This window comes from Lepisosteus platostomus, chromosome 14 (genome assembly GCF_059453375.1).
Source record: "Lepisosteus platostomus isolate fLepPlt1 chromosome 14, fLepPlt1.hap1, whole genome shotgun sequence".
Lineage (NCBI taxonomy): Eukaryota > Metazoa > Chordata > Actinopteri > Semionotiformes > Lepisosteidae > Lepisosteus > Lepisosteus platostomus.
In genome coordinates, this window is record NC_142624.1 from 4,249,644 (window position 1) to 4,321,732 (window position 72,089).

The window sequence follows — 72,089 nt, forward strand, 5'->3', positions numbered from 1 at the left end:
TTCCCCCTACATGTACAGAGCTCCAAGCACTACCACACTCAAGAAGTCCATCAGCACTGATAAATGGAAGTTATTAACTGAAGTGAGGTAGGGATAACAATGACAAATCTGTACGCTGTACGTAATCGGCATCATTTCGAAATTAGCTACATATACTGAACTCAAACGCTTTCCTTTTTACTCATCTCAAGCTTCCTTCCTGCACCCCATCTCCACCTTCAAGCTACCCCTTGGTTCACTCAATCCGAAAGGGGTTCGTGCCTTCTCATCTTATGGCCAGGAGGCTACCCATTAACCAAGTAGGTTAAGACAGACTTTTCTCACCAAGTACTCCAAGCATTGACATAGCACTCAAACTCTTCGTTGTTGTGTCCAAATTTAGGCAGGGCAGAGAATTTCTGCACAAAAACTGGTGAAATGAGAATAAAAGATGGTCAGTCAGGATTGGGGAGAAAATATGTGCCCGACAAAGAAAAACTGTTAACTGGTCCAAAACTAAAAGTATGAACTGGGTTGTATTATTTCGCACTTTTTCTTTCATTTCCACCAGAATGTAGTCAATTGTGATGGACTACAAAACAGAACAGATTTAAATCTTTCCCCACTTTGCCGGTTAGCCAAGTAAAAACAAATTAAAACACTCTTCACAAAAAAGTGCAAAGAAAGTCTCCAAAGTGACTGTTTACATGAAACAGCCCTTGTTTACATCAGGGGTTTGTGACTAGTGCGAATGAGCTCAGTGTCAGCTCACAGAATAAGGCAGGCTGTTACTTTCTCACAAAGATTACACCAAGCCCGGCTTTAGAAATGCGTTCATTGGTTGGCCTCTGTTCACAGGGATAAAGAAATTTGAGCCTAAGGAGCATAGATACAGATCTCCACAGATCTGACCAGCTAAGCACGGACTTAGAAATCATCTGTAAAGGAAAAGCATAGTCCAAAGTTCACCAAACGTTTCTCCCAGAGAAATTGTTCCTCCTTTATTCTTTTTATTATTATTGTTATTTCATTAGTAAGACCAAACCTTACTAAGAATAAGGAGTAGGGGAGTAATTCAAATTAGTATTGGGTTATATATATATATAATATTGGGTTACCTCACATGACTAAGGAGCAACTACAATCTGTCTATGAGGATTACTGTTGGAAAACCCCTTCCCCTTTCATGAGGAATGAACCAGGGAGCTGCTTCAAGGGTGAAGATGGGATGGAGGGAGGGATGCAAAAGGAAATGAGCAAATGAGTCAGCAGGAAACTTGATGTTTATATGTAGGCAGAGGCTGACCTTCTCCTGAACTTTATTTTAAAACTTTATTAAATGGTTACTCACTCTAGGCTGTGGAAGCTCAGGCATTTGTGAAGTATCAGCAGCGAGTTCTAGTTTATTGCATTCTCTGTCAACAGACCAAACACCCACAACTCCCATCTTCACTGCCATCAGTGTGGGTGTCACTCTTCCAGTCAATGAATTCCTGGAACTTGTGCAGTTCTGTGTAAAATCATATTGTCATAGTGCTCCTTATTCCTAAATTATCTGTACAAGGATATAAGGCTACATCTTCCAGCTTCTAAAAATGTAGGGAAAGTAGAAATCAAATTGAAGTCCTTTGTCTTGCTCCCCCAGTTTAAGGTAAATTACTGATTTATTTTTAAACATTAATCACAGTCACATTCATCTGGCCTGGACCAGCTCATTTATCCAGATTAAATATTGAATGCTAATGAATGTATCTCAAATTACCTAGCAAATGTTAAAAATGTATATATTCCCAAGAACTAAAATGGATTTCCAAGTATGTATTATAGTCTGTTTCATCTTTACTTTGCAGAATGGTCATCTGTTAGTGCTTTACCGCTTATTATAATGTATTCATAGACATTGCAGTTCAATAACAAAGTTCTCTCCTTATACATTTATCAGACAGATATTTCTAGCCTCGGGCTTGCAGAGATTTATTAGTCATCACTTTTTTAAAGAAAATATTTTAGATCAATTTAGCAAGAAATTAGTTCAATCCCATTCAAATTCTTAAATACGCCTGGTGTAACATTTGGTGAACTTTAAAAATAAGCGATTTATTTTCATTCTAGATGATCTTTGAATCACTTAATACAATATGTTCTTAAGTTGTTAAAACACAACTGATCAACATCTTTAGACATACATATACAGTATATAATGTATGCATGACCTATAGTGCCTATTGGATTCTGCAGAGCCAGAAATGGCCATCACTGAAATAGACATTAATATACAGTAAGTTGAAACCAAAAAACAACAAACAATCCTGATACGATAATATGTGACAGAAAGGAGAGGTTAATTGCTTTTAATAGGGATTATTAGCACCTACCTTGCAACATTAGCAGTGAGTAATGTCAGAAAAAGTGCAGTTTAGAAATCTCAGACCTATTCCAATACAAAATACTGTGAAAGAATATGTGACAGCCTGCTATCCATGTCCTATTGTACAGAACACAGATCGCTTGTCAGCATATTAACTGTCAGTTACTCTATGAATTTCAGTTGCATTCCAAATAGGAAGACTAAATAAAAGCACATTACGGTATATTGCTTCTGGGAGTGTATCGATATATCTGTGAATTTGGTCTAGTATTAAAATTTGATTTAAAGCCTAGATGCAGATAATTTACTCCTGGCAGATGATCCCTTCAGGATGGGCTTCTGAATTACCAGTGAGCAATGTCAGCCTTTCTAAACAGGTTCAAGTGTTTCCATTTCAACTCCTTGTGTAAGGTTGCAAGATTCCCCAAGGAGAAACAGAGGGGGGACACAAAGTAAATTAGGTGAAGCTGTTTCTAAAGAAGATCTGCCAACTTTTAGGAACACGGATTTAGAGGCTGTACGTTACAGTGGGATTACCATTCTCTCAGCTGACTTTGTTCAACTATCACCTGAGTAACACATCAATGACGCGTTTAATAATAATTGCCATTTTCGTAATAAGCAATTGCACTTGTATAGCATTTTAATCTCAAATGATCCTAAAGCACTGTAAAAATCCCAATCCAAAAGCATTGCACCCACTGAAGAACTGAGGTACAGTGCCCTTATATTTGATGTGTGGGAGCCATCATGAATCCTGGACTTCCACTATACAGGGGGACCAAGATGCTATCAACACCTGTACACTTACAAATAGTACTGTATGTCATCTTTGATGAGGACGTCCAAAGCATAACACCTCTTACAGCAACCTGGTTTTTTAATGGTGGTCTGGCATTTCAGCACTGACCAGGCCCAGCCTTGTTCAACTTCTGAGACCTGACAAGAATGTAGTAGTTTTGCGCTCAGTGCTGTTGTTGGCATTTGTGCCAAGCAGGAAATACCCTGCAAAATCCCTTTTTCTTCTGCTTTCGAAAATGCCGATTTCATACAGTAGATCTCATGACTCTTTGATTGCATAGACCTTGTGAGCAATTAGTGGCAAACCTTCATATTAAAAACAAAAAGATTGCTGTGAGAATGTAACATTCGATCTTTCATTTTATTGGTCCATGAAAGGTGGGAAGCATGGCGGTGCAGGGCTTAGCATTGCTGCCTCACAGCGCTGGGGCCCTGGGTTCAATTCTTTTGGTGCTATATGGGTGTATGTTCACCACATGTTCACATGGATTTCCTCCAGGTGCTCCAATTTCCTCCGACAGTTCAAAGACATGCTGGTAGCTGAAATGGCTTCTGGGAAAACTGGCACCAGTGTGAGTGTGTACAGTACATGTGTGCCCTTTGATGCACTGGTGTCCAATCCAGTGTGTATCCTGCCTTGTGCCTGTTGCATGCAGGAATAAGCTCCAGCTCCCCTGCGACCCTGTATTGGATCAAGCGCTTGGAAAAAGGATGCATGCCCATGAAAGGCAAAACAAGAATGAGATAAGGCGATGACACCTTATTTGATGGGAGAGATACAGCATTTGTGAGAAGGGGCTGGTGTGAGGGAATACAACACTTTGCTTATCCTCTTCAGGTACAATGAACAACAGACGTGCTAAGACCTGCCTGGGAAAGGGAATTTGAAAACTGCATTCTATTCTTAAAACAGTCAAACCATACAACTTGGTATCTTTACACCATTTAGAATCAGCAATATGGCACCTTAGCACAACGTGAGACCTGTCCTGTGGTATTACAAGGGATGGTTAATGAATGATCGCACTATTGGCACAAGAGATCTGTTTATTTCTTGGTTTTATAAATGACTTACAGTATTTGCTCTTTTAATCATCTCACAAAGCAGGTAGTCGCCAGAAATGAGGGTGAATTTTCAGATATTAAGTTATGATATCAGCTCATCTGAACATTCAAGGATTTTCTATTTGTCTTATCTCCTGTTTTGCACATTTAGCAGATAGTACCAATAACACCTTGCCTTTATAAAATGTTTTTGTTCCAAAAGTCGGTACCCTGGGGAGTCAGCTTCTCTGATGATAGAGATTACTGTACATAGCAAAATATACTAGAAAATTTAGGAAGCCTAGATTTCTAATTGCAGGTAGTAAAAACTTCTGATTAATGTTTTATCAAGCAGATAGTGGCCTCTATAGCACAGCCTCTCAATATCTCAGGCAGGGTCTTAGTCTGGAGCTTAAAGTCTGGAAGAAAGAGTGGGTTCAACTCCATGCCCTGAGAAAAAATAATGTCTCTAATCATATTATTGAATGCTTATTTATTTTAAAAAATAATAGTTTATAGATGCACATATGAATGTAAATCCTGACATGAATGGAGGATGTTTGCTGCAATTTAATACATGAACTTATTAAGCATTTGGTGCTCAAAGCACCTTCCCTGATGATTCATCTCGCAAAAAAAAGTAGCTCACCCTTCAAGTGCAACTTTTGTGTTTGACCTGAAATTCATTGACTCATCACAAAAAAACAGGAATTAGACATCTTTACTTCCGTTGTCGACTATGTTTGCATTTTCCACCTTTATCTTCAATAACAATGCACATGCACAATAATTAAAGTTTCCTGACTGTGTGTGGCATAATTCACTTACCAGCATTCAGAAGGAATTAAATGAACAGAACACGCCTCAGAATGAAGAAAAACAGAAGGTACAGAGGGTTGTCTAGATGTTGCGAATTCCTCTCTCGTGGCACTCATGATGGTTCATGGATGACATCTTCCTCCTAGATGAAGAGATTGACCCAAAAGAAAACATACCCCCACACCTGCTTACCTGCTTACCTGCAACATTAGACTACAGATGCATTACAGACGTCCAACAGACGTGAGAAAATCAACAGTAAGCTCACAAACAGTATTCATAGCAAGGCAAAAAAAAAATCTACATCCGCGTGCTTACTGTGGCTGTACTACTGCATTGTCAGCAGGAATTCAAATCTGAATAGTTAATGCTAAATGAACTTAAGGTAAATTTTCTGGATTTATTTTAATGCTGTCAAGTCCTTTAAACCCTACTTCTTTTTGGATTTGTGGTATTTCCTTAATTAACGCTAGGATCCAACACTTCCTTCCTGATAGCTTTATCTCTAAAGTGGTATGAAAATTGATTTTCTTTCTGTCTGTGCCTCAGAAACTATTATTTGATGGGATTTCTTTTCTCTTTTCACAAACGGTGTGTGACCAAGTAAAAACACGATTCAAAAGAATCTTTTTTCATTCTCTGCAATATCATCAGTGAAGTTTGTCCATTTAAAGGGAATGATCTTTTTTTTTTTCAACGGTAGAACTGGTATCACAAAAGTATGAGACAGTGGTATTTCAGGTGAAAATCTTTTGGATCACTGATTTCTGTAATGAGCAATTGGAAATCAAGAAGCACCAACCCATATAAAAACAGCAGGTGTGCTCCTTCAGTGATAAATGTACCGTAGAAAGTTGTGAGAGATGCCATCCTCTATGCACTGTACTGTCACTGGTGAGGAAACATGTAGCAAAACACAAACAAAGACGAGAATTTTGAGGTGGGAGTAGAATTCACAAGTCCTTTGTACAACAAGGACCTATAACATCAGCTTCATTTTCCTACATTTCAGGAGTGGGGCATTTACTCATCAGGAATGGGTCCTCAACAGGAGTTCTTCAAAATCTTCAGAAGGAAGTTTAAATTCCAAATTTTATTATTCCCACTTTTTAAGGTCTTTGTTCTCATAATAAATTACTGTGTGGTGTATGTGAGGCTAAGTGTACGCGGTCATTAACATCTGAGACCAAAACTCAGGAGGCTCATTTTCAAGCACTGTAACACAATACATATCAAATTAAAATCATAGCTGACCTCCTGTCTTCAAACGACTAAAGCAAAGATTTCCAGTGAAACGTCCTGATGCATCTTTGTGAATGTGGCTAGCAAACGTCTTGACGAGCTAGAAAATGTGAGGTGTTCCATATCACTATAAAGTTGGCAGAACTTCAATTTGAAATATTAGTCTGCACGAAACCAAAGGTAATATATATTTAATTTTCTGTAGCGACTGCAGTGGTGATTGTTGATGGAACGGTGACTACACAGTGTAATAAATGTTTGCAGAAATGCTATAGAGACCAAGTTCCTCTGACAAAAACTTGCCCAACAATAATTCAAGTTCCTGAAAACAAAAAACCTTCAAAATGCTGCAGAGTATTCGGCACTTCCAAGCAATGCTGTCTACAAAGTATATGAATCATGTTTACATTCATATGAATTCATTTAATAGTTTCCAGCTTGCGTTGCACTTCTCCAAATGATACATATTACTCTCTGATGTCATGTGTTGGCAGGGCTCAATTTTCTTTTCTTAGCCTGGACAATTAAATCGTTTCGATGCTCTTCTGATCGGAACTGTTCTACTGGGCTGCAAATGAAAGACGAGACAGAAACAATTAAGAGCTAACAAGAGCTAATCATACTGTATGTATAGCTGCAAGGGGCGCTACAGAAGTGGTCACATTCTGTGTAGGACCTCTAAAGACAGGGATTCGCACACGCAGTGTGGTAGTTAGCGTAGCCACATCACAGCCCTTGTCTCCTGCATTCGATTTCCATCTGGGGTGGCTTCCGAGCATGTTCTGCTTACAACCATGCAGGGTTTCTCTGGGTGCAAGGTCCACATGCTGTCTAGGTAAATGGTCCCTGTAATCCTGAGATGGGCGCCCTCTCCAGGTTGTATCCTGTCTTGAGCCCATTGTCAGGCCAGTTTAAGACACAGCTCGCTGTGACGCTATGTTGCATAATGGGGTTGTTGAAAACGGATGAATAGGTTCACATGGTATCAAAAGCCTCACAAAACATACACATATAACTTCCTCTCTCACGTGTAGATGGCCAAATTACAGATGAACTACAGAGTATTACATGAAACCGATTACTACAATATTATTATTAGAGATGTTATCGATGTATTAAATGCACAGGCACGTGTGGTGCTCCCTAAAGATCGTCAAGGAGAGGCACCGGAGTCAAATAAAACTCCTTATTAAAAGATTGATCTCTTCATATTGCTACATTACAGTCACAAACCGCCAATAAACTGCCTACAATTAAATCTGTGCATCTGCAACGGGGGCTGTGTATTCCACCAACATATGAAAATAGTTCTTCTGTGTGTATACATGCTTGCAAATCCCTTGAACAAAGATGAGAGAGAGTCTGGACATAAACATGCAACATCCTGAAAGGTATGGACAAAGCCGACTTAACTGACTGTTTTAGACTGTTTCGGAAACACAAATATAAGCGTACAGGAAGGAAAATTTCAGCTAAGAAGAATAGACAGCAGTTTTGGAAGCTGGAGAGGACAGAACACACTAGCTGCCCTGTTGTTGAACCTGACTCTCTGGGATCCTTACAGAAATGTCTGGGAAAGATCTGTGGATCAATAAACTACTAACGAGCAAGAAAGCTTCTTTATGTTCTTATCAGCACTGCGCAAGTTCAACCTTAGACTTTTCCCAAAGGCAGGGAAGACCACACTCAACCTGAAATATTTCATTGGTTCTTAGCTGTATTACACAGTGGATGCCAAGATTAAGTCATCCTGGTGACCCAAAGGTGCAAAGGATATATGTGCCACAGCTACGTGGAGAATTAATAGTTTTAGAGGGTTGCAGAAAAGCTATCTTAGAAAAACCATAGTGGCTGATTGTCAAAGGTCGGCACTGCAGAGAAAAAAATTCACATTACATTTGCTGAAAGTAATTGTGAAACTTTACAAGCTCCGATCCACTAAGAGACAACGTTGGGAGGGAGAAAGGCTGTAATTCACACAATTATGTTGAGTCTGGGGTGCAGTGTCAGCCTGAGAGCAGCACAGGCACAGGAAGAGGTTAAAGATGACTCCACGCTGAGAAGCAGACTGAAGGAGCAAAAGACACAGCATTTCAGATGTGGAACCTTCTTGGGGTGTTAAAATTAGCCACCTTGTTGTTTCCCTAAATGATCGTTACTGTCTGTTGGCCAGTTCCGTGACCTTTTATCTCACTGTGTCTCTGAGCAATGTGTCGGGACTCTCCAACACATACTTCAGTGTGTCTTATTGCCCATTTCATGTAAAGCAAAAAAAGATGGAGCATTCAGCATGTAACTGAGCCCCAAGGATGAGAAATAGCTGTTTGATTTGTGGTGTCGCACTGCCCTCCACTGAGCTGTACACAATCGGAGAAGCACCAGACTGGTTTGCCTGAAATAAGACTGGTCATTTGTGTACTGTCTCGTAGTACTCTGTCTGTCAGCAGCTTGAAATCAGTGTCTGTAAACTCGGGGGGCACAAGACAGATGAACCTTCTTCCACCAGTTCCCCAATTATACTTGCCCACTCCTATCCAGAATTAGTGACGACAATTCAGTGGCAACTCGCCAAGTTCCTGACTTTTATGATGCTGAATTACAGATCATTCAATTTGCACGGGCTCACCCAGACGTTGAGAGGGATAAATAGTTCACTAAACGGCGGGATTGCTGTCACTATGCGATGAGCTGAAAAAACAAAAACACCCAGTGTCCTGCTGAATAAGTCTAGATTTTCGAGATGGTTTGCAGCTGCAAAATGAAATAGAGCAGACAGGAGACTTCGTTACGCCTAACTAAAAAATGAATTGGTTCGATTATCAGTGTTATCCAGCTCTTTGCTCCCGAGTGCTTGTGTGCTGCAGTTGGTAATGAAAGATAGGTGCTGTTGCAACCCGACTTCTCTGGCCATTACCCATTAGCAATGGATGATGGGATCAAGCTGTATGCACCAAGTCATCAGAAATTCTGGTGGGGTATTGCTTTAACTTGGTTAATGTTAATGTGATGTGTACACTATTCTCGGCCTCTGCCACAGTTGTTTTGCACCTTAATTTTGATCATTTTTCTTTCCATTCACAAGCCCACCAACAAATACAACAAGGTACAAAGATTTCCAATACATTAGGTATATATACTTACAGATATCTCGCATTAAAATCTTGTGTATGCACATTTTCACTAGAGATACAGATAATAGCCTTTATCATCATTCATTTCAATCATATTACAGTCATTACATATTACAGTCAAAACAAACAAGAAAAACATTGTATTCATATCAATTGTATCAATAGTTAATTCCAGAATGGCATTCAATTCTCCTCCACTGAGCCATGTTTACGCATGTGTATGTGGATGACTTTAATTTTGGGGACTCATTATCCCCCAAAGTGTAGCAATACCCCCCACTAACACTGCACATGTGGCTCAAGTCTCCTCTGCCTCAATTGCTTCAGTTCCATTAATGAGGTAACCCAGCCAGAGTGAAACCCTGCTCTTTCAGTTGAATTAATGCTTCAAAACCCATGATCAACCCAAGTCCTGTCAGCGTCCCAAGACTGCAAAGGACTTCACCTTTATCCTGCCTTGTTGGAACAAGCAGGACTGATTTAAAAATGAATTCTTTATCAAGCTTCTTCCCTGTAAAGGGGAACAGGCCACAGCCTATATGGTTTCAGCTCACTGGAAGCACAAAATAAACAGGACAATTCACACGTCATAGGACTGAAAGGCTTACATTGTTGAGTAATGGAAATTATGCCCAGGAATAAGTTGTTTTCATTTAGCTGCAAAAATGTCTTCTATAGATATGCTCCTGGGTCGCTCTTGAATTCATTTACAGAGCCCAATATGACAATGAACAGAACTGGCATAGGGATGATATGTACGGAATACAACCATAATACACAGCAGACACAAATGCAGAAGTACCTGTGTTGCTCAGTCCCATCTGGTACTTGTTTCAAACAATCTACTGATATATTAAGCCGATTGAAAATGTAATTGACCAGCTGCTTGATTTTTAACTGTTTTAACTGCACCCACGTCTCCAAATAATTACAGAAATAATCTCCTGTAGTTTTGCTGTTTTCAAGACATGTTGCAAATGAAACACATGTCGATTTTGGCTTGTTGCTTCCCACAATAGCTGAGCTCATTGATTAGCGATTAGGGATTTTTACAAAGGGGAGCATGGTGGCACAGGGGTTACTATTGCTACCTTGCAGCGCTGGAACCCTTGGTTCAATTTCTGGGGTGTTATCTACCTGGAATTTGTATGTTGTCCCTGTGTTCATGGGGGTTTTCTCCAGGTGGTCTTGTCTCCTCCCACAATCTAAAGACAGACATGGCAGGTTAATTGGCTTCTGGGAAAATTGGCTGTGGTGTGAGTATGTGTCTGTGTTGAGTGTGCCCTGCTAGTGATTGGACATACCATCCAGGGTGTATCCTGCCTTGTGCTTGTTCCTTGCACTAATAGTAGCCTACTCCCCCTTGACCCTGTGTTAGATAAAGTGGTTAAAAATGGATGGATCGATTTAGATACAGAGAGGGGAAGGTTACTACTCTATATCTCACACACCTGCGCTAAAGGGGATCTTTAGACTCCAGAGAAAGTGAACATTTTCCATCGGACGCTGCTCTGAGCTTGAAAGTAATTATCAGGTAAACTGATAGCTTGATTATTGTTGAATGATCATTATGTTGAATATGTCATCATGGCAGAGGTTTCCAAACTAAAGGAGCTTAGCTGCGCCTGTAAACAATTTGTTTTCACCAGTATTTCATTTTTTTTCTTTAGTCATATGCTGAAAATTAGTCATTGCTATTACAGTTCCTTTTGTGCTCAAGCAGCTGGTGTTATTAAGTAATAATAGCGCATACAAAAACACAAATTGTAAAATATATATATATATATTAGGTACTCAGCTGTCATTGCTCTCAATCTCAGAATAACTTCAAACTTCCATTCTGTTTTTAGGTATTCTGTTTCTCCTGATCCTAGAATTATAAGCTTTCTTAGTGCTATATAACCCATTGTTTCAATTCCACCTTGAAACTATAAACCTAAATAAGAGGACAACGTCTGAACCCCAATGCTAATTTCCAATTTATTATTATTCAAGACCTGCAATGTAAAGTTCAGAAAGTTTATTATTTAAGAGTTAAGTTGAAATTAAAACTAAAGGTTCAGAGGTTGTCTAGGACCAGGGCTCTGAGCTAGGCTGAGTGCATATCATGTGCGGGCCTGACATAGACACTCAAAGACCACACAGGACAGTGAGGTGACAAAGGCCAGATGGATACACTTTACCCAACTCAGTACTATCCATACATTTGGGATCAGACCCATTGAATAAGTGATGACATTACTTACTAAGCATCATTAGGAGTGTTAATAGTTACTGTCAAAACAGGGACTGACCACTGGCTTGTGCCAACCTGTACTAGCCAAGTGTTGTTAATGACTGCATGATCTATTACGTTAAGAGGAAACATGAAGGTGTTAACTTAGTGTTCTAGATAAAAAGGCCAGCCACTACGTGTTTCTTCCTTGACCCACGGTCCAGAGGTACTTCTCTTTTCACCTTTCCAACATGTGTTAATGCGTGTTTGTGATCTAATCACACACTAGATGTTTCTGACAGGTGAGAAACTGTATAAGGCTTGAAAACTATGGAGTCTGGGACAGCTTATTGACTCCCCCAACAAATTATTGTTCTTTTGATTAGCACCTGACTGCAAGAGATCTTATCGCGTCTTTATGGAATATTGGGTAGTGGCGGCAAACCGGAGCAATTGTCTCAGCTTTCTGGGCTGTCAAACGTCCACGTATGCACTAATCTGAGATAATGGCCCTATTCATTCTTATTATTAATATTATTGTGAGGCTTCCATCAAGGAGCTCAGAAAATATGAGATAAGGAGGAGGAAGAATTATGCTGGATATTGGAGAGAAAAAAATATACGAAAGACGTCTCCCTGAAGAGCAAATTTTAATCTAGACTGGATATAAAAAAGTTTCACGCCATAAACTGCAACACAAAAAGAAAGGATGAGACACTCCATCTTTCTTACTGTGCCTTCCTTCTGATGGCTATAAAAATAACAGAGTGGGGTCATAATTGCCCTCTAATTTCATTCTTGGAACATCTTCTGGAGAAAAGGAGGTTCTATGGTTTCTCAGTCTTTTAACACCATTTTACCTTCACTACGGACCACAAAGTACACTTAATTCAAAAGTAGGCTAAGGAAAAAAAAAGGAATAAGCGTGCATATAAATAATGTTCTCCATTTAACATCTAAGTAAACAAACACAACTTCCAGAACCACCTATTAACTTAAAATAGATAGCCTCCGTGTATTACCTCAATCTGTCATTGGTTAGTGGTTCCAAACATGATCTGCTACACATTACAAATTACATTGAAGTAACAGATCATTGATAATATGATTGCTTAAGTTTTTAGCTTACTAGGTCAGTGAGGATCTCAACAAGTACATTCATACCTTTCTTTTGGTTCAGCAACACACACATCTCTGTACAATTTCCAATAGCTTTGTTTTCTTGTTGCATGTTGGCTAAGCTGGAGCTTGAATGTTGCTTAAATGTTCCAAAAGCTGAATGGAAAATGATTTTTGGGATAAAAGGTCTAATGAGGAAGAAGATGAGAGGATGTGACAACTAAAACGTGTATTTAAAAGGTGGTGAGGTTCTGATTTTTAATATGCTGTATATAGCATTTATCTTTTTCTTGAGAAATGTTTTATTTCAATATTTGAGGTCTGTAATTCAGATCACATTCAATACTTTTTGATGCAGCCTATAATAGTAGCCCAGAAAGCCCTATAAAATGAATATTAACAATCCCAGTCAATGGCTTTCACTTTAACGCAAACGTGAACTAACTCCTAACTCTTCTGACTGCGGCCTTTCAGTCAGCAGAACTCAAAAGTTAAAAGGTATGCTTGTAAATCCCCTTGTAATCCTGCGCCTGACAATGCACAAAATAAGATACACCACCGTACACTATGAATATGTGAAATAAGCAGTCAGACCTTGTTTTCAAATCACAGTTTTGGCATACCTCCAAAGATGTGAGGTGTCAAACTCCCTTCCAAATGACAAACCCTTTGCACATTCTTGAGAATAGCAACTTTGCTCTGACATTCTGATTGCACGCAGTGAGAACGGTCACAAATACATTACCTGTATATAACAGAATATATTTATATATAATGTTTCACGTGGGGTTAATAATACATGATAATTCCACTTTTCTGTACCCGGTATAGAATCCAAATACCAATCAACCCAAACTGCACAATGCATTCTCCAATTGCCTTTTTCTAAGGGATTACATTGATTTTACCTTTTTTTAAAATAAATTGCATTTCTCAGTGCAGATGAAGTGTAAAAAAAAACTATACACAAAGAAAAAAATATGCACATAACCTCTCTGCCTGCTGGGAAACCAATAAGGTACAGGAGAGCTTAACAATGAAGGATAAATGAGCAGGATGATGGACATTGGTCTTCAATAGCCATATCCTAAGAAAGGACAAAGCCTGTGCATAAATAGCAGCTGACAAGCATAAGGTCTATTACCAGATGCACAAAAAGAGGAAGAGATAAAATAGATCAGTTACTGTCACATCCATATAAATGTTGCCATTGTAAGCTGGGATGATAAGATTTTTTTTCTGCTTTTCTTTTGTGCTACACAAGTGTGGCAGCTGAATTTTGATTCCCTTTCTTTCATTTCAAGGAATAAAGGCTGGAATTGAAAAAAGCAAACTAAAGAGATGGGCCTTATCCTTTCATTGTTCAAACACTGGTCTAGAAAGGGGGCTTACTGGATTAGTAATGAGATCCAATAGCTTCTTCTCCTTCAGGAAACCACTGCTTTTCCAGCCCATTTCATTTTGTAGGAAAATAAAATCGTTTTTTTTTGCTTTTTTTTTTCATTTTCATAGTGGTTGTTTGCTCGGCTTAGAAGATACAGTCCTTCAAAGCCAGTGACTGTGTCAAGGGTGCGAAGAAGGCTTTGTTTTAGCTCAATGGTGTGGTTATCAGTTTCAGTCTCCAGCTCAAGTCCCCATAGAAGGATTGGAAAGAGATTCACAGCAATAAAACAGTAGACGAGGGGGAAAGATAACCTCAGCCCCTTTGGGCTCACAACCACTCCTGCTATCCTAAATGAGCCACCCTGCCTAGCACAGCTGTAAAAAGGAGTTTTACCCAGCATTCATCACATTCTCCCCAGAGCCAGACAAAACCCAGCACAGCTGGAACTCCATCTATAAGAGATTAGCAACAAGATGGATTGCAGAGAAACAAATGACTCTCATTCATTCAGAAGCATCCTCCATTTTGAGGTTTTACCTCTGAAGGAGAAGAGCAATATATTTCAAATTATGTTTTCTCCCCACGTCGGCCTGTGGAAAAGCGACTTAAAGTAACCAGCTTGAGGTATCCCAGACATCCCGGTGAGTTCGGAGCTCATGAAGCCTTAAGATTAGTTCGGACTGCTAAGCAATTTTTCTCTTTAGAAATGCACTGACCACTGGGCATATTCAGCATTGCAACCGACTTGGAGGAGAGGGATGGTCAGACACCACCTACTGTGTGCTTTTGCTCTGAAGCCTGGACTGTGAATGTAGGTCCTGTGCATTTGAGTCCAATGTACAAAAAATTTAGCTACAATAAAAGAGCCAGTACACTTAGGTTTAGCGCTTCACACTCCATTTGTGTGGAGATTTAAACAGATATATAGCAATAACCACAAAATCCTCAGATATACTGTACCCAGCAGCCCCAAAAACACATCATACATATGCATGTCTGTTTTTAGATAAATAAATTATACAGAAATTGACTAAATGTTTCGGCATCATTTTGATTCATTGACTGACTAGAGAAAGAGAGTTGATGGGGCAGTGGTGATGGTGGAATGTTGAATGTCAAGCCTGGTAAAACCCAAGAAAGAAAAATACAGAAAGGAACCAATATACCCCACATATAATAAGAACAATACCATCAGCATGCTGGAGGCTGGAATAAAGCAGCACAGACGGGTGTTTTCATAACCTGCAATTTCTCACCTCGCTAAACGATCTCGGTCAATGATGAGAGACAATGTGGGCAACACAGATCGCAACATTCCATCAAGATCAACAGGGAATGTGAAGTCCAAAGGTGAAGGTCTGAGCAGTGTCTATTCACCTGAGAGCTCCTCTGAAAGTGATCGCTGGCAGCCTGTCTGCGTGCCACTACACTGGTCAGGTCCTGCCACCTCACCTGCTGCCCATCCAACAGGATTGTCCTGAAATGAAATCATTCCAGTGGGACAGCCCACGTCCTCATGCTTGTCCAGGCTCTACATGAGGAATGTGACAGAATCCCTGGTGCGATACATTTTTACTGATGTGCAGCTCGTATTGTTTCCAACAGTGGTCACTCATTGCCTGTGAATGTCACAGCGGACACCTTGTTAATCAAACCTGTTGATGACTAGTATTAATCAGTGTAATGAAAATACCTTCCCCTCATTAAAATGTCAGTATGGTATACAACAAGATCTTGTTGTCATTCTGATAATCATTTTGTGAATTTGCTACAGTTCCACATTATGTTTCTTTTGATGCTTAGGGGAGTTTTGATACTTGCCAAATAAAACAAACCCCTTATTCTGTATTAGCTGTGCACCTACGGAAATGGCCAAAGTGGTCTGGGAGCACAATCTGGTCAAAAGTCCAGACCAGCAGGCTTTCATATTGAAGTTCTGTTGTATAAGCAAACAACGCGACACCACTTCAACCAGGATATACAGAGAGGGAATTGGTCTGGCATGCACAAGGAAAGACAAGTACTGCCAAGAAAATTAAACATTTTTATTTGTTTAAAAAAACAGAACAATATACAGAGCGGTGTAAAAGTATTCACTCCCTTCCAATGACATCAAGTTTGGTTGAATTAGATAAGCTGCTCAAATTTTTTCCATTCTTATTTTTAACCAAAAACTAAATATAGTCGTCTAAGTAACTTTCTGCACCTGGGCCAATTTACATTTTTTATAGCAGAGACAGCAAATCAACTTCTGCAATCAACACATTTTAGTTTTTAATTTTGCTGACATTTAATTTCTCCTAAGCGTATCCAGTTTGAGGAGTCAGGTTTTGATCAAAGCTATTCACTTCAATGCAATGAGCATGCATCATTTGTAATTTAACAAAGTGGGATGTTATTGAAAGGTGGTGAATTCATTTTTAAGGAATTGTGTACTCTCATAGGTAAATACTTGGTAGTATTTAAACACATAACACATTGTGCGTTTTCCTTCTGTTGAACATAAAAACACTGAATTCACCCATAACTGTAGAGCTCCTGTAATCAAGAAAGGCTACTGGATTTCCCTTTCATTTCATTCTATATTCGTTTTATGGTATAGCAACCCTCAGCAGGGGACATGCATTTATCTAAGATCTTTCTCTGTTACCTGTGGAGCGGTGTTTTGTGCTTCATACAAAGTATTCAGTAAACCTCCAATACATAAATGTAGTGGTTTAAGTACACCATTGTCACGGTTGTTCCTCTTGAAGAACAAAGGAAAAAGAATAATTTGCAAATTATACTAAGTTTTTGTGGCTGGTTCATATAGTACATATCCAGGGCTAATTCGAGAAGTAGGTCTAAAGTCAGTGGCAATACTGTTCTATTAAAAACAGGTGAACAGCCTTATGTAGATCTTTACCATATTAAAGATCCGTGCAAAATATATTTCCTGCTCTGTATCTTTGCTGTTTGCCTCTGTGGAAATTGCACACAACAGTCTACTCTACTCTGATACAGGTTTCTAAAGAACTGAGTAATGGAGGCTCAAACCACTTCTACAGAGCATCAAACAAAATATATCATTAAGATTTTAATGTGTTTTGTAGAAGATATAGTACATGGATTTTTGGATAAAGATTAAATGTCTATGCCGACAGTCTGTGTCGTCAATTTTATTGACTATTCATGGCTGATCATGATACACTGAGGGGATTTTGGTGCATAAGCCCTGGTGAAAAGCACAGAAATGAACCGAAATGGTCCACTTATTAGAGGCAGGATTGAGTTTCGTGAAGACCACCTTGATGGACATCAGCGAGTGTGACACAGATATGGATGATGATGTCTTAGTTGTGGAGCTCAGCAAGCCTGTTTATATGGAAGGTCCAGGTGTGATGACGTGGGTAGGAGTGTGTAGTTGCTACAGACGTCCCCTTGTTGTGGTTGATGTCAACTTGTCTGCACAGCATTGCATTGATCACATCTTAGGACCTAAGGTGTGGCCCTTCCTATGGCCTTGTCCTGTCATGATGTCTGCCCTCATGCCGTTTGTGCAACAAGATTTTCTTTCAAGATGAGAATCTGACCGATAAGCTGTGGAAGCTCTACGTGTCAGACTAAAGCCTCATGGAACATCAGTGGGGAGAGCTCGGATGACATGTGGCATCTCACATGGTTCAGAGACCAGTGTCCAGACACATGCTTGTCCAGGCTCTACAAGAGGAGTCCCCTAACAGCATCTGCAAGCTGGTGAAAAGCATCTGACACAGACGTAAAACTTGCATGGGTTCCAACACTGCTGCTCTCCTGCTCTTGTTTTTCTCATTTACTTCCCACACAAAAAGTGGACTGCACTTCAAACCTGCGGGGTTTTGACCTCCATAAAATTGAGCTCGCACAGTTCTAGTTGTACTTCTTTTGCATTGGAAAAACCTCTCTTTCAGTTCATAATACATGTCACATGCCATTAAAATGAATGCGTTTGAGACGGCAAGCATATGGAAGACTGTGCGCAAAATGCAGAGCCTAAAATGTATATAAAATGGCAGGGCCCTAGAATTGTTTGTGGTCTGAACCATGTGCGCTGTTTTCCTATATGAGGATCTGGACTAGACTCTCATATCTTGTTTGTTTGTTTTAATTTTATTTATCAAGGAAAACCTCTGTCAGGAAGTTGTACATGCTGAGAACAGGGCTTGGGACAGCTGCAGGGCCATAAGACAGCAAGTTCCTTTCCCGCTGGGATAACAAACAAAAGTTTGAGGAAAAAGGGGTGCTTTATGTGAGAGGAGAGGTCAGACTTAGCTGGGGTGATAGGGGAAGACGCCGCAGAGCTGAAGGCAGAGGGGAAAGGATAAAAGAGAACAGTACAGGACTGCAGGGGAGTTGGAGCCTATCCCAGCAAGCAATGGTCACAAAGCAGGGTACACCTTGGACAGGATGCGAGTCCATTGCAGGGCACAAACAGATACAAACATACACACTCACACCAGGGCCAGTATTCCCAAAAGCCAATTAACCTACCAGTGTGTCTCTGGACTGTGGGAAGAAACTGGAGCACCCGGAGGAAACCCATGTGAATCTGGGGTGAACATACAAACCCCGCACAGATGGCACAGGAAACTGACCCCAGCGCTCCACTCCATGGAGGTAAACACGCAGGTAATGTGGGTTAATGTTGTATTTCATGTCCTTCCCCATTCTGTTCTGGTTCCTCTTATGTACCCTGTTGTGTCCTGTGCCTCTTGTGAGTACTACACTGCAAACGAAGAGCAGCTGTGTGAATGAACATAAAGATGTGATGCTTAAAGGCACGTTGTCCACTTCACACGCGAAGGAAGGGAAAAAGAAACTGGTGTTTGAGACACAGCCGTGGGTAGCTGTATCCACATTTATTTAGGGTAAAAGGACTGGAAACAAGGTTTTCGCTACAGAGTGCTTTGATCTGTAACAGGGCTTATAAAACGGAAAATTTGGTTTACTTGTTTTTTAGTGGCACACCAGAAATATTTGCGTCTTTCTTTTCGGCAGAACAACAAGTGGATACAAAAAGATAAAAAGAACAGAGTCTCGGACAAGCGCGTTAATCTTAAACAGAAATTACTGATCCTATGGTGCCACCTCGCGGTGAAAAAACAGACTTTAAAAATTCTCTATTTTAAAGGCTTTTTAGAAGAGCCACCTAAATTTTCTGTCACTTTCTTTTCAAAGAAAAAGAACAGAAAATGAATGACTTGACTTCCGAGGTTTCCAATATTTCTTTTTAGATTAGATAATAAGAAACGCAGAAAGATTATCTGGGGCTGCATATTTCTGTCCACACCACTCGTGATTCGTCCTCCTAACGCGTAAATAAGATTATGGTACCGTATTTATACGAGAAAAAGTGAACGATTATGTTGCGAAAGTGCAGATAAGATAAAGAACATCAATAAAATCCAATGTCTGTCTCATGTGAGGCGATTATTATTATTGTTGTTGCTGCTGTTGTAATAACAGGATTTAGCATAAACTACAATATATTCTGAACAACAGCTGTCTGCGTTTGGCGCTATAGTTTAGGCAAATCCCGAGCTCAACAACTACTGAGTATCTAACGGACAGGTAAAACGTCTATTGAGGCACACCCAAGAAAAGTCAACATCAGACTAGTAGTGGTCACTAACAATCTAGTTCATGTGATAATGTTTGATAAAGGAAAAGAAACTTAAAAGGCATGTTTTAAAGGTTATGTTTTAAATTCACGTCTCATGTGTAGGTGGCGCTATACAATATATTGTATGACCAAAAATATTGAGGACCACAACAAGGCTATAATTCACAGGAAGGCCTGTCTGGAATAATATACAGCATGGTTTTACTCCACTCAAATGGTAATACGGTAAGTATCAGAGGGTCATGGAAGTCCTGTAGGCAACAATATGATTAAATCTCAAAAATACTCTCGGCAGCAACCAAGCAGTGAGTGATCAGAGGTACTGTACTTACAAATTTGTAAATCTACACCCTTAGCTTGCAAGGTACGCACTGATGAAGCACTTGAATGACATCATTGAGTTTTTACCGATATAAAGTGCACAGGACACAGCACCGAGCACAAAATGGAGGTGACACACACATGCCTACAGTACATTTAGTAAATTAATAGCGCTCTACAATCCCACTTTGGTGGTGGTGTGATGTGCATCAGTCCAAAAGGCTGTCTATAGTCTAAGCCCAATATTCAATACAAAATGATCATTTTTCAATTTAAATTCATATTTTTTTCCCCAACTTCCAACAGTTCCTGAAAGCCAATCTAAAGGTCAGCTGAAAGGAAACAATGAGAAGAAAACATTTGTGTCTTTGGGGCGAGTTATTTAACGAGATAATGTTGTCAAATTGGCCGAGACCCATAACTAAGCACACACATTACAGAGTATGAAAAATTTACAATATTTATACCAGAAAACATGAAAGAAAAAGCTAAGAGAGTCAAGGCTATAAAACATCAATTAAATTCAAAATGTCTGACTGATGTGAGGCATATACAGTTCTGTATATATTCCACCACACTCTAGCTACCAAAGTACTGTATAAATTACTGAATTTCAGAACTATTATTTTTCCTTTAAAAGTTCTGGAGAATACAAATTCTATTCAAAAATAGCTGAAGCTGCTAAACTAAAAGTTGGTAACATTATAAGGCTGCCATTTGGTAAACGTCTTGATCTGCCACAAAACATTTACAAACTTCTCCATCCTTCCCAAGTCTTTATGACACATTTCTTTCTGTAACTCAACAGACAGTAAATATTTATTTATGTAAAGTGATTTATTTTGTCCCTTTCCTTCATGGAGTTATGGCTGTCTATATTCTAAGCCCAACATCCAATACAAAATTCTATGTACAGATGTATGAAGTTAAAAAAAAAACTGCATCAGAGTTAAAAACTGCATCAGTCCAAAAGTCCCCATGAGCCATTCGCCTTTGAGCCAAAGCATGTGAGACTAACTCTCAAACCTGTCCTTAGTACTCCACGAACAAGCCCTCCGTCAGCAACTTCAACAAGTCCATTTTGAGAAGCAAAAAAATCTTTCTTCGTCTTAATCCTTCCCAGACTTCAGCGGCTGCAGCTGGATGTGCAACAAGCGATCTCTGAGAAGAGAGTTAAGCAATAAGAATGACTGTTGGCCCAGTGAACAATGTGCAGTTTTCGGTGCTGTTCTAAATTGAATTCTTCACGGAAAACATGATCATGACACCATAACTCTCTACATTAAACAGCGCCTCTACCATCATGAAGTGGCATAGCTAAACAAACTCCATGGAAACTGACAGAACAGCCAGGCAAAATTGACCCTTTGGAGCTATATAGTGCCATACGTTACCGTACGTACAGGAGGTATTCACAAAGACAAAGAATGTGTAATACAGACAAATTGGAAATGGATACATAAGCCACAGGACTTACAAAAGAGAACAGAAGTTACATTAACAACTGTCAGTCTGTGCAACATTACTGAAGAACTAAAACCAATCGAATTCAATTAACAAAAAATTGTCAGAGGTTTTTTAGTGTTGATGCTTGATATATTCATTCCAATTGAACTCTCCACCCTCTCCTTCTCTAGATAAGCTCCAGTAATGCTTGTAAAATGGAATGTGTTTTCACAGCTATATTTTTAACGAATTGCTTTGCAACAGGAGTAAACACAGCAGGAAACTGGAGCACCTATCCTAACAAGGAACGCAAGCATGGTTACAAATGAGAGGTGGCTATTCGACTCGTCTAGCTCGTTTAGTATTTCAGAGCTAATTGATACAAGAATTTTCTGAAAAGAAGCCAGAAGGTCCTGGCTTCGGTATCATGGCTGGGAGCTTGTTCTATACTCCTACTAACCTTTGCAGGAAGTATTTTTACATCCTGTTCTCCGTATGAAATGTGCTTCCTCATAGCTCCTCATCCACCTGTGTCCTTCAATTCAAGCTTCACAGCTAATTCTAAAAAAAGTCTACTGATGCAAGGAATGTGGAAACCTAGCTTTAATGCGGACACTACACTTCAAGACCCAGCTAAATGCCTTTTTAGAGCCATTAGCAAAGAATTTTGACTTTGGAGAGCTCTGATATGCCAGAGCTTACAGTACACAGTTTGAGAGAAAAGCAGGCAAATAAAACTTCAGAGAGCTCTTTCAGAGGAAGAGGGCACAGCTGCAAGAAAAGCGCATGAAAAAGTCCCGGTAGCCATTATCAGATCTGAAAGAAGCTGCAGTGCCAAGAGCTGGTAAGTGCGAGCAAGGTTTCACTGTCACAGACCACCAAGGCTGTCTGCCGTACTTTAGGGTGCTCAGGAGGGAACAGCAGCAGCTTCTTAATGCAGAAACAATGGGCCGTTTCAGACACGGCATTGCCTACCTTCAATGGCAAATGTTGTAAGATGAAGTTGGATGGACAACCCCAAGGAGTTAAGAGAAAAGGGCGTCTATACCTGCGGGACTCAGAACCAGGGCCTGGAGCAGGTCGGAGAGAGAGACGATCCCTCTGACCACGTCGTCATCATCCACGAGAACCAGGCGGTGAACCTGCACCCCCCGAACCATTGCCAAGGAGTAACGAACAAGGATTAGGCGCGTCTGAGGGTGTTCAATCGAGAATTTGCGTTATAATTGAAGAAACAACAACAGCTGTTGTACTGCACTGGTCTGTTTCTGAAACATGTAAACCAGTAAGAAAAACGTATATTTGTAGAATTTAAGTTACAACATAGGGAACTTTTCTATAAACTTAGGGTCTCCTAAATACACCTCTGGGAATCATAAAGCCCAAAAATTGAACCAACTCAGTTCAGCAAAATTATTATTTGATGGTCACAACACCTTATTCTTTATTTCCTTGCTCTTAAGGCTCATGCAAGTGAAGGAAGAGGTGTGGATTAGGGAAACTGTTTAAGACCCTGTCAAAATGCCTACCTCAGCTTTGGCAATGCGATCGATGATAGTTTCCAGGGTCTCGTATGGGTAGCATTTGAGCACGCCTTCAAAGCAGTGTGAGCGAGCCTGCAGAGCCTCCTTCACCCTCATGTCTAGGTTGTTGTAGGTCTTCAGAGCAGCTAGATTCTGGAAAAGGAATATATATTTTTTAAATAACATCCGAAATAAAAATCATAGGGTGGAGAGCTTTGTTCAAATCCATAGCCTGCTACTTTAAAGTTCAAAATTGAAGACACCATTTCTCCCCAGTGATCCCTTCATCTGCTTGAGCTTTTCTTTCTGTACCGCTTTCTCGGCTCATTTGCATTCTTCAGTTCTTGTCTATATTTCACATGTTTAGTCATTCCAGAGTTTCTGGAAATTTCTAGTGATAAGCAGCTAAGTGATTCACCTAGCTGCTAAATTAACACGATAAGCAAAATACCCTTGCTAGGTTCCCATGTTTTAATTTGTTCTTCTCTACCATCAGGCCGAGGATCAATCTAAGTCTGTGTACAGAAACTCACTACTTAGTGAGACACTCAGCTCATTAGTAAACAGTTTTGAAAAAGTCATTAATCCTTGACACATCATACTAACACCCCACTGTAGCTAAAGCCATGTTCTCATTGAGTTTCAAAACCAGATTTGACATATAAGGACAATCACCACTTGCACTGTCTCATAGAACTCTCCCCTGTGTACATGTGAGCCTAAGTGTTATTTTGAGTATTTTGACAAAGGAACAGAGGGTGGGTTTATATAGGCTCAGCAAAAGGGATTAGATAGCTTGCAGTGCAAATATCTATGCAAAATACTTAATACACAAAAACCATACTACCAATGAACAAGTGTGTAACTTGTTAATTATGTCCTTTGGATAAAAGCATGTATTGAATGCAAACCATTTATAACCACACACTGGCAGAGTTAGCCTTTGGAAAAATGAGAGCACAGGTATCTCCTGGAAGGTCACAGTCACCCAAAGATGAGAAAAATTGAGAATAAATTCGCTTTAACAGTGACGACCTGGAAAGTACCCATTTACACAGCAGGGGATTTACTGGAGCAGTGTGAATAAAGCCCATTGCTCAAGGGTATAGTGTCAGCAGCACTCAATCTGAATCTGAACCATCAACAATCTGGTCCAGAGTACTATCCTACTGAACATACAGAAACACTAACAGGAGAGCACAGGTGGAAACTGCATGGAAGGGTATTTAAAACTGAACAGATCAGGGCTTCTTAACCCAGAGGAATTTTGGAACAAGCAATCCAGCCAATGTTATTCAAGCTGACACCCTGGTCCCTTTCAAGAAATGGCTCAAAGAGATCCTTGGAACAATCAGCTTTTAGCTAATCTCATCTGTAACCTTTCCTACGAGCTTAACCTCAACACTATGCTGCTCTCCGAGAACAACAGTTCTAGCCATGAGCACAATATCGAGTTTAATGCAATGCATAACTAAGCTTTGTACAATATGGTTGGAAAAAGACCTTCATTTACTGAAGGGTTTTCATTGCAATACACTACTTACAATCACATCGAACCGGGAGTAGAGTCCCACAACTTTCCCTGAAAAGAGACACAAAAGAGTATCAATCAGACTCATCACCTAAGGACAGGCCACACTTTACAGAATAGCAGGACAGACAGTAAATACAGTGCAAGGTGTGATATGTGCAGCAACAGCTAGAGGATTATAATAGAATGAGCTCCAAACACCACGCCACTCAAATAAGTCGTAATTGGACAGTAATTGAGACTTCAATAAAAAAATATGTGTAATGTGATCTTCTGTACTCAATGTTGCAGGAGTGCAGTTCTGGCCATAACAGTTTGTGGTTTGCAAGTTGGACAGACATACTTCTTGTATCTTGTGTCGACCACCTATTTTTGGCACTCAGATACCACTGCCAGGAAATAAAAATAACCTTGTGTCATAACCAGTGCAGTGCTCTATATTAGAAATCAAAAAGTCGAAGTTAAGAATGAACATACTACAGTACCACTGACACTTTGCCACCTTAACGTAGGCCATCACTCATATGGGGAGTGATTGTAGAACTCAAATAAACAAGTTCATGCTGTAGACATCTTAGAAGACAAACACCCAGCTCTCACAAGTAAGCATCCAGTCCCGAAAACTCAAAGTGGTTTCATTTAACTACAGACTAAATGCATATGTCTCTGAAAGTTTTCTCAGATATTGAGTTTCAAGCATTATGGAATTTGGGACAAAGTAAGTAAATGATCCTGGTCAGATAAGACGAAATGGTCGTAATGAAAATTGCGTTCAACTCGACACCATCACACCTGTCAAGAATAGTGGTGGAGATATTTATATGCAATCAGTAAAATTCTTTTTTGCATTTTTATTTTGTGCATTTTGATAACGTTTTAGATCCTTAACATTAAACAGTGTTCAGTGTTTTGAGTTTAATCTTATTGGCTTATTAACATTTTTCCTCTCCTGCCTAGCTGTGTGATTGTCTAACTCAAGTTTGATTGGAGCAAGGAGTGACATGTTTTTCCTACCTGAAAAACAGACACTTAAAAACTTAAACTTCAAGTCAAAGGTGACTATGGAAACCAACTCCCAATTCAGTAGTTTGATTAAATTCCAATGAAGGCAATATGGAGACAGATGTATTAGAGGTTATTTGGTGTAATTCTCCTAGCAAAAAGCCTGATGGTAAGGATGACGCTGACCAAACCCCCCTCACTTTTATGAGGAATGAGCCAGGGAGCTGCTGCAAGGGTGAAGATGGGGGCTAGGATGGGTATGAGAGAAACACACAAAGGAAAGTCCAGAAAGCAAGATATACTACATGTATGTAGGAGAGCAGAAGGCGGCGAGATTAGGATTCAGCTTCAGATATCAAATTTAAAGGTCCATTTCGGTTGTTTTAAAAGTAGAATTTCACTGAGGCACATATGTCTATATGAGGCAAGCTAGAAGTGAGGATTCTGTGGTTCTATTGCAGCATGGAGCATTGAAACATACCGTACCTTCATCATTCACAACCGGGAGAGCTGAGACTCGTCTCTCTACAAAGATTGACAGCGCTTGATAAACTGTAGCGTTCTCATGTACGGTCGCAATTTTCTTAAATGTCCCAATTCCCACCTCCTTAATGGTCTTTTGTAGAAAACGAGGCTTAGGAATCATTGAACCCTGAAGAAGAACCGAGAAATTATATTTAGCTATTATTGACCTATTCACAATATCAGAAGTGTTTTTGAGTGCCGTCATGCAAATTCAGAAGCAGTCTCCTGAAATTATCACGATGGCCCTGTTAATTGGAATTTATTTTACATTTCTAACCTTTTCCTGTCTGGTAATGCAAGATATCGCTGGATTCAAGCCAAAATCTGTATCAGATGATAAAGAAGATTATCTGGTCATTATCAGTGTTCAATGGAAGCACCTCATTTCCAGGTAAGTTTAGTTTTTGCTTTCCAAAAAAGTTTTTCCATAAACGAATTGAGCTTGCAGTTCAGTCCTAACTTATTTTTTGCTGGGCTATTTCCCCTCCTTTGGAAAAGCCACAGCTTTTTAGTTCTGCACTTCAGGTTTTACACTGTTCTCTTCATGAAGTGTTCTCTTCATTTAACATATTTGTAAATCGGAGTAATACTGCTACACCTCTTTGGTCAGGCCTTGTTTTAGGCATTTGAATGATAAGCTTCATTTCGCTGGGTTTTGGTTTTTAACCAGCAGTAAGTGTGCTGGAATGAATTGGATAAGGAAACATAAAAACCTTATGCTGTTTTAGCATTTTCATCTAAAGCCATGCTATCACAACACAATTTACAGCCTCCTTCAGATAAACTACAAAGCAGAGGTTTCCTTTGAGCCAGTTGACTTAACATTGCAAAGAAACCAAAATACAGCTTGAGGGGAGTAAGAGCATATGATTACTTTAAAAAACACATTTCACTGGGAGGGACAAAAGATAATCATATGAACCTGATCTCATTAGGTTGTGATGCAAGCTTGGATATAAAATTACTTAACTACTACTGGTAAAACATTGAATCTGGGGGGTCATCGGTCTTTTCCCACTTTATTTATGCAATCCATTTTCCCCACAGGATGTCTGTTGTGTTTTGGAGGAACAAAAACCTCTCATGCACATGCCCCATCCCGTAATCTGATTCCCCGAGCTCTTACCAAGTGACACATGACTTAATTAAATTGAAATGTATGTAGTGCGACTCAGAAAGCATCACACAACCAAAAAGGGACACATCACACCATCAAAGGGCTTTCACCAGTACCCTTACCAGGGCACATGACTTCAAATGAACAGAAAACGCATCCAGCGCACAACTCAGAACACAAACCATCACTGAGAATGATACATTACTTACGAAAATGTGTAGGAACTTAAGGATGCGCTTGTGTGTGAGGATGTGGAGAACATTCCCTGACTCTGGATCAATCACTGGCAATCGATGAATCTTGTTTTTCAGTAAAGAGTATATAGCATCGAACAAGCTGGAAGGAGAGGAAGTGCAGGTGAGATGATTGTGATTGGGAAAGGGAGGAGTGCTGTTGTTCATGTTTATCCAATTCCATATCCTCACCTTCTGAACCATCTTTGTTTCTACTTTAGTACTCATGTGACATTTTTTAACAACCAAGCAATACTACACCCATGTTGTAACTATTTAAAATATCCTCTGAGCATGCAAAGCTTCGCAGAAGAGTAAGAGTTGAAAGAGACTGCCTTCTTGGCGAAAGGTTTTAAGTTTATAAATGTGTGAAGGAAGCAAAATCTTGTTATCAAGTGTGTGATGTTGTATTCTGTATCCTTACTATTCTGTAATGGAATAATTTTACATAATGGAAATGATTGTACATGAAACTAGAATGCATGGTTATACAGGGAAAACCGATATGGGTTCCAAGGGTGGATAAGAACCCCAATCCAGTGGGAATATTCAGAAAAATCACTAGATGTGATGCTGTTTAGATTCAGTGTATTGCACAAATGACTCTTTAGAGAGCTTTGAAGCAAGAGTCTTTCCGAAAATTAAGGGCAACAGAGGGAAAAGGGGTTTTGGAAAGTAATGACCGTGTAGTGACCGTGTATGGCTAGGCATTGTGTGCTATGACTTCATTAATTTGCACTGCAGTGTAAACAGGTGGTTATCTAAAATATTGTCTACATTTTTAGGTTGTCTGAAGTTCATCCTTTACCTGCAATAGGGCGTAATGCTGATCAAGGAATTTAAGGAGTATTGTAAGTAAACCTCTGAAAGGAAAACAGACAGACATGAATGACAAGAGAAAATCTTAATAAATAAGTAATAAATAATAATAATTAATAATAATAAGTCACCTCTCCATGTCTCAATTTTGTGTTCTTCAAGTTCATAAATCTGTACCTGCATAGCACAAGTGATATTAGAATACGACAAATATACATACTGCAATATGTATGTATATTACAAAATCTTCACAAAGAAATGAGTTCCTTATTTAAACTGATGAAGTAGACAGCCTTAATGCTTAAAAGAATGTTTCTCTAGGAATTTCCCACCAAATTAACAATGAATAATAAAGCAATGTGACGCAATGTGACAAGTGTAGTGTTTATACTTAAAAATGAAAAGCAATTTAAAGTAATTGTAACTCAGAAAAAAAATATTTGAATCAAAGAAGTGTGCTTCTTTCCTGGCCTGTGAAGTGCAAAGGCTCAGTCCTGAAGATTCATACAGCACTTCAATATGAATGATTTGCATACGTAAAGTGAATTGAAAACTCACCATGGGCGATTTGTAGTATCTGTGAAGAATATTGATGAAATCAGTGATTGTTAGCATTCCTGTAAAAATATAAATGCAGCACAGTGCCTAGTATGTAGTACCCATATATATATATGGTATTTTGTTGTATAAGCAGATGAGTTTCAGCAATAATAGCTTGATTACACTTTTCATTTTGATTTATTTTATAGATATTATTCATTTTATTGTTTGCTAAATTTACATAGCTCTCCTTGGGCTACGAGCCATGTAGACATGGAGGATAATACAGATGATCAGAAAGGGTTCTAGTAATTTACCCAGGCCAATTCATTTCACTGTTAAATTATTAAGACTGCCATATCAAAGAATATATATTAAACAGTGAACAGGTCCTACCTAGTGAGCCTCCATATGAATGGACCATATCATTAAATGATCATCCATGCACCTGTTGCATTTCAGCATACTAACAGGGAACAGAAACATCATAGTTCTCTTACCTACAAAACGTTGAATCTTGTTATCCCAAAGAGGAGCTGCCCTCACCCCATTGGCCACCAAAGCAAAGAAAGCCTTCTTCACCTGACCGGAATAGGCGACATGAGGTCACTCATCATTTAAAAGATCTTCCTCTTGCTGAAGCACTTCAAAGTAGTACATACAAAAACGTTACATTTACAGAAATGCCAGAACAAATGCATCCTTTGGTGTTTCGGTCACGTGCTCATTCATACTGTATGTACTGTAAGCAATTTAAACTCTTGGTCCTATAGTTCTGTTAAAAATACTTTTAGTGGTGGACAAGATGCCCCTCATATGCAGAAAATGACTAACAGCTATTCAGACTCTAAACATAAGTAGGCCATAGTAGGCCTAAGTAGACCATAGTTTTGATTTAACACAGATCGGATATAAGCTAAGGTGCTTTATATAAGGGACACTTGCCTGCAGGGTAGTGTCAAATATTACCAATTTGGAGCTAGTTGGAATGGCATCATAACAACAGTGACTCATCATAAATTTCATATAGACGTCAAAATCTGGGTCCAGCGCTGCAAGAGAAAATGACAAATTAAATTCCTACGGCTTTCACTCAGCTTCTGGAGCAGTGCAGTTGTTTTGTGTTAGGCTGTGCAATGTCTGCAGCACTAGCAAAGCATACAGCATTTTCTTTATAAGCAGAAAAATAAGAGCAAACGTGTGCAACTGGTTGTTGATTCTCCACCTGAGAAGACGTTTACCTGCACATGCATGGTGAATCCTGAGGCGTACATCTAAATTGTAGAAAGGAGAATAAGCTGGGACCATAATGTAATAATCAACAAGAGTTTCAGCCTCTGATTTAGTTCTGCAAGAATGTGATTGATTACAGTGTTGAGGAAACATCTGAAAACCTCCTAGCTTAGTTAGTATTCTTATATACTTTAGACCTTAAATGTAATAAGAATTTCAAGAAAGTCTTAATGAAAGATAAAGATCACCTGATGCTGCTAATGCAATAGACACTGCATTAATGTAGCATACGCCAAATTCTGCATTGCTCACAAATGAATGTTATCCTGCTGTCTTCTTAATGCCTTTGTTTCTGTATGTGTGCAAGAATATTTTAAAATCTTTTATAATTACTTTTTTGCTTCAGATACAAAAGCAATCATATTGTAGTCTCTCTGTACTGTATATCTATTGGGCCACAAGCAGGCTCTGCTGTACTGTTATCATTGCCAGTGCATTGCTCAGTTTAGGACAGAAACTTCCCACATGTTTATAGTCACACTGACAAATGGAATTACAGTATCTACACAATAAACAGAGAAACCTCCCTTCTCCATTTTGATTATTATTTCAAACAGAAGTGTGCTTTGATGCAATCAGCATTCATCCGGTTATCATTTCAAGAAAGCAGTTGCTTTTTTATTTCTTGAAATGGGTGTACTGTTAAAGAAGAGCAGTACCTCATACATCAGTCAAAATCCCATGATTCAAAATTCTATTGTTCGAGGCAGTGTGGTGGTTCTGTCAAATCTAGAAAGTGAGCATCAGAATTAAAATGTTCTCGTACAACAGAATCTTGGTTTAAGCCTGCAAAATCAGCACACAAGGGAAAAGAAATGTACAAGAGTTACCTTCCATTTTATCTTTCATCACAAGGCCATTATCAACAAAGGGGACCTTCGGAGAAAAGAACATAAATTTTTCAGAACGTAACATGAAATAACACGCCTCAGAGTCTGGGGTTCTGAACTGGGAAGATCAAAATGAAGCTAAAGTACTCATATCCTGTGGTTGTGGGTGGGTGTTCTTCTCCTCCAGGTATAGAGTTGAAAATGAGTTTAGAGACTTACTATAGTTCCATCTGTGTCTTCTACACTTGACATTTGAAAAGCTAGAAACAGTTCTAATTTTTTTCTATAGAGGCCTTAATTTACAAGATGGGTCAATCGAGCAACCACAGTCCCTCAGAGATTATCTGGCTACATGTCGTCCTGGCAAAAACAGCATGTGCTGTTTATTTCAACCTGATAGAATAGCATGAAATGGTATCCACTATTAGACATGCAGGATAATACTTTCTTGTGCAATGCAAGGCTCTATGTCAACTGTACTTGCAGTATGTTGTTGTTTATACAGACCTAATCAATACACGAGGCAGTATTGAACAAGCTTGCTGTGCGTTTTCAAGTCACCACCACAGAAAACTGGTCTACAGGAGACTTTGAGTTTCATTAGTGAGACATCACCCCCTAGTACATAGGTACAAATCATGCAGGCAACCACAAGAGAATGTGCCTCCCATCAGAAATTTGTTTCAGACAGACTACTGATCTCTGACTAGCACTGTGATTTCCTCAGCCAGGAGAATTACAGCAAAACTATTAAACTCATTCTCCCTTTCTATCTGTTGGCTCGTTTAGTGATTAATATAATTTGAACAAACAACTGAAAATTACTTGAGCTAAGAAAACTTAAACTAACCTGAACTAAGTTTGACAAATCTGTCAATTTATTCGGGGGTCTTGTAGCTCTCTTTTCATAAAAAAAAAAACATACTGGAGTTGCTAATTGGTTTAAGATTCAGGTCTCCAGTAATTACTCCTGTATCCTGACTGGATAATTCTGTCATTCTAGTAGCTTCCAAGAAGAGGATTGTGGAAGGGTTTAAAAATATAGTATGGGTCAGGTCACCACCTCGATTGATCTAGGTTGCCGGGTATTGTTACAGATAAAATAGTTTATCTGTGTTACTACATCTACCAAGACTGAAGTTGATCAGCTGCCTAGTCTTCAACCAGGACGAGCTTGAATTTGGTGAGCAAAAGAATAATATAAACAGGAAAACTTTAAATCCGTACCGGCAACTGGGATAATGGAAACCTATTCTTCAATTAATTGAGATTCAGTACAATAATTGCAATATTCAAGGGATGTTGTTCCTCGGCCATCATGTAAAAGTTCCCAAAAAGTGCACAGAGCATCTCATTGTGAACGAGATGAAACACCACAAAGCAGCACGGATACCTGAATATGTTACCTTTTTTTTAACTTTGAGTAGCAGGACTGTGTTCTCATTCACTGTCTTTGGTGATCTGTCTCTTGTCCTGTTGCTGCCCATTGCTTCACAGCTTCTATGCCTTCCAGTCATTTTGTTATCTCCCCTGACTTCTCCTTCTCCTCGTCTACTGTGTGACCAAGCCTGTTGCCTGTGAGCATCTGAACTGCATCATTTTCCGGTGCTTCCTCAAATCTCCACAACAGACCCTAGATTCTGCTTCCTGCTCTGCTCATCCTGACTATTGCTTTTGCTCCTGATTGCCGTGATCTCGTTTTGCTGAGCACATACCTGTGCATCGCATTTTATTACCTTTGTGATCTGCCATGTCAGTACTACAGGGCTCCTGTATTCAGCTAGATAAACTACTAAACTTGTTTTTGTATAATGTTGCAATATGTGTCTGCAATTCATTTATTTTTGCCTCGATTGCAAAATGCGTTGCATTTAACTACTTGCCGATTTGCCTCGAATAAATGTGTCAGCACTTCAGCATCGTAACTGCCATGAGCTTCTAAAAGCATGGACAGAAACTTACCGTGGTTTGAAATAGAGTCCTTTTGTGCTACTATTATCAGTACTGACATGTGTTTCACACCCCACAAGACTAATATAGAAACAGCAATACCTCCTTGAGATACAGTATTGCTCTGAGATCTGAAACACATCACACAGTCTGACATGGGGAAAATCACAAGCTTGAACTTTCGCATCCACATTTCGACTTTGAAACGTCTCGTTCGCATGGCAACCTTTTCCCCTTCCCCCATTATACAAGTAAAAGATTGAGTTTTCTCGGTCAGTGGTTTAACAAATACTCTCTGTTCAGTACCTCTGCTTGCAAGTAATGAATTCTGACCCCTGGTCTTTGTTAGACCTCCTCTCTAACAGCAGAGGCTATGGATACAGACAATCCTGTTGCTCATTGAACCCAGATTGGGGGGTTCCTCGTACCCTACCTGGGAGAGGGGATCCATAATGGCCTGGCTGATCCTCGACGCTTCAGAAATCCCCAAATCCAAGCAGCCCGTCTTTAAACATACTCCAACAGTGCTCACTTCAGGAGCTCTCCTCCGTCTAAATTGGGAACTGCAGCCACTGGCATGCAGAGGAACAGTCTGTCAGGGGGGTGGGACAGAGCAGATGTCAGCGGGAGAATAACACAAACGGCAACAGTGCAGGCAAGAGGCGAAAGGGCAGAGATGGCTGGGAGCTCAGGACTGCAGCCGGTCGAGTCCACGCCACGTTTCTCTACGTACTGTACCAGCGGTACTAGGGCACTTCAGAAACAAAGCCAAGTGCCAGTCTGATTTCCCAATCTGCTAGTTTGTTATTTTGAGAAGACTTCAGAATCAAGCCAGAAAACATTTACACAAATGTTGTCCTACAGTACCCCGTCACCTGGATCTCTGCCAGCGTTGGCGATTTTATGGGAGCTGGCGAAGAACTCCAGCTCAGGGTGGGAAAAGCTGGCCAGCCAGCCTGTGTCTTAGATGGAGAGGAGCAGAAATCTTCCTTTGCACCTGTTCATACAGGTCACCTGTCTTGACTTTCTGAAAACAGCTTTTACTGTCTGAAATCTTTTCAAGTGGCAATAATGTTCTCAAAGAAAAAACCGTCATCCATGGTAACCACTGTTGTACCCCTTTCAGGGGTACTTCACTCAGCTTGCACTCCACTATGCCCTATTGTATTTAAGAAAACCGGGTTGCCATTGCAAGTCATCGTTGCAAATGAGGCTGAGTTAGCATACCACTTACCTAAAGGCCAATGGCGTTATTAGGGCACCTGGTGAAAACACGGCTTGTACCACAATTTGAACCAGATTCTCCCAAATAAACAGAAGAATGGGCTGTACTACACAAGCCCAAAAGAGACAAAAGGAGAAGGGACAACCTTCACTTGATCTATGTGATATGATCGACAGCCTAAAGATCACTGGTATGTACAGTACTCTCTCTGCCTGTACTACTGCAATTTGTTTTTGGAAGGATGATACTCAAATGGCTGATCGCTAGGCTCTGGAGGTTGAAGTCAACCTGTGGCATATTAGGTGTCTGTGTGAACTATCCTGTATTACGAGAGTCTGTGAGAACTGCCCATCGCCTGTCACTGGAGCTCTGCAGCTTGTGTCCCAGCCTTGCAGCACAAAAGGAAGTACAAGCCTGTGCATAGATTCCCTCAGAATCATCCTGGCACCCACTCAAGTGAGAGGCCTTCTCTCCTTTTCCCTATCTGGATTTCTAATGTCGCCAGATGCTACGTTTGCCTTGCTTTACAACTTGTAACTGAGCAGTCTACTGGTAGTTGTGGCACAATGCCGTGCTGGCTTACGACAAAAGCCCCCAACGGCACACACCTGGTACTTTGTTGAACACAGAAAAGCAGGGCACATTTCCTTTGCTTCAACTTTCTTCTTTGATTTAGGACACATACAAAGGACACAGACGTGCAAATTTAATCAAGTCCTAGCAGCTCGAGCAGGGAGCTGTATCAGCGTGCACTGGCTACAAGCAAAAGAAGCAAGTAGAGGAAAAGAAACACTCTGAAAATTAGAAGGAAGAATCGTTTGGACTGTTAAGCCTTCTTCAGATGTGAGCCTCACTATTGTTAAATTCACATGGGTGGCACCCTTACCATTTCACTAAAACTCCATTTCCGTCTTGAAAAGACACAAACCATTTTTTCTTTAGAAACTGATATGAAACAATTGAACTGAAAATAACCCAGGATGTACTTACAACAACTTCCAACTGAGTTCAAAGGCAGCCAAATAAAATATTAGAAACATGCTGCAGAAAGATGTTCTGTGAAAGTTAACAAGGGAGTTTCAGTATCATGTTCCTTTTGCAGCTAAGGAAATAACAAGGACAGAAAATTACACTCAGAAAGCAGGCAAATGTTTTTACATGTGAATGATCTTAAGATCTCCAATATTTATTGCATGTGCATTTTATTATAAGAACTCATTTATTTAGCTACTAGTAAAGTTAACTGTACTTAACCACATATTAGTAACTGATCTCCTGTACCAACACAACTCTAAGACACATCACAGGTGGTTTCTTTAAATGGCTGAAGAAATGACTAATGGGAATATAATTTGACTTAGTTGCCAATATGCTTTGAATTATGATACAGCAGAAACAGCTTTTAGCCACACCAATGCTTACTATAGACAGGAATATAACCCCGGTCTATACTGTGTCACCACTGAAGCTACAGTAACCTAGTTCTTCAAATATGCCTTACCTTGACACTTGTTACTGACTTAGCACTAGAATCCTAATGAGTCATTACAAACCCTGCTATATTTAGGGACTGTGACCTGATGGTTATGTGGTTTCATGCTACACTGCTGCAACTAAAAAAAAGGAGTAATTGTGATCATGCAAACCTTAATAAAATTCACTAAATCCAGAAGAGACATTTCAGCTTGAGACATGACATTCAGAACCTTTCTGAATCAAGCAATTGTATCCCGCCAATCAAAAAGTCCTCCATTTCACTCAGATTTTTTCCATTTCAGGCATGTCAGATGTAAAATGGTAGCTAAAAAATATCATGAAGAATAAAGCAGCAATAACTGCTATTTAAAAACAAACCAGTACAACGTTTAGTGTTTAAATTCTCAGTGTACAAATGCTGACCCTTTTATTTAACAAACGTATCCAAGGAATAATAAGGTTTCAAACTTGAACTATAAACAGTTCCCTGGTGTTTACTTTTAAACATAAACGTCTGCTAGTTTGGCAAAATATGTAGGCATCAAGCTGTTTCTTGTATTAGTGAAATGCCCCACAGCAGACAGGTTCTCAAAAACATACTCCTTAAAAACATACTTTGTTATTCTTTTTTTATTCCACAAGAATACACATTATAGAATATAATGAGCAATATAGAAAGCCATTGTTTCTCCACTTTTGCTCCATGTTTGAAATCATACGCCTGTCGTAAAAAAAATCCTTAAACATCCATCCGTTGTAAGAACCACTTAATCTTGACAAGAGTCTTAGAAACCTGATCCCTATGTCCAAAATAAAGGGTGCAGAAAAGGATTAGATCCTGGATGAGACACTATATCCTTCTCGGGATAGACACACTGGAATAATTTTTGAGATTTCAATTAAAATAGCCAGCATATTGGAGGAGCTGAAAACCTCACTCAATGCAGGAAGACCATACAAACTCCACACGAAAGCTTCCCCAATCTAGAACCAAAACCAGGACCTAAGAACTGCAAGGAAGCAGCACTAACAATCCTGGAAAAATATAAAAATAGATCAATATTATTACATTTTCTAAATAACATTACTCGGACATGCATCTCATGAATCATGCATCTCATAGAAGAGCAAGATCTGTCACACTGCATGTTTAGTCTTGAAGTTTAATGTAAGGTTGGCAAAAACACTACTGTACGTGGCATCTAATGAACAATTATCCACTATCTCAAACAGAGATGTCCGCTGGTATTTGACCTTATGATCTATAACACAGTATGTCCAATCACTTGCCTTAATTCTCCTCTAAACATGACACCTATAACATAATATGAGTTATAATAAAGCTTATTTTCTGCACAATCCTAAAAACATTTATTCAATACAGAAAACTCTCAAGTAAATCAGAGGCATAACAAAACAGCCTTTGAAAAATAACAGGCAGGTTAGTTTCATTTTTTCTCTTTTCAATGCATTACAAAAGTCAAATCATTAACAGCACTGCTTAGGTCTGGTCAGCCAGCTTCACAGTGCTATTTCAGGGCTTGACCTGTGGGAAACAGGTCGGTCAAGTTAATGTCAAAATATTCTTTTTCAAACATGGGCAGAGATAATGTGAAAAAAGCATGCCCTGCTTTCAAGCAGCACACAAATAGAAACACCTTACTTATCCCGTGTTACACAAACCTTTGAGTAGAAAAGATTAGTGCAATAGGCAAACTAACCTGCTGTATTGTAGGTAATACATGAATCAACAGGAAACTTGCAAGATATTATATGCTGATCAGGTGTTTAAAAAGCACACAGGGTGAAATTTAAAAATCTTATGATTATACTACAATGTTCATCTCAAGAACTGCAAAGTAAAATGCCTTGTGTGAGGCTAAATATAACTGACTCCAGACACTGAACTTCTGACCACTTTGCTGAGGTTGTTTGGAGAATTCTATGCACATTGATAGATGAGTTTTAGAACAAGATCTCTTCATGTACTTTGAAGTTTTTGGTTGTAAAGATAACATTTATCGCCACGTTAGTTTGAGAGCTCACCAGTCATTTAAAGATGAAAATTCCAGTTAGAAGCATATTGCCTCTTATCTGGCTCGTAATGAAGAAATACTAAGCTATTTCAATAGGATTTAAAGATATATACTTAGAAATTATATAAAATACAGCATTTCAAAAGATTTTGAAAGGGTTTTCACCTTTGCTTAAGGCAAGAGCTAATCTTTTTGAGGAATCAAGCCTTGGAGGAATATTCCAAGCTACTGTGTCCCTTTGCACAAAGACTCAAATGTGTGAAGAAAACAACCCGTTTCTAATCACTGCCTGAAAGCAAAAGAATACTAAGCACTATGGATCAGGTGACCTACAGCTTTATCCATTAAGTACATCTTCATAGGCTGTAAAATACAACCTAATTATTTTACCATTTAGGTCCCGGGTGAACTAGTCATTCCTGATGGCTGCTTAAGAAATCAAACTCACGTGAGAACATCTGCTCCACCACTGATGGGGTTTTTATTTGCTCAGTTCAAGTACTCCAGATCGGTGTCATCACAGGAAAATGGTAGAATATAAGCGATGGAACTGCAATTTCTGAACCTCTGTTTGGATTAATACACCAATATACAGTAGAAAACAATAGAGGAATAAACTTTTTTTATTGTACCTGAAGTGTTCTCTCACACCTCTTTGAAGTCCGTTCTAGGACAGCTCCAGAAGACTGAAGTCAAACAACAGTCCTGGATTCTCCAACAATAAGGTCAATGTTGATGAACCACAGTGGATGGGCTAGAAGCCTCTACATTATGACACAGTGGCAGAAGGAGTATAATGAATGGCACACAGAGTCTATGTTAAGAGATTTTGTTGGTTGCAACCAGATTAAAATTATTGCACATCGCAGAAGCAAAATGAAACTAAAAAAAAAAAAATGGATGTAATTCATGACTAGGCAAACACCTAGCCAGGTGATTTTTAATGTATGTAAAACCCCTGTGCTTGTTTACATGTAGTCAAAACTATAAAATCAAGTACTAAAATGTTATATATGTTACATCATTTCTATCTTCTAGATAGCATGGGAAAGCAATAAAAAGGCTAAATGTCAAAATGTTCAGGTATCTTGTCAGATGTGTAAAAAAACAATGCATGTTAAAATCATAAAATGAGTTTGACCTCAAAGGCCAAAAGATTCAAAATCCTCAAAGGCATTGACAGTCTTCTCAAGAATCAACAGTGAAAGACACAAGAGAACAGGACAAAAGTGGAAACGCATGGAGTCAAATCTAAAACTGAAAACAGTAGAAACTTCTTGACAAAGTGATGTGAAAGAATGACACTTTACCCAGCATTGTGGTGAAAATTGATCCTCGGCTATCCATCAAAAAAATCCTTGAGTTCCTTGGATCAATAAGCTACCAACTACAAAACAGGTCAGTTGGGCTGAACGGCCTCCTGTTGTTTGTAACTGTTCTCATGAAAGCTGAGTTTCCACACTAAACTTACCAACCTCAGCTTTAAAAACAATTGTATGACTATACCACGATCTTACCATTTGCCTGTAGTTTAATTCGTAGAAGGCCCAACCTGTTTCCAGATTGCAGCTTGCAGGAGTGTAATTTCTGTTTTTGCTGATAATATATATACCACCAGAATATTTCAATTAAATTAATTCTATTAAAATGTAGCCTCATTTTAATATACTCTTTTAATACTTAATGCCTAGTTTTGTCTCCTTGGGTAGTATCGTCATCGATTTTTGTTACTTTCAACATTAAAAAAGGTATTCGGTAATACATATGCAAAAGTGATGAGATCTTCAGTTTTTTTTCATGGAGTGCATGTTAACTCTAAATGTGCTCTCAGTTGATCCCAAGCCAAAGAGTAGACGTTTTTTTCTGAACTACATAAATGCTCACTATGGGGAGAGGAAAGACAAATACATCCCAACTAATTCTAGTTAGTTGTAACTTGAGGCTTCATTTCCACATATTCAGTTTGGTAAACCAAATTAATCCTAAGTGAGAGTGGCAAAATGAAACAAAAGCGATGCCATAGAACAGAATCTTTTAATTTGTTTTAATAACTCAGAGTTGACAACTGGATTCCTTTGTGGGAACCCCATGAAAAACAAGACTTTTCTATAGCATTTGTTCTTTTTTTTAATTGAAGGATCAAACCCTCTTCCACCCAAAATACTTATATGGTCGGGATTTCTGAAACGACCAGTCAAACATTTCCGTCAAGTCAATTTAAGTGTCAAATCACCTCGAAGTGTGAGCAAAAATATTTTTTTTTTTATGAACAGAGCCCAAAGTGAGGTGGCAAAAAATGAAAGCGAACATCCCTCAGAATTGGAGATCGGATGCAAAGTTTCCATATTCAAAGAATCTCTGTAATTCACACTGCTACTTCAAACAGACTTTTCAAACAAAGTCTTCCAACAGTTTGGCCAGTTATTTCCCTGCAACATTCTTAATACCAGATCCTGCTTTTCCGACCTGAAACAAAACCGACAGACAACCTCCTCTTTTCAAGCCAGTGAAGACCCTGAGGTTTGTGTGCCTGCAAGAAGTCAACGCAGACAGTGAGGAGAGTGGATCTCCAGCGATGTGTCATACGCAGTCCCTGCTGAGTGCCCTCTCACAGGCCTGTGAATCCGCCATCTCCAGGTTCTCAATCAGAGGCAGACTCTGGCTGGCTGGCACGGACAACAAACCCTTCACCATCTCCTCAGGTTCATGCGCTTTTCTGCCGTGGTTCACGGTAAGACTGTATAAACAAAACACAGTATAAAACAAATCAACACGGCAGTTGCATATTAAACAAGCACGGACAAAATGGCAAACTGTGCCAGCGCACAGCTTGATAAATCAAACTGTCCCTGACCAAAAGATAGAAAGGTCTTTAATAATACCAACACCCCTCACCATTGCTGGGTATCTGTCCACATCTCTGGATCAGTTAATCTACTGATCAGTTAAATATTTATTGTACTATCCTCTGCTGCTTATTTTCACCATTTAAAATAGAATTTAAATTTGCATTTGAAAAAGGTGGACCTCCGAGTCAAATAAATATTTTCCTAATTAACTCACTGATAACTCTCTTGATGAGGAATGGAAAGGGGATAAAGAACCAATTTTGCATGAGGTGGACAAACATACAATTCATGCAAACCTGAACCTGCAAAAACAATGGATTTTGGAAGAAAACGTGGCACCACTTGGTGCAAAATTACCAGTAAATTTCAATTTCTATAATACATTACATTTTGACACTCAAAATATCTCAGTGTGCATCTTTGCAATCCACATATTAAAATGTCAAATTGCATTCAAGTGATCTGTTATTTCAATAATCATAATGACATAACTCTGCATTAGTTAGATGTAGTAATCAGAGTAACTGATCAGCTGTTTGTATCACCTTTTTTTACATTTATTCTTGCATTGCTTTAACTACCACATTTTATTCTATTAATATATTTATATCCGGTATTTTTTAATTCATGTGTGTACCTTCCTTATTTTTCTGATTCCTAGAACCACAGAAATACTCTGAATTCCCTGATCCAAAGACTTTAAGTAAATATTTAAACATTTAAGTAAATATGTTCTTGAAGTAAATATACTTTGAGAAAATCAAAGCGCTACAGTTGCTTTTACACATCGATACATTGCAGAGTTAAGATTGTTCTTACCTGACTCTGACCGACTCCTGTTTAGGTGTCATAGGACCATGAGATTCAAGCTTCTGGAAAGCACTGGATTTTGAGGACCACTGACAAAGGACAATGGACATCTGTGATGTTAATAATATTCCTTATACTTAACGAAGCATTTTTCTTTAGCAGTTTACTAGGTTGCCTTAGAGCACATATAACTTCAGAGTCTGCTCTTTTCTTGCAGGTTGGTCACAGCAAGTCCTAAGGCTTGCAGCGTCAAGGTGAATTAACTGCGATTACAAATGGGTAAAATGCTCAGACTTTAACCAAGTATCTTTAAAAAAAAACAGATTGGTGAGCTGATATAAATCACAATAAAGCCATTATTTAGCGTGGGGAAACGATGCTATGATCAGACAAGATTTTGCCATGAGGCAGAAACATTCAGTTTTTATGAAAAAGCACTTTTGTACTCACAAGGTGTGCCGGATCAGAACTGTTTCCCAAATGAACCCCTTTTTGACAAAAACTCTTCAACACACTGATACCTAAAATACAAAATTAAGAAACTAAAAAAAGGCAAGATCTACTGTTGTGGAGTGGATCTGAGAGTTCTAAACAAAACTACTATACCAAATCTAGTCAAGTATTTGGAAATGTCAACATTATGTTAGTATTAACAGACTGAAGATGTTTTCTAAACCATTCAAGCAAGCCTTTCTTATGTAATAAGGGGAAGGAGATGTCTCTTATTTCTAAGTATTTTTTAAAGGCTGACAGACTAAAGCAGATGCTTACAAAAAGGGCTGCTATAAAATAATTTTAAATTGGTTACTTGATTGAGTACTAAAGCCCCAGTTCAACAACTTCTCTTGCTGAAGGCGTAGGTCAGATGCGTGTTTCAAGTTTAATTGCAGAATATGCAAAGTTCTTTTTCTGTCACAGAAGGGTTTCATTTTCATATCTAAAAAAGACTCAGTTTGTCATTTTTGCTTTTGCTGAAACCTGGAAGACACTTAGCATGGAACTTTTTTCAGTGGGAGTTTGTAATCACCCCGTCTCTGTGTTGAACAGACCCATCTGTATTTTGAACACAGCTCTCCCTGCATCAGTGTAGCTCACATGTCAGACCGATGTCAAATGTCACAGTACCAAACTAGCCTTAGGGGTGGGGAATCTGGCCTCCACTAATTTTGAAACATAAGCAACTAGCTTACAAATGCAAACTAGAGGAGGTTATTTGGCCTATTTACCTTGTTTAATAACCATCTTCTGACTGAACCAAGGATCATATGCAGCTCTTTCTTGAAAGAAACTGGAGTATCACCCTCACAAAGGGCTAAGAGGTTTATTCCAAAATTGCACAACCCTTTGTGAAAAGAAGTGCCTTCTGCTCTCTTTCCATCAGCATTTCCCTAAGTGACTGGTTCATGTTTCACTGTTGATTCTGAAGAACTTGACTGGGATAAATTTGTCAAAGCTTTTCAGGATTCTGAAAACTTGATTGCCCCAGTCAAAGACTAAAAAGATCAAATGTTTTCAGCCTTTCAGATAAGGAAGTCTGGGAACCCATCTGGTTGCTTTCCTATGGACCAATTCCAGAACGGCAATATTATTTTGTAACATGTTGTAAATTATGCACAATATTCAAATTGAGTTCTTACTAGTGGCATTTTGCAGTCTTAACATTACCCTTCATTTAAATTATACATTTATTGAGGATCTACATTAGAAGACATGCAGAGTATGTCAACATCTGCGACAGACGTTGTCTTGAGAATTCTTCCACATGGTCAAATGACCCCACATGGCCCTCATGAAAATGAACTTGGATCGCATTGTTCACAAAGCTGAAACCTGGGATCTCTATGTCACACCATGAAGAAAATTTAATGAATTAAATCTGCTGCTTTTCAAGCACTGTCAGACATGCAAATTTATTTACCGACTTGTAATTTGTTTCAAACAATACTATATTTATGCAAAACATTATTTTAGCTGCAGCTCACTGAGAAAACATCTCTGATCAGATTAACTTCTCCTCTAGCCTACAGGCTTCAAGTATAATATCACTGAGGTCTGTGGTCCAGAGATCAGCGTCAGAGCACCGTCGCTTCAGTGACACTGCGGTTAGCTGTTGCATTCTTAACAGTAACTGCTCTCGTCATCTATGCAGAAAATAAAACCTCTGCAGAAGACAAGCGGTAAAGACCTGGACAATCTTGCGCCAAGTGCAGCAGGAGCCCTACCTTTCTGCCTGTTGAGACAGTACTTCTGCTCCCACTGGTCAAGGAGAATGTTGAGGTATCGTGGCTGCTCAAAAAAGCGAAGGTAGCGCGAGGAGCTGGGGGTGGGAAACACGCGCTCAAACTCCCCCCTCCTGCAAAACTCGTCTTCCGTTTCCGCCAGCACCCGAACATCATCAGGAGTCAACACGTCCAGGATCGAAGACAAGAACTCCTAGCCATCCAGAAAAAGAAGAGGCTCAGGTAATTAGCAAATCCTTAGCATTTCCCCCCCCAGTAATGACATGTTCATGTTAGTTGGTGACAAAGCCTGCTAAAATTGTCATAATTCCATTAAGAATTTATGTTTTATCCAAATTGCAAAAATGTATTAAGCAAGCACCTTGGAAAAAAAGTAGGTTTCATCTATATTTTTTCCAAGGCAGGTTATCCCAGTAGCGCGATATTCAAATGTTATCTGCAAGTGTAAAACAAGACTGAAGTGGCCTGTGAAAGGTTTTACTTTAGCAATATAAATGGGCGATTTTAATGCCATCGATGTACCCCAACATCTTAATACACAGAACAGACAATGCATCACCCCAGAAAAAGAATCAGCTCATGGAATGGCAAAGTTGTATTTTATTGAGGTATGAGAGGTACAACAAAATGAATTAATCAGCAATGGATGCTCATATTCTTTTCTTCTCTCTTCAGCATGGAATAAACCTTTACTTGTTCCTTTGCAGCCTACGCATGCTGACACAGCTACCTACTTGAACTACAACATTATGTCTATAATGCTGACATATTTGTTATGCAAAGCCTCATGTATTATAAACAAATTTGGACTTAAGCAATTATACCAATCTGTAAAGTGCTAAGGCAGACTCAGGAAGATTCTTGGTTGAAACGCCAAATTGGGCTACCATTTTCTACAAGGAACAATGAAACCTTTTCTCTCTCCAAAGACACAAAGTGTCAAATGTAACGGAAACCAAAACTGAAGCAAGTCTAAAATAGAAGCAACCTGACAAAACTCTTTAATGTTCAATGCAAATAGCTTTAAAAACGTATAGCTGGAATTGTTACCTGCTCTGCAAACCTTTGGCTCAGAAAGTAAGCCCTTTTCACCTTCTCATCAGAAGACAGCTCAGTAACATATTTAGTCTTCTCTTTCGCGTTTGCAGACAAGCTGAAAACAAAACAAGTTTCTTTAACCCAATATAGACTGTTGAAATAATAGACATGGTTGGGTTTTAATTTTAAAAAGCATTTTTTCCAAAAGGTTTTCATGGCTTTCGATAAAATAAAAAGGTTTGAAATAGTTATTTAAAATAAATCAAGTTTCTTTGGATTTCCAAGGTCTTAAATCCACATATCAAAATAAACACATTTATAAACTTTACATTAGACCATTTGGGGCATCATAATACAGTATGGAACAATTGACTACTACTAAAAAATAAGACCCTGAGTGCACATGCATTTTTACACTATGAAAGAAGCACCCATGACTGTGCTAGCTCCAAGCCAACCTGGCCAATTTTCAAAGTTACTCTAGGTAAATTTCTTATTTCTGTATGCTTACTGCAAATGTTTATATTGGTTTTAGCTTTATTTTTGCATGTCTTAACACTGGGCCTTTTGACAGCTGGACACCTATTTTTTTCCTGTAAGAGCTGTGCCAATACAGTATGCCCACAGCCGATATGTCCCTCTCTAGGCAGCTAAGCAGAATGCATTAAAATTGACACCAGTTTACAGCACGGACCTGCTTGAAGAGCTGGATGCATTTCCAACAGATATCACATCCTCTTTCTGAGGTAGAACAAACCCTGCCAAGTTCAGGACATCCCGAATCATCTGTCCCTTGATGGCAACATCCAGTGGAGAATTTGAGTGGAGGCTGAAATACAAACGAAACGTTAAAAGCCCATAGCTTTTTCTCCAAGGCCACAGTGCATCAAGTGTCATAGGTCTCCAACTCACTGGGAAAGGATTAAATGGTGAGAGTTATTGAAAAATCATATTCATTATCTTATCAACAGCTCCAAATGAGAACAAGAACACCCTGTATCCCTCAAGGAACAGAACTGGGGAACATCTGCTCTGGGTTTATAAGCAACTTTAAAGAGTCGGTTAGCAGAGATTTTCCTGGACAGCATTAACTCCTCTTAATTAAGCAATTGACTAATCCAATTAACTAATTTAGAAATAATCTGGAATTAAATCCAGAAGACACTAGCTCTCCAGGACTAGAGCTGCAGGCCTCAGATTTAACTGAAATATAAGAAGTTCTGTGTATTTTTACAATATACAATTGAGCAAGATCTCCTGCAACACAGGTTTATCATTTTATACCTGTTGCAGTCAAAATTATTGAAATTATTCAGATAACAGTAGAAAACCTAAATATGAGTAATATCTAAAAAACAAAAAAATCTGGACAAAAGTAATGGGGATATTTTGTTAAGTCTTCCTATGTAATTTCATCCAAAAATAAAAATGTATCATATCTCTTAGGAAATAGCCTGATGTGATAGATATTGTTGTCATCAAAATAAACGGACCTCAGGAGATTTCTTACATGTCTAGGGATGAAAACTTTACAAACCGTATTTCTTCTAACACTCTTCATTGAAAAAAAAAATATATATATAATATTAGAGGTCTCTAGCCAACATTATTTGCAGTTGCTCCCAATTAATAATTAGAAAACAGGTACAGATGGACCTAGACAGCACTAGGTGGGAGAATATCAGGCTGCTGCTGGTGTAGCAGTAGGTGGCTCTCTTCTTCTGGAGGAAATCCCAAACCAGTGTCCTAGCAAGGTGGCGAGCTGTTGCATTTGGTGCCTTCTTTTCTTAAATTAAAGGTACTGTCCACCACGAATGTCAAGGCAGATTTTGGAGGTGCCAAGTGCCGTTTTGATTCCTACCCAGCCCTGACCCCTAATTCTCCCTTGCAATAAGATTCTGATCTGAATGGGACTCTTTAGGGGTGGCACAGTGGCTAAGGATCTGTGCCTGTGGCTGGAAGGTTGCCGGTTCAAATCCCGTGGCCAGCGGAGGAGTCCAACTCCGTTGGGCCCCTGAGCAAGGCCCTTAACCCCAGCTGCTCCAGGGGCTTTGTATAAATGGCCCTCTGACCCCAAGCTTCTCTCTCTGACACAGCCTGTGTGTCTCATGGAGAGAAAGCTGGGGTATGAGAAAAGACAAATTCCTAATGCAAGAAATTGCATATGGCCAATAAAGTGATCTTAAACTAAAGATTGTCTCTGCCTTACGAAGAACACTGTAGAACCACTACATCAGTAATCATGTTCCACACTCAATTCCAGTGAAGATGGAAGGTGCAAAGTTACCTTGGCGAGATGTTGACCTCCAAGACCCAAGGCTTTAAGTTTTCATCCAGCATGATGTCAAAACCAAACAGCTCGTGGCAGCTGTAGGGGCAGCGCACATGCATCTTAACCAGGCTGTTCACGTATGGGTCAGATCTGCAAGGGAAACACACACAACCCGTATGAATGAGACAGGAAATCTTGGTTCTGTAGATAAAACTGGAGACGTCTTTCCCGCGTATCAGCTATGGAAGTTTCCTCCTGCGATAGCAAACACTGCAAAGACGATTGTTTTGCAATGATCAAAACAGGATGAGGTACAGTGCCTTGCTTTTGCATTCACTCCTTTCTCATCCAAAATGTTCAATCTTATTGAGCTACAAATGAGGTATTTCCCCCCCCCAAAGCTAATATTTAAATCATGCTCAAACTCAATGATTTTCTGGGTGAAAAATTAGATTTGGGTAAAAACTTAAAGAACATCACAAAAACTAAACTGTTTATTGCAGAAGTACCCCTCCCCCATTTGCTAAGGAAATCCTAATTAGTTCATGTACACAAAGTTATTTTACCAAATCACACAATTAGCGGAATGCTGTCAGTGTGCAACAATTGCGGAACCTTACAGAGAAAGGTATATATACATTTTGAAATTATGTGAATCACAGTCTGGTAGTGAATTTCAAGGAACGATTTGACCACAAAGACCAAGGAGGTTTCAAAACAGCTCGGGGATAAAGTTACAGAAAGATTAGGAGAAGTGTATAAAAACACTTACGCAATGATGGTTTTGATCACAATGTCCTTGATCTTCTCCCAAATCAAAGAAGTGTTCACTCCTTTTGAATTCAGATACTGCCACAGTGCCTTCAAAGCCCTTCATAGTTAATGACAGCAAATAGAACAAATTAATACCTTGACATTTTTACTTTAAAACAGCAATTTTGATGCTATGTTTACCAACAGAGAATTGTAATTGAAAGCATCCTATGCTGTATCCTATCGATACAGTTTAAATATTAATAACCTACAATTCACTTTCAATAAATTCTTTTATTTCTAGAGTTTAGCAAAAATATGTCTCTAAAATAGAATTTAGGAGCCAAGACATACAAAAGCACACATTTCACAATCTAGAATCAAGCTGTTGGTGCTCAGGAGATGTCAGTAGATCAGGTTGCATTAATACTGTAAAACATTTTAGGGGTAGAAATCATGCAGGTAAATATTAGGTATAGATGAGTGAAAACTGTGAAAATGTCAAAAGCCAGAATTACCACAGATCTTTAATCTTATCCAGCCATCCCTACATAACTGAAAACAGACAATTCACCAAAGTACTGATTTGAGTAGCACAACAGCTTTGTGGGGTAAAGACCATTATGATTACAACACAGTGTACTGGCAGGCTCAACAGCCATGAAGTTACTCTAAAACTTTGGAACGAGCCTATAGCAGTTATGAGTAGTTTGATGGTTTTTACATAGAAGGCAATGGCTACTAAACTTAAATATGGTGATATGAGGTACAGTTTTTAAAAGTATACAAGCTGTTTTAGCTCCCCTGTATACCTGCTGTACTTTGTGAATCCAAAACTTTAATATACAAAAAAGAACAGAAATACAGAAATAAAAACCAGAGGATTAAAAGTCAGCAGAATTCCTCAGTTTAAACATGGGGTACTGTCTGCAGTACATGTGCTGAATACAAACTACAAAAACCTATATGTGATCAGGGCTTTATTTGCACATTTAAAAAGTTATCTGCAGTTTTTTTGTTCCAGTACTCTCTGGGCATTTACCTGAAAAAAAATAAATAAATAAACTGGCAAAATATGGGGCCCTAGAATTTGAGGAGAAAAATCCTACTGACAGTTTACACTTGGTTAAAATGGTTAACTGGGCAGCTAGACAGTCGGATAAGTAAAATGAATGTGTGGATTAAGAGATGAAGCACAAGCTCACCATTTGTGACCCTGACAGGCTTTGTCATCACTGTTGGGCTGATAAGCTGAATTGTTTTTGTTCACACTGTAGTTTGTTATGTGGATAAACTTGTTGCTCAGGCTTTTCATAGATGAAGAATACCTAAGGGGAAAGAAAAAAAATATCAATTTATCATTATTGTTGCAACATAACTAGACTACAATACACGAAGGGGACAGTTTTGTACTTATAAAAACCTTATTTCACCTTTCTTCTCCATGGGAATGGAACAATGTACCAGACATTAGGAAACTGACATCTAGTTCAACTCAAGAGGTAAATAAAATACTGCTACTTATTCAAAACTAAAAACATGTCCACTTCAGAAACCAATCAAGGTTTAGCACATATGTGACAAACCATCTTTCAATCCACTCTACTCTCCATCTTCAATATTACCTACCAATTTAGAACTACCAGCATCTTTTCACAAATTATGTTTTATGACCAAACACTAAAGTTTAGAACTTATGCCTATTTGCTTGGGATGCAGCAGAAATGTGCTTGTCACGAGATGGTTTAATGGCACGTGAGAGGCTGACTAAGACGGTCAGGTCTCATGGCTTTTCGATGGCATTCTGCCTATTGACAAAATTCCACTGTATTTCTAGGTCAGGAAAATCCTTTTACAATTCTGATGACCTTTCATGACCATGTGAACCCTGCTGAACAGAAATAGGGGCTTTGCGGCATATTCACGATGTGCACTGCTGACAATGCACACTTCTGAAAACGGTATTAACTAGTAACTCCAGAACAGCCTTCTAGCACCAATTCATCAATTTACAAGGGACTTCCAACTACTTTCAATTTTGTGGTTAGAAAATAAAATGTATTACCCCTAGTTCTAAGCAAAGCTGCAGAATAATATTCCTTAGGTAAAAGTGCACACATACAGGAGGAATACAATTAAAAACAGGTAACGGCTATCATTATATATGGAGGTAATGTACAATCAATAGATGAATTGTGTAACCCTACCGTACCACAGGTCAACATGGGATGCAATGTCAGAGTACCTCCAGCCACAAAGACACTAAGACCCAAGAGATCTATCATTACTGCTCCACTGCTCCCCATCGTGACTACATTTCCCAGATCCCATTCTTTTCTCTTTTTACTCCTGACCTTATGGTCTATCCCAGGTTCCTTCACCACCCCCTCGCGCTCCCATCTTATAATCCTTCTACTTTCTCTTTAGAACTACCAAAACAACTTCTAATAATGCTGATGTCTTGCTTGCTTGCTCTGGATATCATTGCTCTCAAAAGCTAGCACTCCCCTTTACAATTCTCCCTCGCTGGCAGCCCACTGCTCTGCTTGTGTCCTAAACCACGCTTGCCATCTTTGTGGGCAGGATGGCACCACTGGCTTGTTGCTCTCTCCCCCTTAGTTGTTCTCTGGTCGGTCCTCTCTATTGCCACTTTGAGTTTCATGTCAATTCCCTTATCGGCAGGCTCCTGTCACTTCTTCCTGAGCACCTTCCACAGAATCCGGCTTAACACACCCACTATTCTTCATTAACTTCAACTCCAGGGCCTCACACTCTCCTGCCTGGGTTTACTGTAGCTGTCCTGGCTCCCTCCCTATACACGATGCTCTCGTCTTTAACTCTTCTACACTTTCAAATGCTACTCCATTGCAGCAGTGGCTTCCTAATTATTCAAAATGTTATTCAAAAACCGATTCAAACCATTTGTTTTGGCACAGCACACATCATACATTTTCCAAACAATACCTGTTTTCTTTTAATTTTAATTGACTTTATTATACATGGTGGTAATCCTGTCTGGTTTCCTCTGTGCTTACATGCAATGCAAATTGAAAAACTTAATTACAAAAATTGTATGAACTCATGATAAACATAAAACGTAATGAAAAAAACGGGCAGCGTGCTCATAACGTACTTGCAGCTTGCAAACCGGACCAACCCATCTGTAAACATGTAGATTCGAAGTGGATCGTAAGACGTGACGTGCACATAAATCCGCAGGTCAAACTTGTTTCCACTGATGAGGTAGGGCTTGTGAAGATACCTACAACAAAAACATTGAGCATCGCTGATGTGTGTCCGTGATTATCGGGTCTGTAAATCCATCAAAAGTAACTATTAGTCATGTCTTACAAGTGACCTCTTTCAGAACAGCAAGTTAGCTTTTCAGAAACTAATTTTAAGCAAATGCATTAAATTAACTTTGGGGGAAGAAAAAGTACTTTGACAAATTTGCCCAAACAATATCAGTTAGAAATTGTAATACAAACCTTGGAAAGGTTATGTTTGGGATATGTACAAAACATGTATGCAATGAAACAAGTAATAGGTTTATTCCATGCTGAAAAGAGAAGAAAGAAAACACAATCTTTTCAGCATGGAATAGACCTATTACTTGTTTCTTTGCAGCCTCCGCATGCTGACGCAGCCACCCACCTGAACATGTATAGAATTATATAACTAAACATTGTTTAAAGTCAAATCATCACTAAAAATCAGCGGTTGTCAAATTATAAATCGGACCACATTTCTATAGTAAGTAGAATAACAGATCGCCCTATAAAATCGGAAGGAATGAAACAAGGCTCTCTGTTCCGTGGTTCCATACTCCTGCTTTACTCACTTCTGTACCAGAAGAGGCCGCTTCCTTGGCAGCTGACTCCATTTGTGAATTACCTGAATCCCAATCCCTCTTGCTGAAGCAGGCTGAAAAAAGTTTAACAAAGAAATAGAACCAATTGTTAACAGAATGCGTTTCTAAAGCACCCAAATTAAGAACTTAGACAGTGCTAAGTTCAGAACTAATGTCTTTATGCCTCTCAATACTATATTATATACTGCAAAAACCACTCTACTGTTTCTTGTGCAATGCTATCTATCTTCACTTCTACTTGAAAGCTTTTTACACACTATTGTGTATTTTGCGCCAGATGCACATACTGTAAAAATAACATGTAAGCAATCATTGCTAAAAATTGCGATTGACAAATTTTGAAGTGGGATGATGAGAAACTGAAAACTGAACAGTTTCCACTGCGGTGGAGGAAATGGAATGCCTTTCAAGCCACAGTTTACCGGTTTTATGATCCATTTCTGCTTGCTCCCACTTTCTTCCCAGGCCTTCTTCAGCTGCCTGATATCTTGTGGAAGCACAAAGGACTGTGGGAAGAAATTGAATTCTCTTTTCCCAAAGCGGGCCTGCATTTTGGATAGGTTTCGCCACAGACGGTCTTTCCGTCCAATTTGGAAGGAACCTGGGAAGTGATTCAGCTGGAACAGCAAAAAAAAAAGAAGTTAAAGACTAAATATTGTGAATGTTAAATCTACAATTCCAGCTAGTAAACTATAAATGGGCCGAGTACGGTGGTTCGTTAAGAATTTAGTAATGAAAGGGAATGAATGGCTGTTTATTACCTGCTAATTATCTAAATGTTTATATATGACATCACACATTTTGGGACTCATACGCATCACACATACGTGGACAAACATGCTTTTTTTAGCAGGTGAACCATTCGAAACAAATAGACAAAGTGAATACTTTCAATACCTTCTGATATTCCCTGATAGCCTTGAATCCAGGAGATTTCATGTGGTGACCCCAGCAACCTAGCCAGTCATAGCTTTCTAGAATTACAAAAAATGTCAAGTGTCCCCATCACCATTAATCAAAACATATCAGGAATTTAAACCCCAAATCACAGATGTCCAAAACCTTATCCTGGTGGGAAAACCTGGAGTTATAGCTCTTTTTAACCTGTGGCAAGATGGGTTAAAAGGAATAACAAATATAGGCAATTAAGTCAGAGTTTAAATTAAGTAGCTAAGAGCTCAGGATTAAAGAAAAAAAAACCCAGCTAGTAAGAACTAGACGTCACTACTTTGCCATAATTCTGGGACCTACTCACTTTTGCTGGCTTTAAAATGAGATCTTGCTATTGTGTGCTTCACCACGTTGGGGGTCACAGTACTCATCTTCCATTTCAACAGTTTCTTCTGTTCTGAAGACAAGAGCTCCACTGCAATCGTACAACAAAAATAAAGAAATAAAAATAAGTTACAGAAGACCTGTATTTTCTGCATAACTACACAAGCTTCTATTATCCAGACACTCCAACTATTAATATCAGAATCAATACCAAAATTAAATCAATACATTATATTCATGAAATTAACTACTACGACTGGTACACAATTCAAGAAGGTCATTCTATCAAATGAAAATAAAGAAACACTAAAGCTGAAGATATTCAGCTGTATGAATTACTGTAGAGACAGCCAAGATTCAACTTTGATAAAAGATGACTGTAGGGTTTTCAGGTCTATGGTGCCGTTTTAGCATAATATAAACATGAGGGTGTGTAAAAGAGATCTTGTAAAAAGATAATATCTTCCCTAATCATCCATGTACACTCTTAATACTATTTTAACTATTGAGACAGAAATTGTAAGGCAGTGTTGGAAACAAATGTTAGAAAGGTGTTTCTTTGCTGCAGTTTCAAATATATAAATATATATAAAAAAAAATATGTAATCTTTTTAACATGAGAGGACCACAAAGAACACCTACAGTAAAGGAAAAAAAACATCTTTACAGTGGCTTACACTGCATTTTGTCACTTTTTTAGCATATTTTTACAACCCTGACAAAGGGAGATTGTTTTAGATCCATGAATTTTCAACATTCATCACCCTTGCATTTTGCAAGCTCACAGCTCTTTATCGACTGCCCACACAAAAGATTGCTAGTTGGTGAACTTTTCAGTAAGTCTTCCAGGCATAAGCAGCAATCTTAAGAAAACAAATTATGCCTGTAAAAAGAAAAAAAAACAGTGGAAACCAGGGTTCCCCTCCTTTAAAATGCAACAATTCACAGATCAAATGACTGTTATTAACGGGCAGCTCATATAATTAAACCAATCCTGAAAGGTCAACCCTACCTCCAACAAAAAGACCTGCCAATCAAACGACACAAAGGGCAGCACACTGCCACATCATGAACTAAACAATCATGAAAAGCCAGTAACAATGTCCAAGAGCTAAAGCCAACATCCAAGATGCACTGCCCTCCACTGACCTTTCTCATCGGGAGTGCTGAAGTATAAGGTGGGAAGCACATTTGGGAATAAGCTTGGCACCAGTGCAGGCTTCAAAACCTTGTTTTCCTCCGACTCTCTCACCACTGGCTCCTCAATACAGCTCCTGCAGAAACCAAAGAGTACAAGAGGACTGTCTGATTGTTCACGTATTATATTACTGTTAAAATGTGCCAGATTATCCTTATATATCCTCCTTTTACAACTCACCTAAATAGCTATATAAAAGTTAACCAGTCAAAGCACTCTATAAAGAATTATCTTAGACATTTCTGTTTAAACTTTTCAGGTCCCAAAAAAACATTTTTATGCGGATGATTAAAATATATCTTAGCCTTGAACAAAAATCAGCAGTTAAAAGAACTTCAAAGAAAACGTTTTTGGGTACCTTTCACTTGCCCAGAACATTCAGACAATAAAACCAAATCATAAAGATAATACTAGTGAGAGATTTGTATGACTGTATTCATTTGGGTTTTGCTGATCTAATATTACGTAAAGTGGTGTTAATAGCTTAAAATGACTAAAAAGTGTATTCAACAAAACCTGATTCACCCAGTTTATTGTAATTTAATGAGGTATAAAAGTACACTCAGGCAAATGTGCAATTATTAAATGTGGGAAGTGTCAAGTCTTTAAACAGCAATTGCACATCCCAGCAGATATTTTTACCACACCTGAAATAATATATATTTATAGTGAATATTTAGTAGCTGTTTCAGCTATTTCTAATTAACATCAGGTTGTTTCTAGATTACAGGCCTACTCCAGAATTGTGAAGTCTTTTATGTGCCTGTATTTAAATTGTTTCTGGTCTGTCAACTGCCAAACAAATTCATTATTTGGTGCTGACTGTGTAGGACCTTTTCTATTTTTGAAATCTAAAATGCTAAGCTTCACAAACGTGGAAAATGTAAAACTCTGAAAAATTAATTTTGTTTTTTTATTTGGGGAAATTAAATTTGTTTAAAAGATAATTCAGAATAATATGTTGTTTACATAATATCAACTCTAAAACATTTCATGAGAATTAATACAGAAAGCTAGTTCATAATGTCAGTACAAACAGCCTAAAGACAAACGTGGCATGTGACCTTTTATAAAGAATAACAAAATCATCAATTTAGTACTTTTGCAGGTCTTTGCTCCAGCTAATTGTTACCACAGTGAATTTCAGCACTTCAGTTAAATAATCAATTCAGTACTTAACCTACGTGAAAGGCACCCTCAACTACTGTAGCTGAATTGTCTTCAAGTGTAAAAAGACTTGCTTACCTTGATATGACAACCATAGAAGACGCAGAGGATGCATCATTTATGGAACAGCAATCCGATCCATCTGTGGTCAAGGGAAAAAAAAAGGCAACCTAAAATTAAACTTCAAAAAATTTTGTTGCTGAGGTAATGGGATGAAACAAAGTAACTCGATAAACAAAGATAAAGAAGAATAAAATAAGATATGCCATACAAATACACCTCAAATGGAAAATATCTAAGAAATTTATACCAAAAAGACCAAGAGGGTTGTGAGACTCCACTTGATAGAATGTAGCTTCATTAGTGGTTTTTGAGAACAAGGTCACAGGATGACTGAAATTCTACTAGATATATATGAGAGGGTCCTGTGAATGTTTTTCAAGTTCATTTCAAAGCCGGGTTTTGTGGTACTGAACCTTTTAGTAGCTTTTACAGTGTCTAAATCTTAATGGTATAAAACGCCAATCCTCTTTATCACGATCTCTCTAATAACACTACAACCAAATAAATGTAAACATTTTGAACCTCCAACTTTTTTTACTCCTCAATTCAATCTCAACACTGGCTACAAGGAAAGAATACCAACCATCATCTTCTACATTGCTGTCGTTCTCTAGCTCCTCTGGCAGCTCCTCCTCATCAGCATCCATATCTGGCATCATGGCTTCATGGTCAGGACTTAAAAACGGTGAGAGAAATTTTAGCAGAACTAAAGGGGACCGCCTATAAACAAAAAGCTAAACCCCCTTTCCATCTTAAAGGACTTGCTGAAAGCCACTGGAAAAAGCCATTGAAAAACAGACATCCCAAAAAGCATCTGGTTTGTACTCTGCAGTAATGACCAAGACTCGATCTTTCTTTTCCGCAAAGATCACAGCAATTCACGAAGACGTCACCATAACATCACAGCCAAACAATGACAGTAAAACACAAGGTATGCACAATCAGAGCACCTTAAGTGAAAAGGTGGAATGTAATTGGTAGCCTTGAACAGAGAGAATGCAAAGAGCAAAATCTGGTAGGTGGCACAGAATGGAGAACAGCAAAGATCAGAAGGTTGTAGCGCAGGTTAAGAAGCTAAGAGTCAAGTGCACAAGTGTGATGTGAATAAGCAGGTTTGAGTTTAAAATGATACCTAAGTAACTAGAAAGCTGATTTAGCTTAAATCTCTTCAAAACACAAGGGGGTATTCTGAAAAACAGTAGCACGGTATCCAGACTGCAGTGTTATTGGGACAACACTTTCTGATCACAAAATTAAAATCAGTCTGTTCCTAATAACAGGGCAAAAGTACAATGAGACAAAGCAGCCCCAGGCAAGGATTAAAGGTACAGTAAGTGCTAATGATTCACTTGGATATTAAAACATTTGGCATTAAAACAAGAAAAATATTTAGGACAATATCATTTCTGACAGACCTATTCATATACAGAAATGTCAGATATTAGGGCCTTAATTTAATTTTAAAAATTAAAGGGGTTTTAATTTTTGCTTTCCTAAATCCAACAGAGAAAAGATATTACATACTCAGTAGTGTGAAAACACTTTGGGAGCTACTTACTTGCAACATGCAAATAAATTGCTTGCATATAAACATAACAAATGATCTCAAATGAAATATTAATTGAGAAGACAAATTATAAGGACACCCAAAACAGTTAAGAAGTTGTTAGTCAAATCTCAAAGCAAAGAGCCAAGAACTTGTTTGGTGATGTTTTATCTCTGACTTTTAATCCATATTTCAGTGTTGTGCGGTGAGATTGTAAAAATTGGTCCGTTGTGTCAAACAGTTTTATTCTGACACGAGCTACAGTGCAGTTCTTATCTTCCATAAAGAAAATAAATACCCAACTTAGTTTTATTTATTTGATCAGTTTCATAAGAATACTTATAGCTAATGAAAACATACTTAATGCTACTTACTCCAAGTCTGTCATCACTATGCAGGGCTGATCCTCCTCTTTCACAAGAGGCTTGGCTTCTTTGCTCAAATGAAAGGCAGATATTTGTGTGGCAACAGAGTAGACAGACGGTTGATGAGAAAACACTGGTTCCACACACTCTCCCTGAGGTAGAATGGTACTGGCATTGACCTGGATGGCTTCTAAAGAGGGACTGTTGGAAACCGATGGTGCATTTCCACTCTCAGTGTTTTGCGTGCATAGTGTGGTCACCTGCGCTGGACTTGCTTCCATCTCGCCATTCGTAAGGCAAAACCTTGAGGCTTTCGTTGGTGACGTAAGGCGGGGCTGACCCAGGAGTGGCTGCATTGAAGATCTAGCTTCCTGCTTCTCGGTACCATCGTGGAACCTGCTCCTAACCAATTTAGGCTCGGCAGGACACCCGTCCAACCCTGGCTGCTTGACGAGACCGTTCCGAATCTCATTCCTCCGCTGCGAGCTGATTTTGGGCAACCTCTGTTCCGCTTCCACGGGCGTGATCTGAAAGCTAACATCACTGGCCTTCTCCATGTCGCCGGTAACTTGGCCGACACAACCCTCTGAACTGCTAACGGTCCTCTCGGAGACGACGGTGGGAGCACAGGATTCCACACTTTGTGCCTGGTAGATCTCCTCAAGAATGACATCATTAACACTTTCTGGGTTACACTTTTGTCGGTCTGCAAGGAAGGGTGTACTGCAACTGAGGGAAGGCACAGGTTTGTTCAATCTTGCGGGCCGTGGATCCATCTTCATATCACCCTTATCCCCATAATAATAGGAAGCAGCCAAGTCGAAGGTGGAAGAAGGTATTCCTGTATTGCTAGACTCCCGTTGGGGGCAAGAAGGCACTTTTGTGCTGGTTGGCTTCATAAAAGTGTTTATTCTAGGCTTGCTAGTCCATGTGGAGGGCTGATTGGTGGGCATGGCACTCTCAATAACCAGTGGCTGCTTTCTGGAAGCAGCCTTGGGGGGAGAAGGGCACGTCGGGTAAACGGCGGGCTGAGGAGAAGAAAAGGCCCGCTTCCCCAGGATCCCAGACCTGAACCTGAGAGACTCCAGGCGCCAGTAAGGCCTGTAGCTGTAGACGGTCTGTTCGAAGCGGCAAGGGCTGCTGAAAGGGACGAGGGGGACTGCGGAATGCTGCGAGACCTTCGGGATGAAGGCAGATCCCGCCGTGCCAGTCGCAGGCACGCCGAGGTAGGCACGGTGCGGAGGGATCCCTGAGAAGAAGCAGAGCCGGTCCCGTAGCACTCTCACATTACTTTGGGACCCACAGCCACTGGCGAGGGGAAGCCGAGACTCGACGGGTTTCGGATGCCTTCTCTCCAGGGGACTGGAGGCGTAGTAACTGGGGGGCTTGACCACAGCAGACCCAACTCTGACAGAACCACCAGGCTGCGAGGCCAGTTTCACTTCCTCAGCTCCACTGGAGGCCATGTGTAGCCATCCTACACCACACCAGCAAAAGCCTTGGGGTCACATCAAGCACGGAGGAGGACAGGCATCTCGGTCGTGTCTTAAGCTAAGGCAAAGAATGAAAAGCACAACACTGTCAGAAAAACTGGAAACTGCAGTCATCCTGCTTGTTATTCAGAGCAAGGCACCACACTATGGCCTCAATAGTTATCGTGTCTATACATCATAATTAAAAACCACTTACATCTTAATGTCATTTTCTGTTAATTCAACTTCCAGATCCACAGACTCACTTACCATGGCGAAATACATGCCTTCGGCAAGAAACAATGGAAATGCATTAATGACTAAAAAGTTCACAAAGTGTTAGTCAATTGACTGCACCTCGAATCAAAAGCTTCTTGTAAAGTATTCTTCTTCCAGAAATATGGCCAGCTGAGCCAATAAAAAACAACTTACACGAAGGTGTAAGCAGAAAACTCAAAGGCCCTTTGGAACTGGAGCCCATTGAACACAATGTGAAGCCCCTGGTACTATTCAGAGCACCACAATGTCTAACGACTCAAAACACACTGCTGCACCCCTTAATCGGCACATATACAATCCTGGCCCGTGGAAAGCTGAAGAGACCATAAACCTCATTTTTAAACCCTAATGAGCACTTCATAAGTTAATGACATAAGACTGTGTGTGGCTGCAACTGTAAGAAGCATATCTAGAAGGAAATCAAGTTAACCTATAAATCATAAGCGATTAGAAATGATAAAGCAGTGGGAAATAAACTTGTGCAGCTGTTTGTGCAGCTTGTGCCCTCTGACGGCAAAAAGTCCACTTTTCAATTTCCCCGACAATAAAAAGTAAAAACAAGCATTATTTAAACTGTAATATGCACGATAACGGCGAAATCCCCTGTGCTTCTCAACAGCTCCTTCATTTATAGTCATTGGTATATTCACGCCACAAACTTGGACATTTCTTTCATAGAAACTATACTGAAAACCCACTCCATGGGGGCGCATTAACACAGCAGATTACAGGCTTGCATTTCACAATAAACTCGGAATTGCAACATAACACAAGCCTTCGGAACCAGCAGTCTGTAAAACTGTAAAATTCTTTACCCGAATCTGCGACCACAACACGGCACATCCGAAACTTTTCCAAAACTTGAAAATCTAACAGCAGAAAAACGCCTTCGGGGGGCAACAACTTTGTTTCGATTTCTTAATCGCCTGCACACAATTCGTTATCTGGCGAGCAGTTTCATAAAAACACAAAGGTTTCGTGTAAGAGATAAACCTATTACGATTGTGATTTTACGGAAATACCCACATGGAGAAACACAGTTTTAAAAAAAATGCCGCGTCTTAACGTTGCGCGAGTGCAATGTGGCTGGATCCTCCATTCAGCTGCATTAGCACCCTTTCAAACCGTCTGCCACCTGAACACGTTTCAGATTGTTTAAAGGTCGGAAAATCGGGCGGAATTTCTCACGGCAGCCCGACACGAAAATAGGAAGCTGGGCCGTGCTTTTTTTTTTTTGTAATCTGAAATGTATGCGGCGAGCCAGCCGGTTACCACGCTGTTTCTCGGGCCTGCGAATATGGAAGACCATGCCCTGCCGCCTGACGCTTTGGAAGCTGCTCGGCCATTCCACCTTTTCAACGGGTAACGGATAAGCGGTTAAAGCCGTCTCCAACGTCGGCTGTGAGATGCGGTTTTCAGCCTCACCTGGCCCCAGGTAAGTAAGCGCCTCCAAGCTGAGGTCCCACAAAGGACTCCGCGATCCTGCGCCCGCCGCTTCCTAGCAACCGCGCAGCTCCTCCTTACACAGCCCGGCAGCCGCTTCCGCTGACGTCACTGACCGGCCTTTGAAAGACCCGCCTCGAACTTGAGTTTTAGACCATTTCTTTTTTACTCTCTTAGAGTTTTGTGACCGTCGGTCTACCAGTAAACAGTTTAATCGATTTCTTTTCTCCAGCGTACTAAATTGGATAACAGTTTAATGATATGGGCACCACTGAACATTCTTGAAAGAAGAAATGAAGAAAATGCAAAGCAATGTAACTAAGTTCTTCACTAGTTATGACGTTTTTAGTTATTGACTGTTCCGCTCTTCTTGTCAGTTGTCCAGTTGAAATTAAGTTTATGAAATATTATTTATAAACTGAAACAGTAGTCAATGTTCCAGGAAGTTCGGTTATATATGCTAATGCGTCTTAAGACCTTGGCTTGCTTAAATAATTTCTATTATCATTATCATGCAAGACACTCCCTTGCTTTTGGAGAGAGAGCCCTGCCCCAGTCACCTTCGATCAGTTTCACACTTGCAACTGAAATATACAGTACGTAATCTGATGCTGTCTTGCCTTCACACTAAATCTCACATTGCATTTAAGCAATTATCCCAATTCTGGAATGCAAATATGTTGCAAAAACACAGTTAAATGAGCTTGGGAAGATGAATGTAGCAGGATCTTCCTTTATTAACTTCCCGTCACGAATAGTACACACTTTCCCTTTCCTTTCTAAATGAAGCTAGACACTGTAGCTGCAAAACACCACTAATGGTTTGCAACTTGGACTGGAACAACAGTTTTAATGAGTGAGTTCTCAATTAAAATGTACAATTAAAAATCTTAATAAGATTGACAATAAGGTTGATTAGGTTCTTGCATTAGCAATACTGCTGTATATCTGTATTTTTTCCACTCAGCTCCAGATTTAATCATAGAAACAAATCATATTCTGTTGTATATACACTACAGTGGAGTGTTTTGTAAACAATGAGTAAAGACATGAACCTGCAAAAATACACTGCACTGCCTAGTTTTCATTGATACTCGGAAAAAAGATGATTTTTCTTTCACCAGTGGAGAACGCAGGGAATTAGCTATGCTAAAATGCACGTTAAGGGTAGAATAACCATAATCCTGCTAATGTGAGAATGTCTCCATATACGAGCTGGGAGAGATTTCCAAAGTGTCCAATTCAGGAAGGGGTACCTCCTCTGTGGAGTTTGTATGTTCTCCCTGGGTCTTCCAAAGACATGCTGGTTAGGTTAACAGGCACCTTAAAATTCAGCGCGTGTTAGTACAGTATGTGCCCTGCTACGGGCTGGCATCCTGTCCAGGGTCTAAGGATGGATAGAAGAACTGTAAAAAGGAGGCTACTTCCTCATCAGCTTTGGTTAGGAGGAACACCATCACTATCAATTCATTGCTGTAGGCTTTTCAATCCCAGTGTCCCTCCATACTTCCTAAAAAAATGCTGCCAATACAGATACTTGTACAATTAAGATCCATGTATATATATATAAATTGTATCTTACTCCATCACAGAATTTTCATCAACTTTGAAAAAATGTGATAGCTGACTTGTTCTGCTTGTCTCTGCACATAATATTGTGAAAAGTGTAAAAACAAATCCCAGGTCAAGTTTACGTTTGTTCATAGATGAAATTCAGAAGAGATATCTTTTTCTGCTGTATGCCCGTTAGTATTATCCACACTTTATCTTGTAACAAAAAGAACCAAATTAAAAGTCTCAAAATTAATTTAATCAAATTTATTTTAACAGTGAAGCATTATACAGAATTTTATACATTTTATGTTCTCCATAAGTTTAAGTAGTAAAAAAAAAATAACCTTGGAGCTCCTTTAAAGTCTCCCAGCAATGGTTTAAAAGCCTATTTTTGCCCATCACAAAAATGTAAATGTATACAGATGTCATGGCCAAACATACAAAATTGCATTGCACTGACAGCGAAAAGCCACACGCAGATGGTATTGACTATGGGTAGGAATATTTCCATCTTCGTTCAGTGCTTTTCAGAACAAGACAAGCAGTGAGAGGAAGAGTTGTGCAGGAAGTTCCTTCAACATTTTTGTTCTGGTTAGCAGATGGTTTTATCAGCACAGAACTAATCAGGCTCCACTTTGGTAATCCTGCATCTCAGACTGCAACCAGAAAATAATTCAATATCACTTACCAAGGTGTGACAGGAAATGCTCATAAAAAGAATTCTATAGAAAAAATAAAAGTGCAGTGCAACCCATATTCAACTTTCCAACATGTTCTCTTCTATGTTTCAACTCTTCTATGTTTCCATGCATTGTAAAGTTTATTAATGCACCTCAGTCCTGGCCTGAGCCAAGTCAGAATTCTGATGTTCTAAAAAATGTAAATATCAATTCAAATAAATGAAGTCTGATGTAAATTAAATGTTATAGACAGAATTGTCCCATGTTTTAAACAAAAAGGAAAATACTTCCCAAAATAAAATACTAACTGCTGCTGCATTTTGAAAAATAAAAGCATTGCACTGGATTCAACAGCTTTTACGTCACCATCCAATTCTGTTAATAATTTCTGCATAAGAAAGCTGTGTGTAAATAAAATACTGCTGATCTCTAAATGATAACACGCTAATTCCATTGTAACACACCACCTAAACAAAGTCATATAGTCACTGACTATGGGAGAAAAGTAAACTTAATACCACAAATGACTTTAAAATAACACAGGCCACAAAACTTAAAAAATGAGTCACTTGCCAGATCTTTTCATTTTCCACTTGCTATGTTTGTAAGGGTTAAAAATTTGGTAACGCTTTTAGATGCTCTCTGAATTCAGCAGTTATTCAGGAAGAAAAATCTGAAATGAGAAAACGGTATGTGTACTTGAATTCACTGTCCTCAAAAGAACTATCACCTAGAAATAGACAGGATTATATCCTATGTTCTAAGTCTTTAACTTCATGCAATGGGAACTGAATTCCTTAGGACTGAAAGGCTCCATCCTCAAAGCTCAGTTCCCTTATTTACTCATTCAGTGCAAAAACAAAATTAATATGCTGCACACTTCATGGAATATGTATGGAAAATCCACCAATTAAGACTTAGTTTGTATTACTTTGTGTAAAATTACTAAATCAGTGACAGGTGTTCAGAAGTTAAAGTATTTCAGTTTACACCTTCTGAGTATGCAGCTTCGCGTTTACAATAAGCCTAAGCCTGTTTCACTGTTAAATTAGCAATTTTATACATTTAAAGACAGCTGTTAAAAGAATGTAATGGAAATGTCCTATAGAAAATGTTAATTGGAGTCATACCGCTGAAAATAGAATCACACACACAAAAAAGTTTTCACGCAGTCTGTTATTTCCTGTTCAGATGCCTTTTTTTGCCCCTGTTTTTTAACTCCAAAAAGATGCAAGCGATAATTCAAAGAAGATTAAGTGTAGCCTAAGACAGTGTTGCACACAGGGGTAGTACTGACTTGTGCTTCTTGGCTGGACTATGGGAACAATACAGTATTAAAAATACTGATGCTGCACAGAACAGACAGTTACAGAACGTTGTCAACCAAACAAAATCCTTTTTCCTTTGAATAACCATGACAGTATTCAGAGAGCACAGAAGAAGGGCATACAGTAGTAGCAAGTGAAGCTGGTAACATCAATTCTTTGTTGTGAGAATGAACGTTTCGAATGTTGCACTCATGCGCAGCGTAACCACATCCTAAACGGATTCCAGCCTCTTCTGTAAACTCTTAATTAAGCATTAAAGCGCTTCACTTTGTAAATGAAAGCCAGACCTTCTCACACTTAGGAACTTTTCAAATAATTTACTTAAGACTCTACATCACAAAACAAGGAACAGAACCAGCACTCAGCATGGATACAGTGTTCCTCTTCTTCCTGCACTATATATTTACTTCAAAGTACGATTTGCTGGTTTCAAATCAGAAACCGCCACAGAGAACCTAGAGATGTAAAGCCTTTAGTCTGACATAGTGTATCCTGGTGCAGACGTGGATAATACCCCCAAATCCAAACTGTTTTAATAGTAGCCAAAAGCTGCACATTATGATACTCAAAGAAACCACTGTACTTATTACTGTATTACTGTATTACTGTACTTCTGAACTCATGCTCTTTATTTACCAGTTCCTAATTAAATAGGAGCATAAATTCTGGCTCAAACAAGAAAAGACCTTCAAAACTTCAGAAAACGTTCCCAAGACTCTAGCAAACTAGACACACACTCAGCATCTAAACCTTTCCCTAGACCCTTAAGAAAAAAACAAAACGTCATCGGGTCTCTCACTCCATTTAAGGATAAGAGAACTACTCTGCCACATACCCAAACCTTCTGCTATATTTAAGAGGATGGTAAATCAAAATGATATATTTTCAGAATAAAAGTCCAAGTTCAGGTATACAAAAAATAATACAATAAGCCCCAGAACATCTACAAACCTACAAAAAAATAGGTTTAGAATGGAATATTTTAGAATAATGGGGTAAATACCTTCATGGATTAATATGTACCAAATTCCTTACAAACAGTAGGACAGGTCATATTGGCATTTACTTTTGATTTATTTCGACCACATCTTAATACCATTTTCAGTTACAACTGACCTAGGAAATGTTTCTTTTTTGTAAAGATTAGAGGCACCCCGCCCCCAGTCACATCTTCAAGGCCGTTTTAAACGTTTTGTAAAAACAATTCTTTACTTTCCCGGGTGATTGTGAGAAAAAAATGTAAAAAGCCTCAAGTCGTCAGAAATCCACCAGAAACGTCAAGTTAAAAGGTGCGATGTGATCCAAACACACCGTGACAAATGCAGAATTGTTTAAATTAGGCATTTCTGTGCAGAACGTGACCACTTAGATGTGGAGAATCCGAAGATGAACAATTTTAAATACATCTATTTGCACTTAGAAATCTCTGTTATTGAAAGCGGACTGTTGACAAGCCTTCAAAGGCCCTTCAGCCGAGACTAAGTCTCTCATGGCCCCCCTGATCGTATCTTCACACATCCTGTCTCTCGTAAAATAGGAAATTTATTTACAGTCACCTTTGAAAAGTTAGGTTTGCAAACCGCGTTTTTTTATCAAACCACAAAAACGTGAAGACAAGAAAATTACAATTTTACAATTTTGTTCCCCCACCCCACCCCCCTAAGAGAGTGGGATAAAACAGCCATTTCTAACTGGGGAGAAGGAAGGTTTGGGCCTTTCCTAACGGTATCACAGTCTCTGGGAAACATCGAGGGATACTGAGGGAAAGGCTGAACAGAGGGTCAAGCACCCTCCTAAAAAGACCCCCGTCGCTCACAGAAAAGGCCGTCTGTGAGGTCCGTCCCAGCAGGCTGTGAGGAGGAGAGAAGCTTGATCCAGTGGTATTGGGCGTTCCACACTGAAGCATTAACCTGGAACCACTGGGGACGCCCAGGCAACCCGAGCAGTGAAGTCCAGGAGTGGTATTGTCAGGGACGGGCTGGGGGTCGGAGGAGTAGGAGAGAGAGGCGAGAAACGAGCCCCAGAAGCAGAGCGCGGTGGTGGCGGTGGCGGTGGCGGTGGCGGTCACGGCCTGGTGCCCATCCTGACCGTCGTTCCCCAAGACGCAGCAGCAGCAGCGAAGGGCGGAGGCAGGGGGCTGAGGCTGCTCCAGGCCGGGCCGCTCCCCCCGGGGGCCGAAGGCGCCTCCATCCGGCACGGGGAGGGTGTGGGAGCCGGTCAGCTGCTGCAGCACCGCAGAGGACGCGATCAGCCCAGCCACACTGGCGAGGTACACCAGCCCCAGCATACAGGCCAGCTGCGGGAGACCACACAGATCCACAAGGCTGAGTTTCCAGTCATTCCCAATCAATTCCAAACCCGGAGAGAAAAAAAACCCTCACCTCCTGCGGACAGGACCCAATAAAACGAGGGGTCCACATCAAGGTATTGTGGCCTAAAAGTGCACGAGATTAGGATTTCATCTATGTAACTACCTCGGGATATGAAAAAGAAGACAACAGGCCACTCCCAGGAAGCTATCATTGCACTAGAATCTGCATAACACCACTAAAAACTAAAAGTCAAAAACCAATACGAGTGGGAAGTACTAAATAAGCTGATATACATTCATTTGTATCAGAATAATCTCGTAAGAGAGCCCTTAACCCTAACTGCTCCAGGGGCGCCGTACAATGGCAGACCCTGCGCTCTGACCCCAAGCTTCTCTCCCTGTCTGTGTGTCTGTGTCTCCATGGAGAAAAGCTGGGGTATGCGAAAAGACGAATTCCTAATGCAAGAAATTGTACAGGGCTAATAAAGAAACAACAACAACAACAACAACAACAATAATAATAATATTATTATTATCTTAGCAGAACCGGTGACATGAAGGGCTCCTTACTTTGGTGAAGTGGAGATAGATGTTGACGAAAGCTTTCTGCCACACGGCCTGCTCCAGCAGGACACAAAGGTCGGTGTATGTAAACCAGCCTCTCTTCAAGCCCTGCTTCTGGGCGATGCTGGGGGGGGGCGACAAAAAGGTCAGCATTTTACAGACCGCGGTACCTGAGATAATAGCCCATACTTAACACAATATGTAGAGACGCACAAAATCCGGGAACCCATTGCAAACCACTCCAATAACAGGGGGCACGCCTAGCAAATGCGTGATAAAAAGGCGCACCAAGGTGACATATGGAAACAGGAATAATTCACATTGATTTTGCAGAACCTTTCCAACGGTATAGGTCTGCAGGCAAGTCAGCAAGAGTTGTAACTTAAAAATACCAATATAAGAGCTCATGGATCTGATGATCCCTCTAATTTTAGTACTTCTCTTTTGGTAACTGTGTTGGTACTGGATACAATACCTGTAAGTTACTTTTTTGTTATCTTGCACCAGACAAAAAACAACTGAAACATGTTTGACAGTGGTGTTAGTATTACAGCCCTGCTTACCTGGTTTCTATTCAAACCTCAGGTACAACTGTAATAAGGTTACAAGATACCTGACCGGTTTGGGCTGGGGGTAGTCCTGTTTGCACTGTAGTTTTTACATACAAGATAATCCAATGCAAATTCCCCTGTTATTTAGTTAAACACAGGGCAAGCCTGTACTTGCCAGGCTTCACTTCCTGAAAGATATCTGGTATCTATGAGCTTGTTCCTTTGAAAGCCGATTTTTCCTTTGAAATTCCTTATGCTGGTCACAATGAAATTATATAACCCCGTTGACTCTTGCAGCCTTGTGGATTTCTATTTAAGTGAAAACACTACCACACTGCGCATACATCTTATTTGTAGTGTCACACCACACACTGATGAATAGAACAGGCTTCAATGCATCACATTACTTAATCTAATTACTAAATATACTCTGGGTCCCCCCCCCCCAGTTTTCAGTTTTTTTTTAAATAAAGAAAAGATGCCATGCAAAAAGCAAAAAAGCAAAAAAGCAAAAAAGCAAAAAAGCAAAAAAGCAAAAACCTCCTGTTGCCTTAAGTATATTAATGATCTGATTCTAGTGGTTGCTTACAAATACAGAGGTGTTTCCCATGGCTTGAAAACAGCTACTAAATAGAACTTGCGGTTACAGTTTGGCAAAATGTAGTTGTACGGGATGGAATGTGTACACTAGCTGATATTAACATACAGGAACTGTTTCAATCAAGAGACAAGCCTATTTATTAGATATTATCTATTAGCACTACTAATGCAGCTACTGTCAGAATGATAGTAGGTCACGGGTAACATTTGAAATACAGGATCATCTAAATTTTAACGAAAATGCACACATCAGAAGGCAACAAGATACAATGGGTGGGCAGTACAGCATGTTGCATGCTGGCTCTTGAATACATGATACAGGGCCAAAAATATTTAAAAAGGGAATAACATTGGCATGAAGTACATATCAAACTACAGCAAAATGCCAAGCACAAAACACAGCAGTGCAGAACATATCATCCATCATTATTAGTACATTCATCTGCATTTCACACAGGTTAATATGGGTCTCCATTTCTAGCCAGGAAATACGTAACTTCTGTGCCCAAACTATTATCTTCCATTAACTGGCTGCTGAGAAATAGGTCATCCAAAAACTGACTTACATACTTATATACTACATGTTAATCATTGATTTTGGGATTGTCATATGAGATCAGGGTACAGATTATTCAAATTTTACGGCGAATTATTGTGAATTCTGGCCTGTTACAGGACAGTTAATAAGATCACACGGGTCAGAATCGATGCAACAGAGAACACACAATTTGAACATGCCTACCTCGTTTCTAGCTGGCTTAAAATATCAAAGAATTCGCTTGGTTCAGCATAAAGGCTCCAGTCCTGCAAACAGAAGTCACACCAATTAGTAAGCAGCACAGTTTTCTTGGGAAAATAGCAGCAGATTTATTTATGATGAAACATCTGTCAGCAAATGAATGATTAAAATATAAAACAAATTAAAAGAATCTATGTAAAAACTTCAAGCTTATTGGGAGAGAGTGGGTACAGCTTCCAAACTACCCTTGTGGATTGTTCCTTTATGAAAATCAAAAATTCAAAGCACCAGCATGATACGCGAGATGATGTTCTTTGATACTAACTTGCCACTACTGGTTTGACTGTCTTACTGTTGGTGGTCTCTGTCTGAAAAGTAAGTGCTAACTTAAAATGGCTGACAACAATTCAGATTAAACAGAAAGAATAGGTGCATAACTCTTAAAGATGCACAGGTTTTCTGTCTGATTTGCCAGGAGGTGGAATCAGACAGCTTGGCGAGATCAAACTTCATTTCTTCACCCAGCCAATTCTAAACACCGTAGCAAAAAGAGATCAGTTCAGTTAGAAGTTAATCATGGGCCGTGCGGTGGCTCTGTGGCTAAGGATCTGCGCCTGTGGCTGGAAGGTTGCCAGTTCAAATCCCGCGGCTGGCAGAGGAATCCTACTCCGTTGGGCCCCTGAGCAAGGCTCTTAACCCCACCGTATAAATGGCTGACCCTGCGCCCTGACCCCCAGCTTGCTCTCCATGAGACACACAGACAGGTATGGGAAAAAACAGAAATTGTATATGGCCAATAAAGTGATCTTATCTTATCTGAAAAAGGACTGCAGAGAGCCATCAACGACAGAAGGGCTCCACCTGAAATGTATACAGAGTTTGCTTGTCCTCTCTGTTCCCTGCCATCAAACATTTTGACATTTTCTTTAATGTCATGCCTTGGTGCTTAGAGCCGAGAACTCAAGTTATTTGACGATTAATCATGTCGGAATTCTTGTAGGAAGCAACTAACCAGGTGTACCGATTCACATACTGAGTCACATCCGCGTGTGAAGCTGCTGCTGTAGCCCACCTGACTAAGATATTTTTGTCTCTGACAACTGCAAGATGTTATTATCTTGGAAACAGATCTTTCTTTTGAAGATTCTTAGCTATCAGCTGCAACACACATTCTCTACCCACTACATCAAACTCATCTCTTTTCATTCCAAGTCACAAAGTTAATTCAGGCAGGCCCACCTCTTAGTTTATTTGATTTTTATAATAGGTTATATATCTATATCTCTATATTTATTGGTCTTTGATCACTCATGCAGAGATTAACACATTAGAAAGTCCAGGATTTACACTGGAATATGCTGCTATATTTTCACATTTATTTGGTTACAATGGATAACTGTCATCGTTAAATGATGTTCTGCTGATAAATATGTGCATATTTTCGACATGGAGGTTCTGAGCATTCAATTAGTACAGTATCCTGTGATCTTCCAAATTGAAAGAGATGATATCTTCCTCATATTGAACAACAGAAGTGCACAACGGTGTAACATTCCACCAACGTACTGACCTTGAACGTCGCATAAAATTATATGACTTTCTAGACGGCAAATGAGAAAAACATTGTTTTAAATATCAAAACAATACTACAGGAATGTGTAAAATTATAGCACTCGGGCATCAAATCTATACAGTAAGCAGGTATGAGAATTAAGATGAGAGACAATTTTACATGTTAATAATAGGAAGATCACAGGGCAGACACACTCACACCAAGGCCAAGTAACCCACCACTATGTCTTTGGACTGTGGAAGGGAAACTCAAACCAACCTGGGGAGAACATACAAACTCCACACAGATAACACCCCAGGCCAGGGACTGAACCCAGGGGCCCAGGGACGCAAAGCAGCAATGCTAACCACTGCAGCAACAAAAAGATTATACATCTGTAAACATATATTCTTCAGAATCCTACCGCATATCAATAAAATCCCCAAAACATCTGCCTGTTGTGTCAATCATGGTAAAGGTCGTTTTCACTTTAAAATGCAGGCTGAAGGACAATGAAATGTGCTTACAATGGCCTTGAGGAAGTTCATTTCCAGCTTGTTCACTGTTTGGACATCCAGTTTCCCTGCAGCTCCCCATTCGTCATTGAAAACCTCCTCCTCCTCTCCTTCATCATACAGGTACTTACTGGCAACCATCTGAAGGCAGACACACACACACAACTGATCGATTTCAATTCATCGGGTAACCCGTTAATTTAGCTGTTTTCCTCTAAAAATGCAGAAAGAAAAACTAAATCAAAAATCAAAAGCACCAGCACGATACACGAGATGATGTTCTTTGATACTAACTTGCCAGTACTGGTTTGACTGTCTTACAGTTGATGGTCTGTCTGAAAAGTAAATGCTAACATAAAACAGCTGAGCCCAATTTATATTAGAAAGAACACACGCATAACTCCTAAGGATGCACAGGTTTTCAATATGTGAAAATAAACTGTCTGGTTAAAATAAACTTAGGTTTCCCTGCTGGCCCATGGTCATCCATACCTGGAAAGAGCTTTCGTTTACAGTACAAATGAGCACTACTGAGCAGTCACCGACAATCCAATTTGAGCAGAGATACAAATATTTAATTCTGTAAACATAATGATATGCATTTAATTTACACCTTCACAAATTTTTTGATTAGATGTGATTCTTATCATGTGATATTTGATATGTGATTATATGCCTCAAATATAAAAAGTACACTTGTAAACACTTCGCCCATGCCAGTCTCTTAACAGTCGTTTACGTACCATGGAGATCAGGAAGAGGTCAGAGGAGGAGATCTGTTGCAGGTAGTCAGGGTTTCTGTGTCTCAGTCTTTCAATGTAAACCAGAGCTAGCATCATTGCGCAAGGAGAAATACAAGCTTCCCTAAACAAGCAAGAAACATTGACATAAAATTCAACAAACATCAACTAAAGCTATTAGCCACCCCTTGTACATATTAGCTTGACTGTAATAAGCAGGAATAAGTTGGTGAAATATTTTTCGCGATAAATAAACATACCAAATTAAATATCATTTCTTCAAATCTATCTACTATAATTTCTGGTCAGTTTAAGGTTTAATGAGCCCCAATGTTATGTAAGCAAGTAGTGCCGACATCAGTAAACACTGCCTCTGTGAAAATGGAGCTAGATTGCAAGCATGCTTTGCAAGAATTAATGTGGTAAACTGGAAAGCAAGCTGTTCAGTGATATGATCTGCACTGTAACTGGAGGGGCATCTATTTTCAGATGCTTTACATTACTGCAGAGAGCATTTACCACACATACCCTACAACCTGAAGCTTGAACAGCCCAGCCTTACAGTATGTAGTCCTACCTCCACTGAGCACGTAAAGCTTTATTTAAAAAAATGAAACGGGAGAGGACAGAGGGCAAGACCACAAATCAGAGTCCAACTAGTCTGCAATGCAGTTTGATCTATTTCTGTTTCTAAAGCACTTTAC

General features: G+C 39.4%; 3 protein-coding genes across 11 annotated transcripts in view; all 3 read right to left on the reverse strand.

Annotated features, from left to right (window-relative positions):
- Positions 1–16,133: 16,133 nt before the first annotated feature.
- LOC148648751 (5'-AMP-activated protein kinase subunit gamma-1-like) lies at positions 16,134–33,595 on the reverse strand. Of its 7 annotated transcripts, none has more exons than XR_015926453.1 (14): positions 33,307–33,595; positions 30,924–30,969; positions 30,042–30,074; positions 29,746–29,852; positions 29,301–29,382; positions 28,819–28,877; positions 28,392–28,437; positions 28,250–28,304; positions 27,418–27,544; positions 26,053–26,218; positions 24,578–24,615; positions 23,040–23,186; positions 22,486–22,652; positions 16,134–21,225 (listed from the first exon to the last, which is right to left on the reverse strand). XR_015926453.1 is itself a non-coding variant. In XM_088606622.1 (14 exons), exons 1-14 carry the CDS (start codon positions 33,322–33,324, stop codon positions 21,191–21,193), a joined length of 1,053 nt encoding a protein of 350 aa, XP_088462748.1. In that variant the 5' UTR covers positions 33,325–33,595; the 3' UTR covers positions 16,134–21,190. The 7 variants fall into 7 exon arrangements, 5 of the variants coding, with proteins under 5 accessions (XP_088462748.1, XP_088462749.1, XP_088462745.1 ...); XM_088606622.1 differs by having other exon boundaries at positions 22,559–22,652; XM_088606623.1 differs by lacking the exon at positions 30,042–30,074 and adding an exon at positions 30,753–30,822 and having other exon boundaries at positions 22,559–22,652; positions 33,307–33,592.
- A 6,030-nt stretch (positions 33,596–39,625) lies between these two features.
- On the reverse strand, positions 39,626–60,377 carry ttll4 (tubulin tyrosine ligase-like family, member 4). Of its 3 annotated transcripts, none has more exons than XM_088606625.1 (19): positions 60,234–60,377; positions 57,067–58,608; positions 55,730–55,821; positions 55,162–55,225; positions 53,868–53,992; positions 52,699–52,809; positions 52,341–52,417; positions 51,866–52,060; positions 51,414–51,496; positions 50,706–50,834; positions 48,778–48,900; positions 47,592–47,690; positions 46,835–46,969; positions 45,242–45,376; positions 44,560–44,662; positions 43,492–43,702; positions 41,720–41,790; positions 41,279–41,358; positions 39,626–40,347 (listed from the first exon to the last, which is right to left on the reverse strand). In XM_088606625.1, the coding sequence occupies exons 2-19, from the start codon at positions 58,521–58,523 to the stop codon at positions 40,191–40,193; spliced, it is 3,447 nt and encodes a 1,148-aa protein (XP_088462751.1). In that variant the 5' UTR covers positions 58,524–58,608; positions 60,234–60,377; the 3' UTR covers positions 39,626–40,190. The 3 variants fall into 3 exon arrangements, with proteins under 3 accessions (XP_088462751.1, XP_088462753.1, XP_088462754.1); XM_088606627.1 differs by lacking the exon at positions 60,234–60,377 and adding an exon at positions 60,081–60,212; XM_088606628.1 differs by lacking the exon at positions 60,234–60,377 and adding an exon at positions 59,835–59,989.
- A 1,677-nt stretch (positions 60,378–62,054) lies between these two features.
- Positions 62,055–72,089, reverse strand: part of cnppd1 (cyclin Pas1/PHO80 domain containing 1) — a 12,412-nt gene continuing 2,377 nt past the window's right edge. The window contains exons 4-8 of the mRNA XM_088606629.1: positions 71,389–71,509; positions 70,658–70,786; positions 68,582–68,643; positions 66,695–66,812; positions 62,055–66,109 (exon numbers count right to left, since the gene is read on the reverse strand). Of these exons, the coding sequence (XP_088462755.1) occupies positions 65,501–66,109; positions 66,695–66,812; positions 68,582–68,643; positions 70,658–70,786; positions 71,389–71,509 (1,039 nt within the window). The 3' untranslated portion in view covers positions 62,055–65,500. The remainder of the gene's footprint in view (positions 66,110–66,694; positions 66,813–68,581; positions 68,644–70,657; positions 70,787–71,388; positions 71,510–72,089) is intronic.

Bases quoted from the DNA above. Each gene is read 5' to 3' on its own strand.
- LOC148648751 (XM_088606619.1), bottom strand. The intron at 29,853-30,041 runs GTAAACGTCTTC...TTTCTCTTGCAG, and splicing joins GATTCACCATGCATGTGCAG to CGCTGGACCCAGATTTTGAC. The intron at 28,878-29,300 runs GTAAGAGAACTA...ATATTTTTACAG, and splicing joins CAAGATTCAACGTTTTGTAG to GAATGCTAACAATCACTGAT.
- ttll4 (XM_088606625.1), bottom strand. From the start codon at position 58,523: ATGGCCTCCAGTGGAGCTGAGGAAGTGAAACTGGCCTCGCAGCCTGGT. The intron at 47,691-48,777 runs GTGAGCTTGTGC...TTAACTATGAAG, and splicing joins GCCTGTCAGGGTCACAAATG to GGCTTTGAAGGCACTGTGGC. The intron at 41,791-43,491 runs GTAGGGCTCCTG...TTTGTATTTTAG, and splicing joins CTGTCTCAACAGGCAGAAAG to GTATCAGTGTGTTGAAGAGT.